Source organism: Sphaerodactylus townsendi, linkage group LG01 (assembly GCF_021028975.2).
Source record: "Sphaerodactylus townsendi isolate TG3544 linkage group LG01, MPM_Stown_v2.3, whole genome shotgun sequence".
NCBI classification, from domain to species: Eukaryota; Metazoa; Chordata; class Lepidosauria; order Squamata; family Sphaerodactylidae; genus Sphaerodactylus; species Sphaerodactylus townsendi.
In genome coordinates, this window is record NC_059425.1 from 133,405,252 (window position 1) to 133,477,340 (window position 72,089).

At 40.6% G+C, this 72,089-nt stretch overlaps 1 protein-coding gene across 4 annotated transcripts; it reads left to right on the plus strand.

Annotated features, from left to right (window-relative positions):
• The first annotated feature begins 4,178 nt into the window (after window positions 1-4,178).
• Window positions 4,179-41,310, plus strand: MAP3K7 (mitogen-activated protein kinase kinase kinase 7). Of its 4 annotated transcripts, none has more exons than XM_048494269.1 (17): window positions 4,179-4,891; window positions 7,590-7,700; window positions 9,305-9,370; window positions 9,720-9,765; window positions 10,559-10,697; window positions 11,337-11,461; window positions 12,192-12,320; window positions 13,320-13,450; window positions 13,930-14,011; window positions 15,181-15,332; window positions 16,121-16,280; window positions 18,898-18,978; window positions 23,104-23,171; window positions 28,630-28,744; window positions 30,124-30,185; window positions 32,345-32,460; window positions 37,534-41,310. In XM_048494269.1, exons 1-17 carry the CDS (start codon window positions 4,802-4,804, stop codon window positions 37,712-37,714), a joined length of 1,854 nt encoding a protein of 617 aa, XP_048350226.1. In that variant the 5' UTR covers window positions 4,179-4,801; the 3' UTR covers window positions 37,715-41,310. The 4 variants fall into 4 exon arrangements, with proteins under 4 accessions (XP_048350226.1, XP_048350236.1, XP_048350253.1 ...); XM_048494279.1 differs by having other exon boundaries at window positions 23,107-23,171; XM_048494296.1 differs by lacking the exon at window positions 18,898-18,978 and having other exon boundaries at window positions 4,180-4,891; window positions 23,107-23,171.
• Window positions 41,311-72,089: the final 30,779 nt, after the last annotated feature.

Genomic DNA, 72,089 nt, shown 5'->3' on the forward strand with positions numbered 1-72,089 from the left:
GTAAATACAACTTTACAAATTTCTGATCCCCTACCCCAGCTCTCTCTTTCTGCCCCACTACCCCAGCTTTATTTTAACTTTCATCCCTGCTAGCCCAGCTCTCTTTTTCTCAGTCTTTCTGCCCCCCTCAGAGGCATATCTTGGGGAGCAGGGGGTCTTGTGACCCAGGCACCACTTTTAAAGTTCTCATGGGGGTGCATTTCAGCCATTCTCCCCCCAATCTCCCACACAGAACCAGCCAGGAGCAAGAAGCAGGGCCCACCAGCAGTGCAGCAGCCCAACCAGTCCTCTTGGCCAAGTCAACAAGCAGGGCCCTGCAAGGAGCAGGAGTAGCGCTGGCAGGCAGTGGGTCATGCTGTTGCAGCAGTAAAGGTGCCTGCCCATTGGCCCAGCAGGTGCACATGTGACCAACAAGCCCAGCCAGAGTCCTCCCAAGTCAGGCCCAGGAAGCAATCATATTTGATTTCAAAAGAGGGACCTTAACAAAAATGTTGAATTAGTCTGGGGGAAGCTGAAAGGGAAAAATAAGAGTCAAATCCCTCAGCAATGACTGGCAGCTATTTTAAACAACGCTAACTCAGATAGAATACATATCTCAAGTTAGTAAAGGTACCATCATGTCTAAAAGGATGCCAGTATGGCTGACAACCCATGTCAAAGACACTAAAAAGACTTCCCTTAAAACAGTGGTTCTCAACCTTCCTAATTCCACGACCCTTTAATACAGTTCCTCATGTTGGGGTGACCCCCAACCCTAACATTTATCCATTTTACAGATGGAGAACACTGATGCAGAGAGTCTTAGGCGACCCCTGTGAAAGGGTCGTTCGACCCCCAAAGGGGTCCCGAATCCCAGGTTGAGAACCACTGCAGGCTTAAAATGTGGAAAGGATGCACCAAGACAAACATTCTTCAATTAGATTAGGAGATGAAGCCAAGAAAGTGATTGGTGACAAAATAATGTAAAAGACTTTAGGGTAGTTTATAGTGCAGCATGCAAGTAACCATAATTTCACACACATACCTCTACAAAATTGCACCAGAAGCAGAAATGTTTGTAGCTCCTTGCTAGCTTTCTGCACAGCCATCAGAAAACACAGCTCTGTCTGGGAATAAAACTTTGCTGAAGGGAAGTATAGGGGTTTTCATTGACAAGTTACAAAATAGCAGGGAAATTGTCTACAGTGGAATCAGGATGCATGGTGAGGGTGGAGGTGTTGTGGGGCTGGTGAGTCTATTCAGGACTTAGAATTGAATCTGAAAGTGTTGCAGACTAAGCTTTAGGTCCAAAAATGGCTAAATCCACAAAACAAAAATGGCTAAATCCACAAAACAAATCCACAAAACAAACCACTTTCCTTAAGCCCCACGCTACTCTCCTCAGTAGCGCGGGGTCCCCCGACACTCCCCATGACAGGGGCGTCGACAGCGCAGCCGCCCCGATGCTGCCGCTGTCGCGCCCCCTCAGCGCGCGGCATCCCTGGCAATCTTGTAAACGGCGCCTTTTGATGACCCAGCGCCGGGTCGTGGGGATGCCCGGGCCAGGGATGCTGCGTGCTGAGAGCAGCACACAGCATGGGGGCAATCCTCGAGAGTGGGGAAACGCCCAGTATCTCCAGCTCTTACAGCATGGAAGCAGAAAAACAACTCCACCTTCTTGCACATACATACTGCTGCCTTTCTGCTGTTCCCAAAAGGGGAATGCAAGGGAGAAAAGGACTGCTACCTTTGACTGACTGAAATTCAAATAGATGCTTCTCCCAGTTAGTACTGGAAGAAAGCATCTCCTGAAGCTTTTAAAGGCACATAATCTTCCACTGTACGCAGTGGGGGTGCAGGGGGAAATGCCACACGTATTTTTTCTTCCCTCTCTGCCCCGTGCATGCTACTGCTAATGAACAGGGGATGTAAACAGAGGTTCACCATCTTCCTGACCCTTACCTAGCTGAGAAAAACAGCCTCAGCCAGTGAAACTTTATTTTTAAAAAAATTAATTGATTTTCCACAATATATTTGACAAAATAGAATTAGAAAGGATACTACTATGAACAGGGGATTTCAAACTTCCGACTCTGCCTCGCGAGCCGCGAAATGGCTCTTTCTCTTGTAACGGTGCGGCTCCCCACCTTACCCTTCCTGGGGAGAGTGGGGAAATTCCCACTTTGCAAAGAGGGGAGAAAAGGCGACGCGGGTGCACTGCGTGCGGGTGGAAGGGTGGCCGCAGGCTTCGGTCTGCATCTGACTGCTCTGGAGGCGTTTGGCCTGCTGCGGCGAGCTTCTGCAGCCGATCTTCCCTCCAACCATGGTGGGAAGAGGCTGCAAGCTACGCGCAGAGGTCCTAGAAGCGCTTCTGTCCGGTCGCTTGGGAGAATTAGCGTGGGAAGGGTGGGTGGCCTGGGCGCCGGTCTTCCCTCTGCCCTGTCCCCTCGGCTGCTCTGGGGGGGCTGCTATTCTCAGCCGCGCGGGCGGCGTTTCTGAGCCCTGCCTTCCTCCATGCCATGGTGGGAAGCTGCAGAAGCTGCCGCCACTGGCCGAGCAGGCCAAACGCCTCCAGAGCAGCCGGGGCAGGGCAGGCGCAAGGCAGCTCATGGCTGCTGACACCGCTGGGGCCACCTGGGAGGGAGGGAGGGAGGAGGGGTGGCCTGGGCGCCAGCCTCAGCCCAGCTGCCGTTTGGCTCAGCTGTCGCCCGGGGGCAGCGGCGGCTTCTGCAGCCTCTTTCCCGCCATGGCAGAGCTGGGGAACTCTCAGCTCTGCCATGGAGGGAAGGCGGGCTGCAGAAGCTGCCGCCGCCGTCGAGTAGGCCAAACGCCCTCCAGAGCAGCCGGGGGCAGGGCAGGTACAAAGCAGCCTTCATGGCTGCAATCATGCGTGGGGGGGGCGACCTGGGAGGGAGGGAGGGGGTGGCCTGGGCGCCGGTCTCCCTGCCCTGTCCTGGGCTGGTCTGGAGGGGGTTTGGCCCGCCCAAGGGGCAGCGGCGGCTTCTGCAGCCTCTTTCCCGCCATGGCAGTGCTGGGGAACTCTCAGCTCTGCCATGGAGGGAAGGCGGGCTGCAGAAGCTGCCGCTGCCGTCAAGTAGGCCAAACACCCCCCAGAGCAGCCGGGGGCAGGGCAGGTGCAAGGCAGCCTTCATGGCTGCGATCGTGCGTGGGGGGGGGTGTTCACCCGCCGTTTGGGAGGGAGGGAGGGGGTGGCCTGAGTGCTGGTTTCCCTGCCCTGTCCCGGGCTGCTCTGGCGGGCGTTTGGCCCGCCCGATGGGCAGCGGCGGCTTCTGCAGCATTTTTCCCGCCATGGCAGAGCTGGGGAACTCTCAGCTCTGCCATGGAGGGGAGGAGGGCTGCAGAAGCCGCCGCTGCCAGTCGAGCAGGCCAAACACCCCCAGAGCACCCAGGGACAGGGCTGGCGCAAGGCAGCCTTTTTGGCTGGGATCCGTGTGTGGGGGGGTGTCCGTCCGCTGTTTGGGAGGGGAGGGGGTCGCGTGGTTTTTTTGTTAATTTTTAGTTATTTTCTTTTAAAAGTTCAAAATGTTAAAAATGTGTTCTTTACATAAATAAAAAATATTTTTCTCTGTAGCACTTCGTGGATTTCATAAGCAACACACTATAATTGTTTTATATACAAAGAGTAAAGGTAAATAACCAAAATACACAGTGTTATCTTCATTTTAAATGTCAAAAAGTATTTGTGGCTCTATGTGTTTTCTTTTCCGTGGAAAATGGGTCCAAATGGCTCTTTGAGCGTAAAAGGTTCCCTACCCCTGCTATAGAACATATAGGAACTGAACAGAGAAGTCGCCTACCCCAAACTGTATTAATTAATCATTATATAATGGATCCCGATAATGACATTCTAATATTGCCAGAGAAACCATCACGGAATCTTTAAATCACTGTTTTCCATCCGCCACCAACAAAACATCTTTACTGGTTAGTCTGTAATATTATTAATCATTATCAAATTATTAATCCTCCAGTTGTTGTTTTTATTTTACACGAGCCATTCAGCTTCACGTAAAAAGTAAAGTTCCCATTGCTCATCCAATTCACATTTTGCCCGTCTGTGGACAAGATTGGTGAGTTAGCCTGTGAAACTTTCCGTGGAGGGCTCTGCCACCCGCTCCCCGCGGCGGCCTCTGGGAGGCGGCAAAGAAGGAGAGCGGCACCCGGCTGGGGAGCCCCGGAAAGAGGGAGGCAGCCAAGGGCGGAAGGGAAGAGGAGGAGCGGCGGCTGCTACTACGGCTACTGCTTGTGCCAGCCAGGCCATGGCCGTGCTTGGGCTGCCTCAGTAGCTGCTGCCGTCCAAAAAGCAGGGCGAGAAGGAGCCCCCCGGGGAGAGTCTCCCGACTTTTCTTGGCGGTGGCTCCCAATGCCAGCCGCGGCCAGGGCCACTGCTTTGCCCGAGGCTGGGCTCTGAGCGGCTCTTCCCCGTCCCGCTCATTCAGCCCCTCTCTCTCTCTCTTGCTGCCTACACAACTCCCAGGCTCGGATCGAGGAGAGGCCGCGGCCTGCAAGCGCCGGGAAGGCAGCGATGTCGAGTCAGCCCCCCGCGCACCGGGCTTCCAGGCGGACCCGCTGAAGCCCAGGCGGAAGAGCCTCGTATGAGGCCTTTCCGCGGCTCAGGGGGTGACCCCGCCAGGCCCTCCTTCTCCTGTGGCTGTTAAGCACCGGGGGGGGGGGCTCGGAGGAACAGCTTGGCGCGAGGAGCCCCCCGCCTCAGGTTCACTCCCATATTCTCGCTCCGCTCCGGGTCTTCCTTTTTTTTGTCCGCCCCGCGCTACACGCATCCTCCGTTGCAAGTGAAGGGATGACTGCTGCCAGCTCCGCTGACATGATCGAAACCTCTCCAGTGCTCAACTTCGAAGAAATTGACTACAAGGAGATTGAAGTGGAAGAGGTGAGTCCTGAACTCGTGGGGACCCAGGCGATTCCGGGGGGGGGGGAGGGGTCAGGGAAGGGTGACCTGGCAGTACGAGCCTAAACGTATTGATTCAGAAGACTTCCCTCCCTCTTGCTCTTGTGAAATTTAATCCCCATAGGATTGTAAAAGTGGTGGCCTCAGGTAAAACGCCAAGGGTGCCGTGGATGTCCTACCCTAAGGATCATTTTTGAAGAGGTGCTGAGGTTGATAGCTACTTGGAAGCTGTTTTGTCTCTCCCGTTACCTACAATGTGTTTGTACTTATTCATTGGTCTGAGAAGGGCTCTTAGGATATAATTAAAGCTTGACTTTAAAAAATCAAGATACTGTTGCTAAATCCTATTGAGCCTTAAATCACATTAAGGTCTTGTACCTTGCAGGAAATTTCAGTCCACTCACACAACAAACTACCTCCCATTTAATGGAAAAATCAATGTATTGGAAGGTTCAGAACTTTTCAGCGTAAATATATATATATTTTCTTTTTTTAAGTTGCCACAGAGAAGGGGTTGCATCTTGGGACCAAGTGGATATAGGTGAGCTAGGTTATGGTTCCCATAGAAGCTTTAAGACTTCTTCATGCCCTCATGGGCAAGAATGCTCTTTGTCTAAATTATTTCACGCCACCATCCTGCTTTTATATACACACAAGGAAGCTGATTAACTGCAGCTTTCCAGTATCTGTGGTGAAGTGCACTTGACTTCTCACACATGGTAATGTACATGGAGTGAGTTTCACACTCAAAAAAGATAAAAACATAAGCCATGAAGTTGCTCTGGATTAATCTAGTATCTATTATTGTCAATCACTTTATCCATTAGTGAAGAGAGACGGTAGGTACTGTGGCTGTTGATTTACACAACTATGTACAGTGGAACCTCGGCTTTCATTGCCTTCGGTTTTCATCGGTTTTGGTTTTCATCAATTTTTTCAGTGAAAATTTTGTCTCGGTTTTCATCAATTTGCAGTAAGGTGCAGGGGTTTGTGGAGAAAAATCACCCGGACAAAGCTGTTGCAGGCCGTGTCTGCAACTTGTTTAATGACAACGTCTTGCCCCATTTCAGACAAATCTTAAAGAGGCATCAGAAACAGACCTCTTTGGACAGCTTTCTGTTGCGACATTGGTCCACTGGCTCTGAAGCTGGTCCTAGTGTTATTGTTTGTTGCTGCTTTCAGCATTAAACACTATGTTTATTCACCAAAAATGTCTTTTTGGTATGTTTTTTTGGAGTGCCTAGAACGGATTAATTGGATTTACATTGATTCCTGTGGAAAAGTTTGCCTCGATTTTCATCGGTTTTGGTTTTCATTGATTCTTTTTGGACGGATTACCAACAAAAACCGAGGTTCCACTGTATATCTAGAAAGCAGTTTACTTTGCCATCACAGAGGTTTCTGGGGCACTTTTCCATTAAAGTGGTATAAGTTAACTGGTTGAGAAGTTCTGTCAGATTTTTACAAAGCAGAACCAAAAGTTTTGCATTGGGGTAAGTATCTGAGCAACTTGATCAAAGAAAATCCTGGGTGCCATTTTTGGCTTTACAGTTTTGTTCATTCTGACACTTGTCCTGTATGTTTACTTGCAGTTATTTCTATTAGGCAGATATAAATGAGACAGAGGATAGCATCTTCCTTGTGGTACTTGAAACCTCACTTTCCTAAGGCTAGGAGGAAAATAATTCATATCCACTCTGTCACTGTGTTTGGTTTCCATAGCCAATGACAATGTTTGAGGTTTAAAAGACTACAACAAATTCTACTTTATTCAGTACAACTAATGCTGGATTTCTAAGGTCATATCTGTCTCCGTATAGATGGCTTGTACCATTTTATAGAGTTAGGAAAAAATAGTATTTTAATCGTGTGGCATAGCATGTTATAAAAATAAGTATACATAATATTATAAAGTATCTGCATTCAGTCAGGGCATCCAGTCAGGGAAACTCCTGTATTTGTTTCTTGGCCAAAAGTTCTTCTGTGAGAATGGTGTGTGGTTAACACAATAGATTGAGGAAATTTTTGAGCATAAATGTGGTCTTTGTCATCACACAATTACTGGAGTTATGTGTTTTCCGACATTATGCAGAGGCATTTGATGCCTGTTAGACATAGGTTCTAAATTGTTCTAATTGAATATATTCCTTAACTCAGTAATTGACTTACCATACATAATCTACATGTGGTATCACTTCCCTTGTATTGTTTTCTGATGTTACCAAGAAACACAGAATTGGACAGTGCAAGTAGGAACATGGAGAAAGTTTAGTCCAACTCTTGAGGTGTCCCTAATACATCCCTTTAATTTCACCAAAATAAGTGAGTGGTTCCTGTGGACAAAGGTGATATATTTATAAGTAGGATATTTATTATTTAAAATGATGGTTTCCATTTTTCCAGATTCAAAACCTATCCATGTCCTCTACAACTCATTGAGTTGAAATCCTATGGCAAAAAAATTGACTTGTGAGAGGAAAGGGAAGAGCCAGAGATGTGACCTCATTAAGGGTGGTGGTCTATGTTCAGTTTAGTAGATTGCAAGTTGTACAAGCCTGTGTTAGAACCTTAAAAGTGTAATTTTACTGTTTACTTCTTAAAACAATCATAAAATAAGGTTTTGAGTCGATGTAGTTTGTAGTGAAATATTTATTTCAAAGTTATGCTTGTGTTGATCCAGGTTGTTGGAAGAGGAGCGTTTGGAGTGGTATGCAAAGCAAAATGGCGAGGAAAAGATGTGGCCATTAAACAAATAGAAAGTGAATCGGAACGAAAAGCCTTCATTGTAGAGGTATAGTTTTGCTTCAGATTTTTTAAAAATGCTGGCAAATTTCCTGTTTGACAGAATAATAGTATTTATGTTTTATGGCAGTTTTTAGTAGTACCTTACCATTCTTTTGTTGTTGGTGGTGGTGGTTTTCTTAAATTATATATTAGAAACAATTTGATGGAATTGTTGGTGGACTAGGATCTGAGAGTTCTACCTAGAATCTCTGTTGTTGGTTAACCTTGGTCTTGTCACATTCATCCTAACTGATCACATTTGTTGTTAGAACAAAATGGGGAAGGAAGAAGTAGGCATGCTACCCTGAATTCCTTAGATGAAGGGTGGGCTGAAAATGCAATAGCTATATCCTTGATCTGTAAAGAGAGCCCATACCATTGTGTAAAATTCAGTAAACAAAATATAATTCTTCGCTCAGGGCTACTTTGTAGTTTAAAGGGTTGCTTTTTACTGGTACTTACTTGTACTTACAAGTTTTCCTGATTTGATTTTGAAACTCTTCAGACCACTCTGAGTATAGCTCACATGAATCCATGCCATAATAACATCAATATTAGTGGATCTGCCCTTGAAATCAATCCAGAGGCTCCACTTGGTATAGAATACTGCAGCTTATTAGGAGCTAGACAGGGCATGCCCATTACACCCAATCCTCCATCGCTCCATTGGCTGCTCTTCAGCTACTGGGTTCAGTTTAAGGTACTGACTATCCTGTACGGAACCCTGCATGGCCCTGAACTTTCATATGTTCAGGGCTGCCTCTCTTCCTGGGTTCTAGCACAACAGTTCCTCTCGTGTTCCAGACCTTCTGTAGTGCCACTGTGCAAGCAGGCAAGATCAGCAACTGCCTGTATATGTGTTTTCTCAGTTTCAGCCCCCACCTTGTGGAATGGCCTGCCTGACAAAGTCAAGAAGGCTCCCACAGTTATGTCATTCTGCAAGTTATGGAAAACACAGTTGTTCATGAAAGCTTTTCTGTAAAGGCAATATGGCTGTACTATAATTCAGCAAGGCACTTCATAAAGGAGAAGGGACTGCTAAGCCACTGTGTATAAGACATGCCAGTTTGCCGCACATTCTTAATTTAATATTTACTTACATTTCCCTAACCTTATCCTCGTACATTTTTTTCTTAGATGTTTCCTCATATTGTTTGTTTGCAGTTCTGTGCAAAGTCAGATGTAGCAAAAAAAAAATGACTGGTCTTGCTAATTAGACACTATTTTTTTGGTCACCAAAGTCTTCCTCTGGCATGCCTAGAAATTTTAGGGTGAAGGTCAATCTCTTGCTTCATATCATTGTGGATATCAAGGGTCACTGTGGCAGTGTACCACTGAAAGTTGCCCTTGAAGAGGGAAGGCACAATGGCCATAGGTTTAGTCCTTTTTATTAAAGGTCATAATTGCATGAGATGTTATGCATGTGTCTCAGAAGCACCTAAATGCTGGGTTGTGACTATTTTTCCAGACTCATATAAATTACTATATAGTATCATACCAATTTTTTTTACCTTTTTAGAATAGATTATAATCCTCTATGGAAATAAAATAAGAAACAGACTGTTATATCCAAGTATTGGGCCTTTAATATTCTGATTTTCATTATTCCAGCTTCGGCAGTTGTCACGTGTGAACCATCATAATATTGTCAAGTTATATGGAGCTTGTTTGAATCCAGTAAGTTGACCTTTTTCAGATGTTGAGATCACAGTATGATTTTGGCTTTGAGACTTGGTCATGAGCAGTCTGTTGATTTTTACCAGTACTGTTTACATTAGAGATTTGAATTTTTTTTTAAGTAATTTTCTGGGGGAACTCCCACACTCCTCAAATTACAATATGTATGAGTTAAGCTCTATTTGAAAATAACAGCACTTTGCAGTCAGAGGTGCTTAATAGCAAACGTTATACAGCCCTTCTATTTTGGCTATATTTGTGTAGCATGTTACCTGTGAACATTTTTTTTAAAGGGAAGTATGTATTACATGCATGTTTTTAGCACTTAAAAAACTCTCTCTTCACTTAGGTATGTCTTGTTATGGAATATGCTGAGGGAGGCTCTCTCTATAATGGTGAGTATCTTTTCCCAAAGCATGAGGCTGCATTTATTTAGTAAAATGTTAAGTCACCCCAGTGTGTCTGCCCATTGCTGTCTGCAAAATTTACAGATTTGTTCTCTAAAATCTGCCTTGTAAAATCAGTGCTAATGTGTGGCAGATACTAGTGTTCAAGTGTAAGGTTATGCTAAGTATTCTGGTTATAGTTATGAAATTATTTTGGCTGATAAGCCCTTCTAGCTGACCAGTGAACTAAGTTGAGGTGTTCTATGTGTGATTGTTTCCCCACGAGCACACATTTCACAGTTAAGTTATCTTTGATCATGTTTCCATAAAGCTGCAGAAATATTACTGACTAGCTGGATTGCAAATATCGGTTGAATTGTACTAATGGTAAGCAACAGTTTGTCTCTTTACCACAATCACTGACTCGTTCATAGACCCTGAGTGTCATTTTTCAGTTCCTAATACTTTGGAAACATATATATTCTCAGAAGAAAGTAAACTTTCTAATATCCCTTAAGTGGTACACTTTATGAGATCACAGATCTTATTTTTGTGTCTGATGTTTCTAGTTATTGCTCGTTTACACTGAAAACAAATTGAGTGCAATTTTGTTACTTGGATTGCAGTTCAGTTGGCTTCATGTGGACTTAGATGACTTTCCAATTCAGAAGGCCTTTAGACTGGCTAAAACAAAAAAATGGTTCTGTTACATATGTCACATATTGCTGACCAAAGTAATGTTGCCGTTTTATTTATTGCAATGTGCAATAAAGTTCTTTTTAGTTGTACCTTTGTTTTCCAGTCCTACATGGTGCGGAGCCTCTGCCTTACTACACTGCCGCACATGCAATGAGTTGGTGCTTACAGTGTTCACAAGGAGTGGCATATCTTCACAGCATGAAACCGAAGGCTCTTATTCACAGGGACTTAAAACCACCAAAGTACGTTTTCAGCGATTATATAAACCTCTTTCTTAAAAACTGTGTGTCACATTCTACAGTGACAAAGAAATTGAAGCAAGTTGTTACATATTCCACACATTGCTCACAAAAGTCATGTTGCCATGGTTTTATTTATTGTAATGTGCAATAAAGTTTTTTTTTAGTTTGTACCTTTGTTTTCCAGTCCTACATTGTTTGAGCTTCTGCCTTACTAAACTGCTGCACATGCAATGAATGCAAAGCAGACAGACAAAAAAGAAGCAAGTTGGGTTATGTTCATGTTAGGTTAATTTTCCGTATCTCTCATGAAGTTAAATAGGGCAATGTAAAGGGTGGTAATAAGCAAAGCTGGGGTATCAGAGAGCAGCCTGGTCCCTCCAAATCCTGAAGGGTGTAAGGCACTGAAGAGTATGAGGGTGCTTCATGTTTGGCCAATAGAATATCGTTAATTATGCATATTATTTAATTATTTTTATCTGTTCATAGACAGTTAAACATTGAAGTATGTTCATTAGGAGGAATAAATATGCTAGTATATCCCTTTCAAAATGTTTGTATGAGCAAATGTTCTGATATTAAGTCTGAATTAAATTAGATGGCTGTTTTAAATCTGCTAAACTATTTTTTTTTCTTTGACAGTTTGCTCTTGGTGGCAGGGGGGACGGTTTTAAAAATCTGTGACTTTGGTACAGCTTGTGATATTCAGACACATATGACCAATAACAAGGGAAGTGCTGCTTGGATGGCACCAGAAGTATTTGAAGGTAACAAAGTAATTATGAAATTTAGTACAGTATATTACTCTGCATTATACAAGCATTATTTTCATGATTATAGTAAATTCTGTGTGGAATTTTGCTTTGAAGAATAAATATAGTCAGGCAAAGGATGCTTTCTAATGTACTTAGAATTATACCTTTTTATTCTTTTAAAATATAAATCTGAGATGAGATTTGTGATACCCAGGACTAATGCCTTCTCAGTGGTTCATCTGTAGCTGTATAACTTCATGTATTTGAGGCTTACCTGTTGTCTGTGTTCAGGTACCAGATAGTAGAAGAGCCTGGGTTTTTTGCTTTTTTCCCCCTTCCTGATCATCATATTACCTACCAAATTGCTCTATTCCCTCATATTTGTTTCAAAGATTGAAATTGCTGCAATGCATTTGGGGTTTTATATTTTAATTGTTGCTGGGGATTAGTTGCAATACTTCTATTTAACTATTTAAATAACGTGATCATAGTTTATAATGGTTATGTTTAATGCATTTGTAAACTTTTTTGTACGCTAGGAAAAATAAGGTATAAATGATGCAGCCATCAGGCTTACAAATTACCATTGAAAACTCTTTGGTGCAAAGTAAATCTGAGTTATGGAGACACCAGTAAACTTACCATCTCTAAAAAGTGGTGTTTCAAGTTCTGTTACTTTTAATATTCAGTGAATACAACAATAAAAAAAACCCCACACACTGTGTCCATATTCTTTTTTCAGGTAGTAATTACAGTGAAAAATGTGATGTGTTCAGCTGGGGTATTATTCTATGGGAAGTGATAACCCGGAGGAAACCTTTTGATGAGATTGGTGGTCCTGCTTTCCGAATCATGTGGGCAGTTCATAATGGTAAGTTGAAGTTTTATGATACCATATGTAGCTAAGAAGTATTTCTGAATGTTCCCCCCCCCCCCCCCGCCTCCCCATACATATGGAATTCTTTTTTGTCATGAAAATGGGTGAGCAAGTACAAAGTAGAGATTATCCATCAGTGGAAGAAGGCATCATTAAAATGAGAGGATTTTGCTCTCTTCAAATACACAATTCTTTTTGGTGCTTACAAACAACACCCCTTCCCTTCCAATTTTCTACATGATTTGGAGAAAAACTGTATTTAAAAATATGTAGTATTTTTACATCTAGTTTATCTATCATTTTGCAGTATTCAAGAAATGATGATGAATTTATAATTTAGTATTTGGTACATATGCCAAAATATTCATAATTTTATGTGATATCCATCTTTAACTTGAACAATATATTCCCTCAGAAATGGCTTTATGGTGAATAATCGTTTGTAAATTAGCCAGGGTTTTAAAAAAGAAACACAGATTATTAGAAAACTTAAATTTCTGAATCCATTATAGAAAAGTAATCCTCTGCATGATGTTCGGTTTCTACTTCTATAGTATGATGAAGATGTGTCATTCTTGTGTCCTTCATTCATCGTCTGGGAAACTAATGTTTGAATATTTTACAGGAGTGCTTGAGGAGCGATTTGACAATCTAAAATATTTCATTGGGCATTTAGAGGATACATAATATTTTCCTCATGTTAAAGTGCCTGTACTATTCAGAATTTATTTGCCACTCCATAAACTGCCAATAATGCTACAACACAACCTTAAAAATGGGTAAAATAATTCCTATGTTCCCTCCTGTGAAATCTTTCAATATGCAGAAAATAAAATAGATGCAAGATTATAAAACCATTCTTGAGAGTAGCAGCATATGCTCCTCTAATTCAAAGAGTATCTGTTTAGTGAAGTTGAGAGTTTCTAACAGATTTTAGAAATGCATGCAACTCTTAGAACTATTTATATAATGTACTCTTTTTTTGGCTTATAGGTACTCGGCCACCTCTAATTAAAAATTTACCTAAACCTATTGAGAGCTTAATGACTCGTTGCTGGTCAAAAGATCCTTCACAACGGCCTTCCATGGAGGAAATTGTCAAAATAATGACACATTTGATGCAGGTATAACTTTTATTTTAGCTATGTCAGAATGCTATAATATACCCAAAATAGCTCGTAGAGGCCAAAGAGAAGGAATAAGAAATGTAAAGTACTGGGACAGGGTAGAAGACAAATGTGTGAAAGTAAAATTAAGTGAAGACAAAGTGAAAAATAATGGGGAGTTTTATATTTTCAGAAGATATTATAAAGAAGCATTAAAGTGAGAAAAGCCAAAGCGATTAAATAGCCACTTAGATCAGTGATATTGAGACTTTCTATTGAATTATTAGTACCAGTTAAAAAGGAGCTTGGTGGTGATTTTATGGAATTGAATTTCTCAGCTAGAGTTAGGAAAAAGAAAGGGCTCTTTTTAGTTGCATGGTATACCTCAGGTTTCTGGGACAACCTGTGTGGAAGACAGGGGCCATAATGTGCCATTTCTTACTTTGTCGTGCTCACTGGAATAAAATGTTTATTTTTCTACCTTTGCCTTTTTGCAGTACTTTCCCGGAGCTGATGAACCTCTACAATATCCTTGTCAATACTCTGATGAAGGACAAAGCAACTCTGCCACTAGCACAGGTATATATAGGGTTGGGAAATACCTGAAGATGTTGAGGGTGGGGCCTGGGGAGAGACTTTAGCAGTGTATACTGGCATAGAGTACACCCTCCAAAGAGTCAGTTTTCTCCAGGAGATCTGATCTTGGTCATCTGGAGATCAATTGTAATAGTGGGAGAGCTCCAGGTGCCGCCTGAAGGGTGGCAACCCTAGGTCTATATGTAGTTTGTTATGATGGTGCATAATTTAAAACACATGCTTTAGGGCCAGTCCTATTAGTCATTGTGCCAGAGAATAAGAAGCAAAGTGTGCTGTAAAAACATAACAATCTAACAATTGTTAAACGTAGTAGAGAGCAGCTTCGTCTTTGAAATAGCATGAAGGCAAGTTATTTCTTGTCAGACCACGTGTGTTTTCACTCTCAATAGAACAACCATTATGTTTCGTATTTGGAAATAAATTGGTAGCGTGAGGTTGTTACTAACTAGTAGCACTGAAAGAGCTTATGCCTTACACAAGAGGAAGGTTTAAATTACGGAACTAGAAAAGTTGTTTCAGCATTCAACAGGAGTGTTAATTTTCCCTTGTGTAGTTTCATTGTGATAATTTCATCAGCCTGCGGAATCCATTTTGCTTAGGGCTATTATTGTATTAATGTATTTATTGTTCTTAATGTATTTATTATTGCTGTTATTGTTTATTCTATTATAATGCTTATTGTTTTATTATGTTGATAGCTGCCCTGATCCCCTTGGGGATAGGGTGGGGTATAAATTAAAAATGAAATGAAATGAAATTATGAAATGCTGTTTTACAGTATATAAATCTTAAATGCATCTGCCTACCTGGTATTTATCATTAAAACTTTATCTTTTTAAATTTATTTATTTATTGTTTCAATTTTTATATCACCCAATCCCCGAAGGGCTCCGGGCGGTGAACAACATATTATAAACATAAAACAGGATGCAATGCATTTTCCAAATGCATTGTCTTTACGGGTGGTTTATTTTCATAGATTTTCAAACACTCAGATAATTCTACATTAACAAATATTTTAAAGCCACAATGCAGTCTAATGGGTATTTTTTAAACATTTTTAAAACCAAGAGGCAATAGGATGTAACAAATGACAAATAAAATTCATAGCTGCCTTTTCAAGAAAAGTAAGCTACTCTTGATATTTATAGGCTCATTCATGGATATGACTTCAACAAACACCAGTAACAAGAGTGATGCTAACATAGAACCAAATGATTTTCAAGGAACTACTACCAATGACACTATTAAACGTCTAGAATCAAAACTGGCCCAACAGATGAAAAATTCAGCAAAGCATTCGGTAAGAATGATAATATAATGTTGGTAAAGAAATTCACTTTATTTGTGCATTAGAAATCAAATCATAAGATATTCTGAGTCCTTAAATTATTGTAATGGTACAATCTTATGCAGAGTTACTTCAGTCTAAGGCCCCTTCCGCACACGCAAAATAATGCGTTTTCAAACCACTTTCACAACTGTTTGCAAGTGGATTTTGCTATTCCGCACAGCTTCAAAGAGCACTGAAAGCAGTTTGAAAGTGCATTATTCTGCATGTGCGGAATGAGCCTACGCTAATTAATTTAAGTAGATTTAGACTGGAGTAACAATATGTAGGATTGCAATGTAAAAACAGTTCAATTTCAATGTCTGAAACATCTACGAATACTAAGGGGTATCTCATGAAAGCTTGTGATGAAAGTATTGTGCATGTATTTGTAAAATCACGCACTCATGGTATTTTTAAGAATTGTGTTAGTAAACATTAAATTAAATCTGTATTCTGAGTAATTTATTACATGTGTGTGTGCACACGTACGGGCTAATAAGTGTCACCAAAGTGGCTAACTAAACATACATGATAACATCACGCTTTCGATCAACCAAGAAAACCACATCATGGAAACAATTAAAACCAGAGCTTAAAATGCATGCAAAAATATAAAAACAATTAAAGCATTGGGCAGATGTGAGAGATCACTGAGGGAATGCCAAATGAAACAAAATAAAGTTAAAAACCCAAAATTATCATTAAAAAATTCACCTGTTGCAGGAACGAAGTTTTTAATGGAAACTGTTTTTTAACAGGGAGAGCCTGGCCGCTTGAGTTTACCTCCATCTCGTGGTAGCAGCATGGAAAGTCTGTCAGATGGTCGCGGACGACAACAGTCTACCCTTGTTTCAGGAGAAGGCAAACGAATTAGTGCAGATATGTCTGAAATAGAAGCAAGAATTACTGCCACCACAGGTAAAAAACCTATTAAGTTTACAGTGAAAATAAGATGGAAGAAAGAAACATACTTCCACACAAATAAGTTTTTAGGTTTCATTTTTAAGAAAATCATAAGGAAATTGTAAGATCAGGTTACATCCAGAGGACTGAAAACAGAATGGGCTTTTCATGCCTGCCGCTGCGTACTACATAAATTCCATATGTCTGTGCTTCCAAAATGTACAAAAGTGTGTTACAACAGCAATGATTTGAAACCATCAGGGACTGCAGTCTGTGGACATTTTGCAGTAGCCAGAGTTTTCAGACCCTATGAGGAGAGACTTCGGGAGCTGGGTATGTTTAGTCTGGAGGAGAGAAGGTTGATATGATAGCCATGTTTGAAGGGATGTCATGTTAAAGATGGAACAAGCTTGTTTTCTGCTTCAGAGACTACAGCATGAAGTAGTGAATTCAAACTACAAGAAAAGATATCCCACCTAAACATTAGGAACAACTTCCTGACAGTAAGGGTTGTTTGACAGTGGAATATGCTGCCTCAGAGTGTGGTGGAATCTTCTTCTTTGGAGGGTTTTAAACAGAGGCTGGATGACCATCTGTTCAGAGTGCTTTGATTATGTATTCCTGCATGGCATGGGGTTGGACTGGACGGCCCTTGTGGTCTCTTCCAACTCTTTGAGATTCTTTAAGACCCTGAGCTGTTAATATGGTTAAGGCAGGATGCTTGGAGCATCTGACAGTGCTAATCCCTAATAGTGCAGCAGCTGGAGGAGATGTCTGAATGAAGTCAGAGTACCTGTTTCCCATCAGAAAAAATGTTTCTGTGGTGAATTCCTTCTTGCTGTAGTCAGGAAGTGGAAAGTGTACATTGATATTACTATTTCAGAAAAGAAGTTGTATTTTTGTGCCTTGCAGATAATTTTTCACATTTTACTAGTTGTGGGAAATACATGTGCTCTCTAAGAAATTGTTTGAATTGCTTAGTAAGCTTTTAGACCATTTACATATGTGTGATGAATGTGCAGAGCAAGGTTATAATCAGTTAGTTGTTCCTGGTCTAACTGAAGTTTTACTGTTCAGTCTATATATTACAGTCGATCCCTTTTATATTATGAAAAAGACTGTTATTTGCCACTGCTCAACAGGCCTTTTATTTATGAAACAACTTTGCTGTTGCTTATTTCTGATATATTAGCCAGATGCCTATTATGTTCTAATTCAAACATAACAGTTCCCTCAGAATTTTGTCACTGTTTGTATGTAGCAGTTAAATGACTAAAATTATTTTGTCACTCCTACCCCTTAATTAATAGAATTATTTATTATTAAAAGATATATCTGTCATAGGAAGAAATGCACCATGCATCTGTACTGGGACTGATTAAGGTTCTCTTTCATTTTATACCAGATTAGCTTCCTGATATCAGTAGAGTATATATAAAGTTTAGGGGCAATGTGTTATTCTTAGTGTTTGGTGAGGATATCTGTTTCATCTTCTGATTAAAGAACACTAATGAAAATGTCAAGTACAGAAATTAGTAAAAAATAATTCTGTTCAGGATAGGACTTCAGTAATTATGATGATGTACCTATGGTAGGAAATTTGCAAACACTGGTTTCTTTTATAGTGCCATTCATTTTGCTGCTGAGTAAATGAAAAGCTGTTGGGCCTTGAATAAATGGCATATTTAAGGACTGATTTGTTCCTTCTATTACTAGATAGCTGGAACATCAAATGTAACTTGTATACTCTTATGCAAGTAGTTGAGAATAGGCTTTTAAAGTAAGTTTGCTAAGGCGGCATTTTAAATCTGTTTTGGGTAGTTTCCTGGGTTCAGTTCACTTTGTCCATCTAACATCATAAACCAGAAATAGTTATTTTAGGAGGTTACACTGGTATTGGTTAAAATGAATTCCTGCAAAGCACCATATTGAAACAATTGTCCTGGAACAGCAATATATGCCGTATAAAGTATTCATAAAACAGTTCCTGCTAAGGAATTCAAGTGTGTTGATTCTGTACACTACCATCCTCCTCCTCATATTAGTAATGACCCTTGTAAAATTGTGCATTAAATATAACTACATTAAAATATATTTCTGTCAAATAGCTGAGTACTACCTTTAATCTCTTATTTTGTGTGACTGTGCTTGAGGTTGGTCAATCTGGTTTCTTCTCAAAATGGTGACAATTAAAGTTTCAGGAAAAGAGCAGGGAAAAAACCTTGGAATAGGGTAGTGTGTCACAATCAAAAGTTCATAAAGAAGTTCATCAGTTTTTGTAAAAGGGCTTTTTAGGGAACAGGCAGATCACAGCCCAGGGTATACACATTTTGTATGTCTCGTCTGCGAGATTTTGTTTTTCCTTTTTACCATTGTACTTGGTTTATATTTTCATTTCTAACTGTAACTAATTATGTTGTGCTGTTAACACCGGTAACACCAGTTCTGTGTTGCTTTTAATGAATGTTTTACTATTCTAAGCATGAATGGAAAGCTGCACAGTACATTCTGCATGACTTATTTTGCATGTACTGTGGTTTAACCAAATGAAGTAAAAAAGTGCAGTTCTGAATAATTTCTGTGTTGCCGTTGTAGTTGTTTGCATGTATTGTACGTGTGTATGTTTTTTCAGCCTTTTCCAAACCCAAACGAGGCCATCGTAAAACTGCTTCATTTGGCACCATTCTGGATGTCCCAGAGATCGCCATACCAGGTATCGCAGACCAGCTAAGTGGGTCCATGCTGGAATAACAATCAGATGTTTAAATACTTCTTGCTCCTGTTAGTGCCAAATAGCCAAATAATTTCATTATCTTGTTAGAAAAATGAGGAAATATTTTGTTCCAGATCTCCAGAATTCTAACAAACAAATATCCAACGCCAGAAGACAAACTCTTTTCTTAGGTCATATGTTGCACTTTTTATTAAACTGGAATTGTGTGGTGTGATTAAAAGCGATGTATGGAATAGATAAGATTATCCCCATGTGTCTGTAGATTTGTCATCCAAACAATACTAATGAAAACCTTTTGGCTACTTGAAATTTTTAGTCTAAAATCTGATATATTTTGTATTCAATCGCATCACAGAACTTTCACTGTATCTTGACTAAGGCCCCTTCCGCACACGCAAAATAATGCGTTTTCAAACCACTTTCACAACTGTTTGCAAGTGGATTTTGCCATTCCGCACAGCTTCAAAGAGCACTGAAAGCAGTTTGAAAGTACATTATTCTGCATGTGCGGAATGAGCCTAAAGGATGAAAATAGTGTTTTGTAGTGTGTTAAGTCATTGCAAAGGAGGCTTTGAAAAAAATTCTAAGGGGGCAAGATAAAAATGCCTGGTCTGTAACTTGCTCAGGATACAAGAGTAATCCTGCTTGCTGTTGCTCATGCAGTAAAGAATCACGAATGATAATGAGATTCAGAATTGTTTACATCCCTAGCAAAAGATAGCATCTCCGGTAACGTAAATGTTTCTAAAACAACGAAGAGTAATGCGGCCTTTGAAAGTGTGACAGCTGCATTGTCATTATTGAACTTTCGTAGGCTGGGTCATACCTCATGATAATAAAATATGAAGTTCTTAGACTTGAGCAGTATTGAGTCATCAGAGCTGAACAAATACATTTGAACAGCTGAAGTTCTGCTAAAAAAAGGTCAGTGACCATTTGTGGATTTGATTGGCATTGTAACTCTTAAGCCACAATCCGAATGTGACTTTAGATATTCAGTGCTATTATTAGGCTTGAAGAACATCAAGAGTAAGTTCCTCTGTAAGTGATTTCTGATGTTTTTTACCCTTGGACATACCGTAGTTTAGAAAATGTGAGGTGCATCTGATCTTACCTGATCTCAATAAGATGTTTAGATAGGCTTCATTGATTTTATTGGGGCTTAGATGCACCAAATATTTTCTGGCTTCCTTATGAGACATATTTATTTTAAATATTTAAAGACTCAATTATTTGGTTCCCAAATGTGGTGACAGCCAAATCTAAAACATTAAGAGCAGCACATCTAAAACCATGTCCAGAACACAAAATCAACAAATATAAAAATTTCTTCTATTAGACCAATGCCTACCTAAGAACTTCTGAATACCCTTCTAAAAAGCCTCTGCATAATCTGTCAACGCATCTTAGGAGTGCACTGCCTGGTATATGTTGTTAGTAGGCTGCTGAACTTCTCCAGTTCCCTTTAAGTTCTTGTTTTTCTTATATTTTTCTTTTTCTATGATAAACATCTTTGTTATATGTCACAAACTTTCAAGGAACCAAAATAATTTTGATTCTTTGCAATTGCCTTTTCCTCATTTTTATTTAGTATTAGACCATCACTGGGACTTGATGAAAGTCTGTGCACACTATCAGTAGCGTAGCCGGTTATTCTGTAGTATTTTAATGCTGTATTTTCCACCTTAAGGTAAAAACAAAGATATTTAAAAGTAGTTGTAAAAATATAGTATGGAAAATTTACAATTACAGTATGTACTTCTGTGGCTGGATTCAAAGTCATGTAGTCATTCTAATACTGGAGCAACAAGTATTTATTCTGCTTTTTGGCCACGTTTGAGCTGCTTGCTAAATGCCTGCAAGAATGAACAGCACTGAAAATGTGTTTGCCTAATAGCTTGCTTTTTGCCTTTGCTGCTGGTTAAAGGTTTCTGAATTTTTAAAGTTTGATCTCTGCAGTGCTGCTGAGTATAATCTTCCTGAATAAAAAAATTGATGTTTACTTCTGCCCTACACTAATTATTTTAACTTTTTGATGGCCATGAGACAGTGTTGTGGCCATGCATGTGCTAAGTTCTTTAGATTAACAAATGTTGCTAAACTGAAATCAGAATGAGTATTCCACATATTTTTTGCAAGTTTATTTCAGCTAAGCTTATTTTAGAGGGTACTGTTGGATAAAATGTGCACATAATAGTTACATCAGCCATGGCTGGATCATTGAGGGCCATGCTGAATTACTAGTCAGGAAGCAAGTTCCCCAACAGAATAAACATTGCTGTAACTGAACAATTGAGTTGAACCACTAAATTGTTGCCTTCCGTGAAAAAAACATTGGTGATTCTCAGATAATGTTCTTCCTTTATGGTGAGCTTTACATGTATAATGGAGCAAGTGAAGGACTGGTTGAGAACCTCTCTCTTTGTATCTTGAATAGCCAGAAATTCTGAATTCTGTTGCATGTCAGAATATCAGCAACAAAGTTGAGACTTAGATGCAAAATAACACAAAGAAGAAAATCTTGGGGAGAGGAGCGTGTCTTGGGCTCTTCTCTTCTACTGCTTCAGCCCTCTGCATCCCTGAAAATGTTCCTCCAGGAACTGTGGATAATCTGGTTAGAGCAGGGTTTGCATCCACCCTAAAGAGTACAGTCTCCTCTCAAATTTTGCTTACTTTCTAAAACTTTTAAATTACTTATTTTTCTGAGGTACTTTTGAAAAACTTACTAAATAAAATGCTTCTGTGAGAAACTGGTGAAGATGTCAGTGAACACACTACTTCTAATAGGTTCACTCCAGGAAAGACACTGGGTTGGATCCAGCCTGATGTTTCTATGGGTGCAAAGACCCTGGCCCCATCTTTTGGCAGGAATTCAAAATGCCTCCTGAAATCCTATTTGCTGGGGTCCCCCCTCTCCTGGAAGAGTAGGATTTCATATATCACTTTAGGCTGCTTTGGGAGGGAGAGTTGTGAAAGTTGCACTTTGCGTTTATGGAAATGTACTAGATCCAACCCACAATATTTACCAAAACAGCAGTCAATTGGTTCAAGAAGATCAGTCACTTTTACTAAGCCTTGAAAAAAAGGAAAACTGAAATTGAGACATTCATAAAAAAGCAAGGTGCATGGTACAAAGAGAATGATAAATCGAGGAACTTGGGCAGTTTATGCATGTGCTTGTCATTGTTGGAGTGTTTGCTATAAGTGCTTCTTCTGGTCTTGGGTTTTTTTTTTTTAAAGTTATGTAATGCAACCTTCAGAGCCTGAGAATTCTAAATATTTTGACAGCTGTTAATGGTAACACGTTAATGGTAACACGTGTTTCCCTTTGGATAGTTGAGCAGACTTCCCAGATTCAGTATCTTTTTTTAAAAAAACAATCATTGTAGTAAAAGAATACTCGAAGAAATTCTTCGCACCAAACTTCTTCTGTAAGAAGTTTCTTGCTTGACAGACTTGGAACTTTTATAGATGTGTGTTGTGTTCTTTCATATCGCATCAATAGTCAGTCATTTTTAAACTTAGAAGAAAACATTCTTACAAGGTCAGGACAAATGGGAATCAATGCTTAACAGAAAATTAGGACAATTACTACTTGAATACTATGCAGAGGTTGTGTTTGCTGTGCCAGGCAGGGAGGAACGGCTTTTTAAAAACAGTACTGCTGATTACCAATTTCACGGATCAGTGTAAAGAACAGAGATTGCTGACAGTATCCTGTCTTAGCAGCATTCTCTAGAGATCCCCATAACGTAACCTCCTTGAAATAGATGTCGTCATCAGTGCCAGCCCCCAAGCATTAAGCACATGTGACAGAGGATGGTGAAGGAAAGTGCAGAAGCTATTCATGGGGTAGGAGTGGTTATTGTATTAGGATATGCTTTCTGTTGACATGCCAGCGTGGGGGTTTTTTTTACTTAAAACTGTGCAGCTGTCCCTCTGCTTTCCCCCTCCTACCCATATACAAACACACACACACACTCTCTCTCTCTCTCTCCCCCTCCCTCCCGGATCCATACAAATTCCAAGCTGTTTCTACCACAGTCACACCCGTCTTACTTTGTTTGAAGGCATTTCAGCATTTTTTTCCCCTTCCCTTGTCAGCAGGCAACGGACAACAGAGGCGCAGATCCATTCAGGACCTCAGCATTGCTGGAACAGAATCCAACCAGGTAAGAATCTCTCCCCTTTTGTAACTCCTAAAGTGTTTTGAGCAACATTTTCATCATTCATTGATGCTCCTCGTTTTATAAATAGCTTGGATGATGTATTAACTACTCAAATGGGGGTTTCCCAAAATTAAAGTTTTAATGCATATGCATGAAATATTTGTGGAAGTGGATAGGAAATTTAATGTTTTTGTCGCACTATATTGCATTAGCGAGAAGAATCTCATTCTGCAGTCTTGAGTGCCTGCCGTTTTTCCTGCCTTTGGCCTTTTTGCAATTTCAGTAAACTTTGACACTGGGCACGCATCTGGGAGCAGTTCCAGATTTGTTTTAGGTATTTGCAATGCTAGTCTTATCCCTTGCTTATTAGAGCCATCATCCTATTGATTGCATTGATCTACATTGTGTAACACACCTTGAGTCCCCGTGAGAAAGGTGGATTATAAATAATATAAATAAACAACATTGGGTTAGGTGGAAATTAATTCGAAGTAAGCCCATTCATAGGCTACAGATTTTATTAACGCTACCCTTTCGAAATATTTATTAAATGTCAATTACACCTAGAGGAGTATATCTGCCAGAGTGATAAATTAAACTTCTCAGGCCAGCTATATGATGATTGGGCTTGGCTTGATTGGGGGTGGGGGGAGGCACAGTTTACTTCCTTGGTGGCTAATTAACAACTTCATACCTTAGTATTAATTTTTTCTGCACTGAAACATTTTCCCAAAAGTTGTTTAGTAAATTTAGCTGCCAAAACATAGCACACATTTGCAATTGTCGAGATTTTCACGTCACTATCTAAAGTGGTATTTTTGAGAATTACGGGTGTATAAAAATCATAATATTAGCACCCAGATTATGATTCTCAAGAGAAGTGTTGGAAAGAGAAAAAACAGTGGTCTCAAATTTTGTATCTCTCTGAAACAACAATTTGGATTTCTCTGACTCTTGCCTCAGAATTCTACTTGTTTGTATAAAATGACCTCTCAATTGGCAAATCTTTTTTTAAATGTTTATATATGGCTAATATATAAATCTAAATCACAGTAGCCTATATTTGCTTGGAGGTCCTGTGAGACCTCTTTCACAACACGTAGTGGTTCTGCAGAGAATATTTCAGCACTGCTCTTGATTCAGATCAACAGATACCAGGAAATTAAATCAGATACTTCCCTTTGTCCTTCAGGCAATTCTCATGTTGCAGTTTTAACTCCTTTCAGATGCTAAGAGGCTGATTCCATAGCTATTCCAGCAGCAGACTCTAAAGCACAGTAATTGCTATGCAAGCATGAATCAGAAAGTGGAGCTAAAACTTCACAGAGTAACTCTATGGCCACCCACTAGTCCCACATGCTGCTTGTTACCCAAGAATAGAAGGCACCAATCCACATGCAACAGGAGTTCAGTTATAACAAAATCACTCCTCCACGTACAAGTGAAAACTGGCTTCCAGGAAAAGCCCACAGTTTTCCCCATGAGATGTTCTGACAAAGAGGATTAAGAAAGAATTCTCCTGGGTCAGAGGAGTCAATGTCATGAAGTAGACGCTGGCTTCGTGGGAAGCATCACTCTAATGAAAAAAGAAGTTTGGGTTTGGATTCAACCTGTAGATAATGGATATGTCTCCAAGGCAAAGCCTGCAGTTTGGATGTTCTGGTAACTGTACATTTAGATAGAAAGGCAGCGTTAGAAGAAGTTAAGCTGCCTGTTCCACAGAGCAATACCCTACATATTGAAAAAGGCAGAATGGTCAGTTCATTTGGAACATCCCATAATTCCGGCCAATAACAGAAGTCCTTCACTCCTATTCTCATGTTATATAAATCTATATCAGAGGTGAAAAAGCCACAAGGGTAGCATACAAAAGTTCCTAGGTTGCATTCTTTGTTCAGGCCCTGTGGAAAAGAAGTCAAGAAGAACAAGATGTGTGCAGTTCAGTTCATAGTTAACCATGGCCTTATTCATGTAGCTGATGTATTCCTGCTTAATATGCCTTGTATGTTGCTTAGTGTCCAATGCTCAATCAAGTTCTAGCTGTCCCTCACTCTGACTCCCTCCCAACTATGGTAAGCTGGCTTCAGTCAGGCTCCTATTCCAGCTCTTGGAGTTAGAGTCAGAACTTTGCTGATGTGAGGTTCTGAGTGACCTTTTTATTTGAGTTTGAATTGCCTGTGCAGTTGTAACAGAACAACTTGAAGAGCTGAACTGGCAATTTGGCTTAGCTAATACCAAGCAAGTCTGCCCATCTATTTGGTTTTGTACCTTCAGGTCTCTTTTCCTGTTTTTTTCTTCAGTACTTTTAGTCCTGGTTTATGGTTGCTTTTTATTGTAGGTAGTTCTCCTTAGCCAGTTTTATCATGCTAACTTATCAGAGCTAACTGGTAGAAGGGGAATCCTACATGAGCAGAGGGTATGTCCCTTTGGAGCTCAGATGGTTGAACTGATTATATATTGTTTGTTTACCTGCAAGATGTATGCAGAGCAAAGAGCAATTATGTTAGCTCCTCTTACGGCTATCTACCCAATCCATTCTCTGAATTATCATTTGTTAAACTTCCTTTCAGAGTCTGACAAGAACACTGTAAAAACCGTGACAAAATTCTGCACAGTCTCAATTGCCTTATGATTCCTTTATTACAGTCTGATTTTGGGTTGATGATGAAGTCAAGGAATAAAAAATCTTAAACAACTTTGATTTTTTAAAAATCATCAACTCTATAAAAGTTCTGTAATACCTCAGTAGCCATGTCTACAGTTGAACTTCCACATGCTGGGGGATCTAATGTTATCATTGAAGAGTACTTGCCCATTCAGTGCAGGAAGGGCAGTGGAATTCTATCTGAAGTTCCTTTCCTACTGCCATGTGCTTGATGTTGACCCACAAAGATGATAGTACTCCCCATAAAACTTAATGGATGGCATTAGAAAGGTCATTATAAAAGCACTGACACATTTTTCTTTTACTGGTTTATGTGAGAGGTATTGTCCTTGCAACTGTAGCTGTGGAGGAGGATTGAAGGGGTAGTTTTCTAGAATTTTTCTCTGTCTCTTGTCCCAGTGTTTGGTAGCTAGTGTGAAATTCTGAAAAACCGTTTCTCCCTTGCCATGCCCCAGCCTATGTCCATCTTTGCGCCCATTTTGCTGACAGTGTACAGTAGTACACTGCAGTAGTACCACTGTACCAACATATTTGCTAACAGAAGTGTATTTAATAGTGATTGACATATCCTCATCCATAATATGTAACTCAAACACTATAAGCTGTATCTTAGAAAATCCATCCTTCAAAGAGTATAATTCAGTGTACCAATTGCCTAACTAGATGCCAAGTGATTTCTGGGAATGATGTCACTGATCTTGGTTTTCTTTAATCTGTCTCTGTGTCTCTAAAGTCTGATTTAACGATTAGGTCACAGCATTATTTGGGAAATGGTAATATCACAGGAAAATGTAGTCAAAATTGTAGCTAATCCAGCAATTTAAAATATATTTTTCATTAAGTTGCAGTCCAGTTTTTTTCTGGGTAAAATTTGATAAAAAGAAGCTTTTTCATAAAATCATAATGAGATTGTAAAATACTTTATGTTCACACATGGCTCATAAGGCCCACTGGTCATTTCAGGCTCTTGATCACACTTGGCTTTTAGTAGAGAAGCACCCATAGACCTATAGCTCTCTTCTACTGAGGTAGCATTGGTCTACCTGAAGGATTCTTGTTCATTTATTTTATTTATATCTTGTCTTTCTACCCTCACAAGGGCCACAATAAAATCACATTTTAAAACTACCAAAAAGTATTACAGTTCATTAAAACAAAACCAGAGCTAAACTATAGTCAAAGACATCAAAACAACAATTAAAACGTAGGGCAAGAAGGAGGAATTACTAAGGCAACACCAAGCAAAACAAAGAAGGTGGAAGAGGGCAACAGAAAGGTATAGACAGAGCTCCCTAGGGGAAGAGTTTCAGAGATTTCCTCTCCCAGTTTCAAGTGAATAATAAAAATCAGTAGGGATAAAATGAAATCTTGTGGAAGCACAGGCAAAAGGACTGAGCAGCAGCCCCCAGCACAAACTTTTGGAATCTACTTTTCAGGTACGATTGAACCTACTGCAGAACAGCACCTCCCAATCTTAGCCTGGAAATTTACTCCAGAAGAATGCCTTGATTGATTGTATGGAAAGCCACTAAGAGGGCAAGGAGAATCAACAGACTCACACTCCTGTCATTTTCCCAGAGCAAAGTCATCCAGTAGGGTGATCAAGATTGTTTCAGTCTCATAACCAGGCCTAAAAACAGATTGCCTGATCCAAACAAATTGAAATTGTGCCGCTACATTGCTTACGAATGGAATATTTGAGAGTGGTCGATAGTTGCTGAGATTACTTGGATCTAGAGTAGGCTTTTTTAGTAGTAGATGCACTACAGTATGTTTTATGCAAAGGCAACTATTCCTCCTACCCCTAAGAAGGCAACAACCATCTTTTGGACTCAGTAAGCCTGTCCACCTCCTTGGAAGTAGCCAGGAAGGACAGGGGTCATAGAAACAGGTGGTGGACCTCAAGTATAAATATTTATAAATAAACATCCAAGGATCCTTTCCATATCCTCAATCTGAACAGATGGAAGAGTATTCCAAACAACTGAATGTTTCAGTACCCTGACACCATTTGACTCTGTCAGTGCTGATGTAGAGTTCAAGTTGGAATGGATGCAAGACATTTTATCAGCAAATTTTGGAGCAAAATGGTAACAGTAGACCACCAAGTTGTCTGCTTCCTCCTGCAGGCAAGATCCTCACAGGCCTCTGACCACCCAGAATAAATCTGGTTCCCTACACTGTGCAGGAACAATGCTCTATTGTTGGAGTAAGTCTTCCGCCCATCTGTACATATCACTTAAGTATATTTTGTCCTAGCCTTCCTCCAAGGAGCTCTGGATGTGCTTCATCACCATCACAAAATATATAGGGAACAGTATGGCCATTTCCCTCAGTGGTCAGCTTGTCCTTTGCATTGATTATATTCCACTTTCATTTTTCCCATAGATCTGCATGCAGACATAAATCAGTGTATAGATGTTCCCTTTTGGGTCTCTGGAAAGGAAATTGTAGGGTGTAGAGAGCAGGTCTGCAAGTCTTTCTGTGTAGTCACTGCTCCACATTTCTTAGCATGAGGCAGAAGTCTGAATTCCGTCATTAGTAATTATGCTGTGGGAAGCAGGAGCTAGAAGCACAGAGGAAGCATCCCAATGTGTAGTGGCACACTAGCAGCTATAAATGGATCCAGATGGAATATTTAATTTCAAGCATTTGAGATTAACAACTTTTTGTAGACTGGTTAATATTTAATCATTGTAGTAGGACATTTTGAAAAGTTCTCTGAAAGTATGTTCCTGTTGGTGGAGAGGTGGAGGCAGCATCATCCATGAATGGTTTAAAAATGTGTTCCTGCAGGAAAGTAGAAACAGCAGTAGATCATCTAGTCCTAGTGTGAGAATGATCACTACCTCGGGACCAACCTCTGAAAAGCCAGCTCGTAGTCTTCCATGGACACCTGATGACTCTACGGGTAAGTTGTTACAGATGCTTGGGTTTTTCATTAATAATCTGGTTATTTGTGTTAAGGAAGTTCGTAAAACTCTAAAATTAAAACTTTAACCTAAATTTTAGACATGGATGGTGCTTCTGTTTGCTTGCCTACCCACCCTCCAGAACATGATCCAGCAGCAGCTGCCGCCAGAGGAGTAAGTCCTCACTCTTGGACCCTCTCTCACTGTAGTGGGAGGCAAGCAGACATCAGCAGCCCTATTTTGTCTCCCTCCTGTACTTGAAGCCATAGCATAAAATGGGCACATGGGGAGGCACCTTTACCTTAAAGGTACCTATTGCACCTGTATTGCCAGTGCTTCTTACAAAGCTCATGCTGTTAGACGTTAAACGTGTCAGTTTCATTACAAAGCAAGTGATTGGAGCAAGTAAGATGCTATGTAAAAATATTTTAATATAAAACAGTAAGCAGTATGTATTTGACACATGGGATACCTTTGTATGACTTTCAGATTTAAAGGGCCAATACTTTTCACTGAAATAGTTGCTTATATTGGCCTACATCAGAGAGTAGACTTTGCAGCATGAAAAAGTTACTCGGGCTTTATAGGCTGAATCGGCTGGTAGAAACTGACCAGATTGAAGCAGAGCTCAACTATACCCTCTTCCTTCTTACATTTTTTCATCCAACAGTAATCCACCGCAAGCGTATACACATGGGTGTGTGTGTGTACAGTATACTTGTATGTATTACGTATATTTTGTGTGTGTGTATAACTTCATAAACAAAGAAACAGACTGGTCTTGGGGAACAACTTACACTAGTAGTACACAGGTTGTTGCATACATATTCCAATGAATCCTGTTATTTTGTTTAATTCGTTAGGGGATGGCCTCCTTCTGCATAATTCCACAGAACCCTCAAGGCATTTTTCAATATAGAATGAAACAACAATAAAAAATGGTATACAACAATACCCAGCATTAATTGTTAAAATTATTATCTGTCTTAAAAGCTGTTTAAAAAAAACAAAGCAACATATTGGCTAGTTCAGGTATTAAATTCAGTAGCCTCAGACAACTACTAAAATAAAATGCAGAGACCATTCACATACTGAATCTGACATTGTTACATTTACACTACCTAGCAGTTCTGTGTGGCTGATTGCATTATTGTTTTATTTATTGCATTACCAGTTGGCTTAGACAATTCGTTTTCCTCATGTGTATATAGTAAGAAATAAGCGTATGCCACACAATACTTAAAACATCTCAAACTATCCTTTACAACTATCCTTTCCTTATGACATGATTGTTGAAGTGGGCCCTTGCAAAGATTCAGCATATTTAAGATCACATTGAACCACTGAAGCTCAGAATATCTGTGTATTTTCATAACAGATACGAATGGGTCTGATAACTCCATCCCAATGGCATATCTTACATTAGACCACCAGTTGCAGGTAAATAAATACATGTTTTATTTATAATCTCAATATGCTATATACCATGCTATGATATTTTTGGTCATTTCCTTGAAGGGATGTATTGGTTTGTCTATTGCCATTATAATGGAAAACATATTGTTCATATTCAGTCTGCAATCCAGTCAGAGCAAAAAAGTTTTAATGCTGTTCTAAATGTTTTTAGACCAAGAGGAAGCAGCTTTTTCCCAGCTGCTATTATTTTCAGCCAACTCCCTTATCCAACTTACATATGGAGTGCAGTTGGGGCCATATAATAACTTCATGGCACTCGAGAGAGAACAATCATGTTTTTGTGGGGTTCAATTTAACATTCCTAAATGTATGCCCAGTGTTGTATTAAGACAAGAAGCAGGTCTCTATATGGTAGAAACTAAGGCCTGGATAATTATTATTCACTACTGGTTGAAAATCCATTTAAAACCAACTGGACTATTACCTCCGCTTCTTTCTGCAAGCCCTTCTCCATTATGGGCTACTAGAATAATCAAGAAATTGTCTTTAATTGTCTTTAATTCAGTCCAACTGAAGGAAATGGACCAAAACCAGGGCCAAATCTGTAGTTTAACAGGGTTTTTATGATATTGAGATGCAGACGGAGCTAGTGCTTTCCACTAAGTTGTATAGGAACACCATGGACTAGCAGGATGATTGCCCCTTAATTATATAGCATCACTTTGCCCATACTTATATGGGCCTTTTCCAGAATCCGGTTTGATGCCGTACAATCTGCAGTTCTTTTTGGTAGGTTCCAGCATAGACCTAAAGAGCTGCACAGATGTTAGGCATCCATGTTAGGCTAATGTGGTAGAGACGCTGTCACACATTTTATTATACTGTAAAATGTGTGCAGAGGATAGGAGGCAAATAATTTTTCCTTTGTCACATCAGTTTAGATGCTTAATGCAATCTGCTACTATTGAGAGCTCTGTGATTAAATTTTTATTAGAAGATAAAAAGCCTGCCATTTCATGTGCCGTAGCAAAATTCTGTGTCATCATCTGCAACAGACAGGATGCTCTGATGAATAAGCACCTGGCCTCTTAAATACACACTAGGGAATGAGTAAACAAATATTTGTTTAAAAAATGTACACTGTGTATCATAAGTTGTATTTTGGATGTTGAAATACTTTACATTTGCATTTATAGTTTAGTTTTTACATTTTTATTTTTAACACTTCGTTGTTCTTTTATGCTGGTCAATGACCGTAATAATAAACTGAACTGGTTTGTCTGTTTAAATGACAGTGTGCGTGAGAGGAAAAAAGATGCTTGACTCATCCTGTTTGATTTGAAAACCAGATGTAGAAACTGTGGTCCCCAACCTTTACATCTGAATCTGTTAACCTGATGCTGCCGTTAACTGTTCTGATACATCAGCTCAGAAAATCAAGTAGTTGTTTTCTAGCACTTTTTCAGAAGTACAACTTGTTTATGACCTTCCTGTCCCTTGTTTAGCATGGAAGACCTAACAGCAAGCAGAGCAGTTCTGTGGGGAATGGGTACTTTAGTTTTCCTAGGTAACAAAGTAGAAGCACCCAAGATAATGGTACCATCTCTGGCCGTTGACCTTGAGCACATCCTGCGTTCCTTTCCTTCATGCCTTCTGTAGAGAGTAGTACTATGGGCTAGGGAGGTGGGAGGGAGGTGTGTAAGTGTTTCGGTAGATTCAGCTTCTTTCCTCTAGTGCTTTATTTATGCTGGCAAATAAAGGCCTTCCAAATTACAAGTTTGGAGTCTGTATTGAGTTCCAGATCCGGGAATTGTACATTAAGCTGAATCTACCAAAACACTACCAGTGCATTGGCATTAATGACTCTTTGGATCGTCATATGGGGGTGTTAAGATGCCCATCTTGAAAATTTTTGCTCAGGAATGAAGAGTCTCTATTGCTTTGTTTGCCAGCATTTATTTGTTCTTTAGATTACCAAGAATAATATGAAAATCATTCTTTGTGACAACGGTTTTCTTTTAGTAAGACAGGCAAATGTCGGGCTTGAATCAGTACACTATTATGGTTTTCCAGGGCATAGAATAACATGTTTCTGGTATAAAAACACTGCAAACAAATTTTGACAATCTGCATACTTGAGATACCGCATTATTTGCTTTTAACATCCATGTAATTATTTTCAGCCTCTAGCACCATGCCCAAACTCAAAAGAATCTATGGCTGTGTTTGAACAACACTGTAAAATGGCACAAGAATACATGAAAGTTCAGACAGAAATTGCGCTGCTGTTGCAAAGAAAGTAAGCATTTTTTTCTTTTAAATGGGTAATTTTAGGCTGTATAATCTGTATTCAATAAAATATGGCATGCAGCTGTGATTTTATAAAGAAGTGATTGTTTTTCTGGAATCCATGAAGATTTGATGATAACAGTATATCTAATCTCAACATGGTATCCCCTGTGGATACCTGCATTGGGGCTATGGACAGAAAAAGTGGAGTTTTGTGCAAATCTGAGAAAAACCTCAGATTTGCAGGAGAATCTGAAATCGTACAATAATATCGGGGGGTTAAAAGCCCATATAATGATAGGAGTGCCAGTTCCTTTCAGAAACAAAGGCCTTCAGTAGCCATTACTAAACAACCACCATAGTACTGCCAACTTTCAAACCTTGGTTTTTGACAGGAAAAGGCAAGGAGCAGAGCCAGTCATTGGGCCAGTCATTCACTCTAATCCCATCCTGTTATATAGGAAGAATTAAATATGAGAGTTAAATGGAGGAGGGGAGAATGGTGTCAGCTGCTTTGAGTTCCCATTGTGGGGAAAAGCCGGATATCAATGAAGTAAGCAAGTGTAGCTGACAATGGGAAAAAGATAAAAAGTGGGTGGGTGGGTTGGTTAGGTAGGAAAGAGAGAAGGGAGGCGGATAAAGAATTTATGATAAGAATGTTGAAACAAAAATGGGAAAAATGATTTCTTAGAGGAAGAAAAAATAGAAAGAATAATGGATAGTATGAAGAAGATAAAGATTGAAAAATATGTGGAATTAGAAAGAAAGGTTATACTTAAATGGTACAGAACCCCAATACAGCTAGCCTATATGATTAAAGGACTGAGCCCAAAGTGTTGGCACTGTGGAGAAAATGGAGCATATTATACACATATGTGGATAGAATGCAAAATGGTGAAAAAGTTTTGGGAGAATATTTTAAAATATGTAGAACTACTGGTCAAAGTAAAGATTGAAGTAAATAAAGAATTATTAATTGTGGGGATAATAGATGACATTAGAGTGAATAGAAGTCTGGAACCAATGTATAAAATAATGATCAGAGCAGCACACGCAGTGTTGGCGTTGGGCTGGAAAGATAATAAAAAATGGACAGTTTCAAGATGGTTGGAATATATATGGGAACAAATACAGCTAGAGATATTTGAAAGACTGACAAAAAATATTTTATGGAAAGAAAAAATAGAAGATATTAAGAAGATATGGACAGTGTATAAAGAATGGATTGAAGATGCCGGATTTAACGAAGAGCCATGGAACAAGAGAATAAGAAGAATGAACCTCCTGCTGCTTGCATGAAAAAATCAACAAAGAGAAGGGGGGAGGGGGGTGAAAATGGAAAAAATGTATAGATGAAAGAAAAATACTAAATGTAATAAATGTATAAATACTCTATACAATAAAAAATTTATTAAAAAAAAGGAAAGAGAGAAGGAAGCAAGGAAAAGTGGGGATATGGGGGCAACTGGAAGGAAGGAAAGAGAAAATATTGTGGGTGAGGTTATACAGGGGAAAATGGAGTATGCCCTGCAAGTCTTTGTAGCCTCCCCATTGCATATCTGGACTCAGCTCAGCCAGCACTGTGCAACTCAGTCAGAGTTGTTGCAGGGAGAGGTTGCTGGAATGGGGGAAGGAAAGAACAGTGGGTAAAGGCAGGCTGGGTGCTAAGGAAGCAGGAAAAGGGGAGAGGCTATAAGTGCTTTCAGAGAAGGAAAAGAGGAAGTAGGGAGGGGACAGTGAGATGCTGTAGTAAGTCCTTGCAGGTCCCCTGTAGTCATCTTTATAGCTCATTCTCAACATAGCCCTATCTGTGGATACTGAAATCTGGAGATTGTATGAACGGACAAGACATACTTTTCAACAAACCTGAAAAATTCCCCAAAATCTAAAATAAACAAATAAAAAAACTCTGGGCAGGGTTAGAAATCAAGCAATTGCATCCATATTTCCAGCATTCAAGCCTTGGTTTCTGTTAGCAAAACTTAGCAGGAAAGGGACAGGGTGTTTTGGATTTTGGGAGAGAACTCATTGGGACTTCACCTGGCAGCAATCACCAGCAATTTGCTATCTCAGTTGCTCACTACTGTTCAACAGCAACTACTGTGCAAAAACTAGTAAGATGTAGTGGTTAGAGTTTGAGACTAGGATTGGGGCCACCCTGTTTTGAATCCCCACTCTGCTGGATACCTTTGGACCGGTCACACATATTCAGCCTACCTAAGTCACAGGGTGATTTTGAGGGTAAAATAGGGTAAACTACTTTGAGGGTAAACTACTTTGTGTCCCCAAATGGTGGGGGAAAGGAGGATATATGAGAAAATGAAGTGGCCCTTACAAGTCCTTGTTTGTTCCTTGACTAGAGTTTGCCCAAGGAGAGGCTTCCAGGGAAAGAAGAGAAAGCTGAAGATGGGGGAGGGGGGGTAGTAAAGGTGGGCTAGCTAGTAGGTAGGAAGCAGAAAAAGGGAAAAGGCTATGGGGGCTTTCAGGGAAGGAAAAGAATAAAAGGGGGGGTGATTTGATGTCCTCCTCAGATCCTTGTGGGCCATCCGTATTACAGCCATAAGTCCATGGGAGAGGTAAAACTGCATTAAAAACCTTTGAACTATCTTTGGAGTTCAAAGATAGTTTGCTTGGAGAAATACCATGCTGGTAGTTGGTAGCGTGAATCTGTTCCAGACACTGGAGAAACTGCTTCTGCAACAGGAGTGCTTTTACTTTGGATCAGACAAGATTCTATATGTCATGTTCTAGGATCATAGAACCCAGTTAAACTTCAGCTACGTACCTCAGGTGTGAATGGGGTGCTATGAAAGAACATCCTAGAGAAATCATTCCAACCTATGGGACCACGATTAGTTTCTTTATTCAAGCTCTGTTGTGTTATTCCAGTTGTCAGTGATCTAGTGTTCTTTTCACTTCAAAGGATGCTGCTACATTTCTACAGTCAACCTCTCAGTCTGATGCAACCTCATCTTTTCCCAGCGACTTTTAATTATGCCTTGGCCTTCCAAAATAGTTCATACAGCTGGAACCTTCCAGGTGTGAGGCAGCCATTCTCCTAATTACAGCAGCGTCTTCTGCAGTTTCTTGCTTTATTCAAAGGTAGAAGTAGGAATGGAAGCAACTAGGAAGACTGAAATTGAGCGGTCCCATTGTTTCTTCACTGGCAGATATCAAATTAGTATTTAGGTCAACTGGATTGTAGGGGCTCTGCCCTGCAATTAACTGTGGTCTTTTGGGCCCATATGAAAAATAATTCATTGCAAGACTGCTTGGGATATTCAGTCGTCTAAAATTAGATGCAAAAAGTGTTTTGAATGCTTACTTCATCAATTAAATCAAATGACGGTTGAGGAGAAAATAGTCTGTGTGACTCTTGTCTCTGCTATTTTAACAAGAGTTCATCTCAACATAGAAGACAAGCTATTTTGAGAATGGTGTAAAAATTGTGAAACTTAAACGATCTTCAGCTTGGTGAGCCAGAACAATCTTCCAAGTTTGACTGGTCTTTAAAAGAAAAAGTTGTAGAAGAGCAATAATGGCATGGGTAAAAGCAGCATAGATTCTTTGACTTTTCTTTCCTAAAGAAAATTACATTTCTGCAGCAGATTGTTTGCCTTAGTATGAATTAGATACAACTGGTTGTTTCAGGGCCAGGCTATGGATTGTGACAGACCTAACCTTATGACATAAAATCTGATCATTACATGCATTTCTCTTTGCCCATGTACCTTGAAGTTTCTTATACATCATCTCAGACCATGTAGTGTGGTGCAGGGATTACAAGCAGGTGGATCTGTTTCCCTGCTCCTCTACATGAAGCCTGCTGGATGACCTTAAGCCAGTCACAGTTCTCTCCCAGAACTCTGTCAGCCCTACCTGCCTCACAGGGTGTCTATTATGGGGAGAGGAAGGGAAGAAATTTGAAAGCCACTTTGAGACAATGTTAGTTTGGCCCTAATGAGGTAACAACGTTAATTCTTCCTTTTTGGCATATAAGCATGTGCATAAGTTGCAACACCACAGTAATTCAAAATTCTGGGCTTCTTAAGCATATTATGATGGACTAGCAGTAAAGCTTGCCGTGATAAGCAATACAACAGGTTCTAGACAGCTGTTGTTGGCAGGCACAGCAGAATCAGGCTCACCCCCCCCCCACACACACACACACACCTCTCACTTCCTAAGGCCCTCAGATCTTGGGAAGCAAGGTGTGGGGGGGTTATCCTGTGTGCTGGAGTACAGATCATGTTCTCTCCCTCCCCCTCTTTGTTTCCCAAGCCCGGCAAGAGTTGGGAAGCCAGGAAGGGGAAGCAATCTTGGGCTCAAATCCAAGCTAGCTCAGCCCCACGAACAGGATCACATTCTCTCCTTCCCCCTTCTTGCCTCCCAATCCTGGCAGGAGTTGAGAAGCAAGGAAGGGAATGTGATCCTGGACATGCAGAATCACATTCTCTCCTTTTCTCTTCCTTGCTTCCCAACTTCTGCCAGCTTAAAAGCGGGGGGGGGGGGGTTGCACCCACTCTCCTCCTCCTCTCCTGTTCCAGATATTGTTCAGTAAGAATAGGACATGATTGGCTAGGAATGTGTAGTCACCATGCATTTTATTCTTACTGAATTATTTCTTAAGATGGGGTCAGCTAATGAGTGAATTCCCAGCGATGGTTCCGTTTTAGGGAACACTCAGGGAGGCACAAAAGCAGCCCTGATTTCTGTGTTGAAATATGGATCTGCCTGCCAAATCACTGATTATTATTGTGATTCCCCTATCCCAGGGGTAGGGAACCTGCGGCTCTCCAGATGTTCAGGAACTACAATTCCCATCAGCCTCTGTCAGCATGGCCAATTGGCCATGCTGGTAGGGGCTGATGGGAATTGTAGTTCCTGAACATCTGGAGAGCCGCAGGTTCCCTACCCCTGCCCTATCCAGTCAGGGTCTCCTGATGTTAACTTCATGCCTGCCTAAAGTGAGATTCATCCCATTAATGGGTAATTGTTAAAAGGTTGCATCTTGCTGTTTGTCAAATATGTGCACCGTGGAGTTTTCTTTCTGGAGTTCTAATTTCAACCATTTTTGTTTCAGGCAAGAACTAATTGCAGAACTGGACCAGGATGAAAAAGACCAGCAAAACACATCACGTCTGGTACAAGAACATAAAAAGCTTTTAGATGAAAACAAAAGCCTTTCCACTTATTATCAGCAATGCAAAAAACAATTAGAAGTCATCCGAAATCAGCAACAAAAACGTCAAGGGACATCATGATTCAGTGGGACTTCAAATTGACAATGATGCACAGAAAACTTTTTTCTTTTCTTTTTTAAATTATCCTATAATATGACAAGTCCTGAGTGTTTCCTTATTGGTGTGTGCTGAACATGTAGACTTACCTGCTGCTTTTCTAGCATCAGTTCAATATTCTTTTTATTTGGGTGAACATTGAGTTGTTTGAGAAAAATAAGAGCAGCAACCTGAATTATCAGCAGCACTAAACGTAAAGCAAGATGCAATAAACTCTGGCTGTTTGCATGCCCTTGTGTGATGGCTAGCCTTTAAATGTGACTGAGTGGCTGAGACATTGTAAGATCTTCTGGTGTTGATGCAATAAGAGCAATGCAGAAATCTTCCATTTTTTCAGAAAGTTTTTTGTTCTTCCATGTCAGGCTATGGGCACGATTCAGTTGGGTTTTTCTTTTTTGTGGGAGTGTGAGTGGGAAGTGAATTCCACCAGCTCAAGAGGTGATGGTATCTGAACAACACCGTGTCTCCTTTTGAATAGTTCCATCTTCCATATTAAAAGAAATGGAAACCTAAGCTGATGTCATCATGTTTGATAACTCTGTGCCTTAATTAGAATTCTTGTAAATTTGCATTCATTTTTCTACTTTATTTTGAGACCCAAGGAAATAGGGATTTGTGACAAGCAATTTATTCAGGTCATGTGAGCAAACTGCCCCTAGACATTGATAAAGGAAAAATGGGGCTCTTAAATATAGGGGATTATGAAAAAAAATCTGTCTATTCTCTGTCTTAGGGTATCCTCCTTATAACACTTATATTTTTAAAAATTTCATGACCTTGCTGGAGAGAGAATAATAGCTCCGGATACTCCCACCCCCAGTCCTGATGTACATCTAACCCAATTTCAATTGCTATGGAATCTGGTATTTTACATGTCTAGCACTTTATATATGAGAGGCATCAGATAATAGAAGACAGTGGAGGAGCGGTGCCTGTCTTCTCTCCCGCTATATTGGAAGATGTAAAGAAATTTCACAGGGTTGTAGTATAACTTTACCGAGTTTGGAAGAAATAGTGAGAATATTGTTATAGCTTTTTTCAAAATTAAAATTTCATAGCAAAGTACAAAAATGCATAATGAATGCCAGTTAGTTCTTTTGCTGTCATCTTGTTTCTCTATTATGAGAACGTGGCCTACAATCCAAAGAGTATCCTCAGGCATCACTTGGTGCTTGCATCTGCCCCATGGGTTTTTTCACTTAGAATAATAGGCCTCTTTATTACATCTGAAAGTGCTTTTAAACTACTTCAAATTTCAGATTTGGTTTTTACATAGGTTTAGGAACTGCTCTTTTGAAATAACAAAATGAAATGATAAAATGGTTGCTGTGGTTGAAAAGTGCATAACATGCTTGCTTGATACTGGTGAACAGAACAACAGCCCAATTCAGAATCCCTGGCAGCATGGAAAGGCACAAAACACCAAACCTCCCTTCACTGCTGCAAAAAAACCCCCTTCATAGGGCTTAATAGATTTATGCCACCTGAAAGGGTGGCATAAGTCCAGGACCCTGGCAGCGGCACAACTACCTGCACACCTGGGAATGACCCAAACTCTCCCTCCTCTCCCATGCCATCATTTAATTGGGATACCAGCATAGCTCCACATCAGTCCAGATTTCTGGCTTTTGCCACTATGGAGCTGAGGGGCAGCCGGTCGTGCACTCCTTTGCCACCTCTGCAGGAGGGAGTACCCCTTCTGCCAGCAAAGGGGGCATAGCCCTGCACCACTGCCTCAAGTGGATTCACCTTCCCCCCATGTGGATTGGGCCGTAAAGCACAGAATGTATGTATTGTGTAGGTGCTTGGAACCACTGAGAAATTTTTTTGGCATAGTACAAAAGAGAAAGGTAAAAACATAGATATCTTTGTCTGCACCACAATATCCATGGTTAGAAATTAGTCTAAAAGCAATAGATGCAAACTCACACATCACCTATTTCTGTAATTCTGTGGGAAGATTTTTTTTAAAAAAAACACTAACAAACTCTGAATTGTGATACTAAGTGTGCATTTGGATATGCCGCCATGGAGAAAAACACCATTTGACTAGAGCCAAAAAAGCCAAAACATTTCAGCTTTTTTGGCTGCAGTCAAAAGCTCCTGCCAGCCCTCCCACCCAATTTGCAGGTTTGACAGATCTAAAAATTAAGATCATGGCTCTGTTGAAGCCTATGGGGAATGTTTGCCAGGGTCCAGGGGACAACTATTTTTCTTCCATTTGGGGGCCAATAAAATTGGACACACACACCCCGACCCAATCTTTACCAAATTCAGAGGCTGTTATAAGTAAAGTCACAAGCAGCTGTGTCACTAATTTGGTGCCTCTACCTTAAAAAATAACACACACACCCCCAAAAAAACTCACAAAGATCCCCCTTAAACCTCAATGAGCCTATATGAGACCAGATAATCCTGCAAGAAATAACTTCCCATCAAAGTCAGTAATGGGGAAGGTGTGGAGAAAAAGTTGGCTTTGTTAACAATCTGTGGGGAAACTTTGTGGTGTTGAAGTTGAAGGCACCAAATTTGCACTGTAGCTGCTGGTGACTTTCCTTACACAAACTCCCGATTTGGTAGATATAGGATTAGAGGGGCTAAAATAGCCCCCATTTTTTCTCTATTTGGAGGCCAATGAAATTGGTCCCCTGAACCAGTCTTTACCAAACTCAAGGCAAACAATGCCTCTACCTTAATAAACTCTCACCCCAAGAACCTGTAAAGATTTCCATAGAGTATAATGGAATCAAAAATTATTAGTAAATCTGAAAAAGCTGGGAAAAATCTGTATCAGTATGAGGATCTGGTGCTTTTTAAAACTGTTCTTAGATTTACAAAAAAATACAGGGTTTTTGTGTGTATACACCCCTACTGAGTGTAATTGATAACATGCAGTATGCTTTCAGTGCCACCTGAGATAAGTCTGTGCTAGTAAATTAAGACCAACTATGTTTAGTTTGGTTTAGTCCCATGGAAGAATGTGCAGAATTGCTGTCTTAGTAGAATCGTATGTTTTTAAGCACTTGCAAAAGTGTGAAATTGAAAAACAACCTTTTCTAAAAGAAAACTGCCTGTCATTAAAATATACACATTGAAACTCTTGAGCAGATAGACTTGGCCATTTTTTTTTCAGGATTGGATTGCAAAAAAACAACTACTATGCAGAGACTTCTTGAAACTGCTGCAGCTCTTCTGTATAACTAACCAGGTGGAGTGGTTGGATCTTCCCTTTCGCCCCACCACAAGAAATGCATTTTGTCTGCATATACTACTGCAAAGCAGGAAAAAACATGGTGGCTTCCAGTTGGTATAGTGAGCCACTGTGCATGGATGCTCTATCATCTGAAATACAGCTTCAATAAGCTAGCTTGTTCCGGAGCCATTCCAAAGTGCTGAGAACTCCTTTGCATTAATGTCCAAATTTTACCCTTGTATTGCCTGTTTTTTGTTTTGTGTTTTAACCTCTTAGATTTTGTTGACATGGACATAGGTTATCAAAGCTAAAGGTCTGTGTTCTGAAAACAGTCTTTTCAACTTTAAAATAAATCTGTTCTTGGCAAGTTCTGAGAGTTACAAGCTACCTCATTTTGTTTAAATAAAGGGAGCGTTATAATTCCTGAAACCTTAGCAGATAATTTGATTAGTTAGCTGAAACTGATATTGGGATCAACTTAAGGGCACACATATTTATAGCAAAATGTAATTGGCAGAGAAAATAACTATAGTATTAGGAATAGCACAAATTATCTAAAGCACTGCTATTTGCATACATCTGTCAGATTAGCCAGATGGGATGTGGTACACCCACATTTCTACCATAAGAAAGTGTAGCAGGGTGAAGAGTATTACCATGTAACTTTTTACATGCATAGGCTGCAGTCACCACTGAGAACCTATGATAATGCTGTTCTAATGTGACTACTATAAATAAATGGTTTCTGGTTGTAGTCACAATTAATTGCTACATTTTATAGATAATTGCAAGCATATAACTTTCCTGGTAACTACATTAAAATTTTACTCAGAAGCTTGCTTTTTTATTTTTTACACACTGCAGCAGTACGGAAGTTGGTGATAGGAGTGGCTTTTCTTTGGAAATTGTCCTGTGTCGCAAGTCATGTGGGGGGCAGGGTCGGTCAAGGGTATGACTGCTTACTTGTTGATTAGCAAAGAGACTCTAGATTACCAACGCAAGGCAGCACTGAGGTTTAAGAAGATTTGCAATCTGATTAAGTGGGGATTCTGAAAGACTTACGATGGCAATTGGATTCAAGGTACAGGAAAAGAGACTCCACCAACAACATTAGGAAGACTTCCTGACAGTAAAGGGTGTTTGACAGTGCAATATACTGCCTCAGAATGTGGTGGAGTCTCCTTTGGAGGTTTTTAAACAGGCTGGATGGCCATCTGTCAGGAGTGCTTTAACTGTGTATTCCTGCATGGCAGCAGGTTGAACTTGATGTCCCTTGTAGCCTCTCCCAGTACTACGTGCTTGTTACTCTTAAGCTCAATAGAGGTGCAGGTAAAGGACACACATGTAGATCAAAGTGTGAAAGGCAAGACAAGAGTGTGAGATTCTGAACCTGCCCATCTTTCTTGTCCCCACTGGCCATTTTAGGCTGCCACAGGGTCCACTAACACAAACAAGTTTCGCTGGAAGAAAAATTATTTGGAAGGCAATGCAGAGAGAAAGGCAGTCAGAGAAGGGTCTGCACACCTCTTTGGGGCTTTTAAATTATATTTGCTATCTCATGTGCACCGGACAGTGTCACAACACAACTCTGCTTACATCATGTTACTGTTCTTTAAGCTGAAGCATTGCGTCCCCCTGGTTTTGTAGTTTAGGCAGCATTGCTGAAATTTTCCTTAGGTCAGTGGTACAAACAGGATCTGGGGGTATAGGATAATTGGGGGGGGGACTTAATTTCTCATTCTAGGGTATTTTTCTGGGTTGGGGGTATAAAAAAGCCAAATGGAAGCTGGGTTGACTATAATCTGCCTGGCCAAATAATAATGTAACAAACATATTCATCAGAAATGTAGAAAAGTAACACAAGGTAAAAATGAGGCTTGTCAGCCAAAAGGTACCCAGCAAAACTGTTCGGCCGTCTATGTTGCTATTTCAGCTTCTGACATCAGTTCTAACCATGTGCTGTGTAGTTCATTTAAGGGTGACACAATACACTAAAGCGATAAATCTCACTGGGAGCTGTATTGGCTGCTCCCCAAGAATGGTACTAAGAATTTATTTTTGTCCATAAATTAAGCAGATAAGAGGAGTGTAAACATGAGCAAGATGCCATTTTTATACAAGTTTCTGTCAAGACCTGTGCTATAAATGAGAGCATAATACAACAGCTGATGGATCAATCTTTGAACATCAGTGAGCGTCTGATTGATTATATATTTTGCATATGATTATATATTTTAGGCTGTGATTTTGTAATATTTTTTGTATGCCAATAAAGGCTTTGCATTGCATTACTGAAAAAAAATTACTGGAAAAAAAACAAGGAGCAGCAATGGTGTAGTGGCCAAGAGCAGGTGCACTCTGATCTGGAGAAACCGGGTTTGATTCCCAGCTCTGTCGCTTGAGATGTGGAGGCTAATCTGGGGAATTCAGATTAGCCTGGGCACCCACACATGCCAGCTGGGTGACCTTGGGCTAGTCACAGCTTTTTGGAGCTCTCTCAGCCCCACCCACCTCACAGGGTGTTTGTTGTGAGGGGGGAAGGGCAAGGAGATTGTAAGCCCCTTTGAGTCTCCTATAGGAGAGAAAGGGGGGATATGAATCCAAACTCTTCTTCTTCTGATGGTTAAGAAGTTGACTTTATGTAGGATCTCACATCTTCCAGAATTTTAAAGTAGTCTGGATCATAATCTCACTTTGTGGCTTAAATCCTATACGTATATTCTACGGCGGATAATATCCCATAACCCAGTGACTTATCACTTGATGACTTTGCTAAGGGCCTGTATGCACAGTGATGTGAAAGATCAGGCTGTGTCAAATTATCACTTGTTAATTGCAGCTGATTGGCAGACAGGAATAAGTGAATTTGCCCCCAAGAAACATGGGCAACACATGGGTTGTTTAAGATAGTAGACTCTTAATATGAACAGTGGTGAAAAGGAGCAGCCCTGCATTGTTTCCACCAGTTGCTACCTTAGTTATCTGTCCTCTATCATACTTCAAATAAATAGTATGAAGAAAAGGAAGAGAATGAGAAACACACAAATAGTTATTTTTGTTGCCCAGTGACAATCTAGTGGCAGTTGTGGCTGTCCTTGTGCTTAAACACACTGACACTGGAGATAGAAAATGGACTGGTTTATTTTCATATGAAAACAACAGCTGGCTGGGAAAGGACGAGGTAGCAAATTTAATTTAAAAAATTAAAATCAAAGCTGTTAGTCAAAGTAACATCTTGCCATCCTCTTGTGTTCAGACCAGCCTTGTGTATTCCTAGAATGTAGCACCAACGTGCCTTTGCAACATTTAAGAAAGAATGAAACTAAATATATCGTAATTTCACCGGGGTGTCCTACTCTGCTACAGAAAAATTAAACAGGAATGCCATGACAGCTTAAATAACACTATTTATTCCAACGTAAGATTTTTCTGAATCAACGCCACGTGACTGTGGACTCCTGTTTAGCATTGTCACATATTTACCCATGGAGTGAATCCTGTATTTCTGGCCTGCTGGTGCTGATACATTATTATTTATTAAAAGGACTTATGATATACTAGACACATGTTCCAAAAGCACAAATCCTCTTTTTAGGGTTACAGTTTGATTCATACCATTGTTGTAATTATCATGTAATGCAGTAACCCACTAAAAAGCGTTCTTCAAATGCATTGCTATTTTGTAATTTAATCTAGAATAGCTTAAAAATGGACTCTTAAGCTTGGGTGTTACTGCCTTTCTCTCTGCAAATATGCAATGGTGTCCTGATCTAACTACTCCAAAACACCACCAGAGCAAGGGGAAAGATGCATACTGATGGAAAGTGGAATCTCAGAATACGTTGAACACTTAGGTGAAAAACTCAGAGACTGGGCTGTGAAGTTAATAGTTTGGTTTCATCATTAATAAAGCCAGAGAGAAGCTAGAATGGTCTAGCAGCTACTGTTGCCAGTGACACTTCTCCAGGCTGAGTGGTTGAGAAGAACTGTATTCACATAATACTAATAAAGATATCTTTCCACTAACTAACATATATTAATGCCAAGGGGGGTGGGGAGGATGAAGTCAGAACCTGAGAGTCCGGGAGGTGGGCCAACGTAACATTTGCTGAGAAAGTGTCTATGTGAGTGGCCAAATGGTTTTCCTATAACAGAGATAACAGTGACAGCGACTGGTCTTATTGCCTTTGGCTGGGAGGGAGAGAAGCAGCTGCTACTACTACCACATACGTGTCAAAAGTTTAACATAACACACTTGCCGTGAAACACTGCAGTTGTTGTTTTCACATGAAAATAGACGGTCCATTATTTGCATGCAAAGAAGACTCCTAATTTTACATAAAACTGCTGTATTAGGTTTCATTAAGTGGTTTCACACTCTTCCTCCAGGTTGAACTGGAACTTTGGATTTTTTTTTCTTAATGTGCAAACTATCTTAGCAAAACTAACTCACTCAGCATTAACTAAGTTAGCATTACTAGGAAATGGTTGCTGTAGTTATGATTAGATCTGAATTTTATGAAATTATATTTCACTATGTATTTCACAGATGGACGAGGAATTAAATTGTTATCCCAGTTTCAGATATGATCTACACATACAAAAGGTAGTGGTGGGAACCTGAGGAAAGACAGGGGATGTTACACCCGTTTGCACGTGAAAAATGCCATTTTCAAATGCTACTTCATCTCTGCCCATGAAAAATCTAATCTCTGCCCATAAAAACCTACCATATCAGGAAAAGGGGTCTGCTCCCTGCAGTTCTGATTTTATACTTCCAAGGAGATCTTCTCTTACAGCAGTCCTCCAAAATTTGATTCCTTGCTTGCAATATGAAATGACACTTGTTATTTCGATGAGTCACATTTTAAGCAATTGCTTATGGATTTTTAATTAATTTCACAATGAGATGTTACACTCACAACTAGAGCTGCGGGAACGTGCTCTGGAAATATGACAGGGCAGTCAACCCTGCAGTGGAGGTAGGGCCTTGTTGCCTACCCCACCACTCTAAGCTGTAGCAGGAGAATTTTTTTAAAGGCAGAAGTCTTTACTGTAAGTGACAAAGAGTAGCTCTAGGAATTATGAGAAATAAAAACATAGTAATTCCTACAGATACTTCCTGTCGCCTGCAGAGAAGTTCTAAGAATCACTAAAAAGTTAGCATTTCTGGTCATACCCAGAGCTTCCCTTTGTCATCCTATGCCTGCCATGACCCCATCCGCAATTCTCCTGCCATTTGCCAGGCAGTTGCAACTCTATAATGGAGGGATCAAAAATCTGCAGCCTGTCAATGTTTCCTTAATTCTTCAGCAGTATCAGTTTTCAGAAAGCAATGTTGTATTAAGAATAAATTGTTTTGTCAGCTGAAGGTTTGAAATAGAAAGCACCCCTGAAATGTTTGAATAGGTTCAAATGGCTCAGAAGACAAACGTGAGTTTTGTGATCAATGAATGCCTGCCTCATCTATTTTTGTGAAGAGCAAGTTTTAATTCCACCGTGCCAGAGAATCACATTCCAAAAGCTGAAATATATTGTACACTGGAAGTTCTAGAGGAGTCACTTATTGTGGGCCCAGGGGCAAAGAAGGAAATCACATGTCCCACATAACCAATTGCCACACACAACCAAATTAGGCCACAGTGTTAATGGACACAACCACAGGAGCATTGGTGCAGTATGGGGACAGATCTGGCATTGGGCAACTTACCTGCTGTAGCTGGCAGGCCCCTTCACCTTCCTATTTGTGGCAGGCGTAGGCAGTCTCCTAACTATTCTGGGCAGTTTTCCCTGTCTTTTCTGTGACTGAACTGTTTTGATGGTAGAGTATGAGGTGTTTAAATCTGCTTAGTCTTAGAAATTTCAGAAAGGTGAAGGTACCCTATTATTCCCATGTAGCAAACTCCCCTTTTCAAGGCACCAGAGAACTGAGACAAGCTCAACAAATAGAAGTAAAATTTAAAATGTATTAAACCAACTAGATGGTATCAGCAGATATTTCAAATGGATGGAAATCAGGCAAGAGATAAATATATGAAAATATCAGTTTTGCCACAGGCACAGTTCTTCATTCAAGATTTATACTTTTTCAGTTTCTTCTCTCAGTCTTTCTTTTGTGAATCTTAAAGCATTCTGCATATCTTTCTATACTCTGCCTCACCAAAAGATCTCAGGAGATTTTTGAATCTATTTGCCTCCACTTCCTGGACTTCCTTCCTTGTGGAATGCTCCCATTGGGTCCTAGTGCCTAGTGGCCCAAACAACAAGCCAGGCTGATTGAAAGCAGCAGCAAGCCACTGTTCTCCCACCCGGCCTGGCAGCAGCCACCCCATTCCCCTCTCCCCTGGCTCAACCACCAGATCAGGCCCACCTGCCTCCCCCCACTCACTACTCACTCTACTGATGTATCTTGGTAACCCACCCATCCCTCCCCATTTTGCTGTCCCACTGCTTCACTCCCCCACCTACCGCCTTGCTTTCTAAGCACCTCACTCTCTCACCGCCTCGCTTTCCCCCCTGCCACCTTGTGCTGTTTTTGTCTCCTGCCGCCTTACTCTCCTGCCCTCTCATAGTCTTTTGGGACTATTTTTCTACTGTGGAAGCACATGCTTCTGCTGCACCCCTAAGGACTGCACTTTTATTTTTCTGTGAGACAGAGTATTTTTTTTCCTTGTTTGCCTACTATTTATTGCCTTCCATTTCCCTTCTACCCAGAAACAGTGGCAAGCCAAGTTATCTTTAGTGGATCATTGACACTCCCTCCTTCAGCACTGCTACTATTAATACACTCCATTTTAGGAAGTTTACTGGCACAAAGCACTGTCTTACACAATCTTGAACAGGTCGTCATATGATACTCAGTTAATCAATATCAGGAGAAACTGTCTAGACACTACAACTCACAGGAAATGTTACCTTAAAAGAATTACTCCTTTCCAGTCAGTGTGTTGACTGCCTACTAAGTGTCCACTAAATATTGTGTTGTCTCTTTGACTGCATGTCAGTGAGAGGCTTAATTGTATGAAAAATGCAGTTTTGGACTGCATATGCTGTTAAAAAATATTCAGTTAAATATTCAGTTTTAAGAAGAAACTTTTGATAATAGGAATTAAAAAGAAACAAGTGGGGGCCCACAAGGAACTTGCAATAAAACCTCATACACCCATCTTTGTTTCCTCCCCTTCCCCTTACTTCTCTCAATCTCTCATTCTTTCTCCCTTCCATTCATTTCTTACTCTCTCTGTGTCTTCTTTATGTCTGTCACTTTCTCTCTCTTTCTGCCCTGCCCTCTACCCATTGCTGTGGGGGCACATGATCCAGAGGGGGCACATGACCCAGGTGCATTGGGGTGCATTGGGTTGGTCCTCCCATCCAGCCCCCAGAAGCAAGCAGGACCAGATGGGGAAAACCATGCTGCTTCTGGGCCCCTCTTTTCATGAGCTCTCACCCACCCTTTCCTGTCCTGTCTGTCACCCTGACACAGAACAAATGCAATGCCACTTCTTCTGCCCTCTGGCCCGCCACTTGTTCTGCCTACCCAGCCCAGAGCCACCTATCTGTGCTATCCCATGCCCAGCTAGGCTGGTGGCTGCAGCACCAAGCTGGGTCCCAGAGCCTCTTGCTGGTCTGCCTTTTGTGGAGGTGGTGAGGAGGTAGACACATGTGGAGGTGGTGAGGAAAGGTTGGTGTGCTGCCAGTCCATCTATTGTAATTTAACTTGGTATTTCTAATGAAAATAGCCACTTGCATGCTCTGAAGAGATAGAGCTGTAGTATGTTGAGAATTGCTGTAGACAGCATTTTTTGGAACATATGCATCTTTGGTAGTATCATGCTGTTGATGATACAGTTTAGAAAAATTACTACACAAAGTAGAAATATACCTTGATAACAGTTCAAATGTCTTGGCAATTAGCACCGCTGGTTGAGATAGAGGATCGTGGTACAAGGGTAAGTTTGTAGGAGGACTGTCCCAAGGAATAGCTTGATCTGGCTGTTGAGTCAGTACTTTGCTAGCTGATGGCTCAAAGAGGAATCTGCACAGCTGTTAGAATCAAGCAGTGTTAATGGCCTTTTTCGAAATCGGATTTAAAGGGGCCAAAGATTCAGAATCCAGATCAAGAATTGAAAATTTATTACCATGTGCAAAACAGTCCCAATCATTTTCAACACATAACTGATCCATTTTTGTTTGTTTGCACATTTTCTGTGAGTTACAAGTCTGGGAGTTTGCTGAACAGCGGTGTTTCCTTGAACCCCATCTCTATTAGGAGTGCCATTTAAATAATGCAATCCGGATGGTAAGTTCTACAATATAATCAGTGTTCGGCAAGGTTGAACTTCTTATCAGAAGAAAAATATCCAGGCCGTGTAATTTGTCAATGCAATGTAATTAAACAAGCATATAGTAATGCAAGTGGCATTTTAAATATAGTATAAAATCAGAGCTCAAAAAGCTAAAGATCACCATTTAACATTAAATAACTGTTAATTTGGCAGTTATAATGGAAACAAATAATATACTACTGGCTAAAAATGTGCTAGTACCACTAAGAAGCAGACACTTAATAAAGTTAACAGGCTAAAAGATTGGAGCAATCTTATCAAGCTGCTACCCAGACACCATCTTTTCCCTTCTTATCGTGTTCCAGTGCATGGGGGTAGTCAACATACTGGTGCTTTACAAAGTAACACAAACCAAAGACCACATATCATAATCTACATTTCAACAGAAGGGAAACAAGAGGTGATAGGAATCAGGAGAACATGCAAATGTATTTGCTTGGGATAAAGCTTGGATTTTTATGTTACTCCAGTGTCACGAGCACCCCAGTGATACAGCTCTTTCCGATGCCTTCCAAGTACTTCGAATACTCTGAAGTGCACTATAAATGCTTAAGTATTATCATTATTGTTGCAGGGACTCTGCAATACAGCAGGTGGAAAACCTTAAGGGTGCAATCAGTGTTAAAAATTGTTTAAACAACAAGAACGCCTAGGAGTACTTTAATTCTAGACAACTGGAAATCATTTTCCAGAGTGGGCTGTTCAATGAGAGTCATTCAGTTCTTTGAAATGTAAGCTATTTTCAAGTCATTTAGTGCAACAAATGGGACCAGTCCCAATCTGTTTCCTCAAATTTTCCGTAATTTAGAAGGGACATAAGTGTGTTTTTATTCTAATGATCATTGCAAACTCATGTAGAAAATGTAAATGCACAATTCAGAGTGATCTTGCCATGCAAGGCATAGCCTCCATTAATGCATCCAATTTGTAATTCTTTACACAGTGTAAGATTAGAAAGCTGTGATTAAAATTAATTAGGTTAAGTAAAGTTTATCCCCCCCTGAGCACTGCTGTTTGAAGAAAGAAATGGTAAAATACTAGCTACATCTGGCCCTGCAGGAAGCAAAGGCGTCACGCGTGCAAGCAGTGCTGCTTAGCTAGATGTTCCATGCTGCTTATTTGGCACACCTTAAGCACCATGTGCTCCCTTTTCAGAAGTTAATTGAGCCTGTACTACATGCTGACATCTTGCAAAAAATATAACCCCATCTGCAACTAGGGACATTTCAGGGACAGATCAGTGAAAAGCAATATATAAACAACTGTTTTGTCCTTAATGCTAGGCAGCAGAATAAGGAGACAGCGTAGTTTCAAATAGGAGTACAGTTTAATAAGTTTACTTCTTTCTTTGTTTGAAAGCGGCAGTGTCAACATATTTCTCCCCACACAACGTCCTAGAGGAGACTCCAGCAATCTAATATGTGGGCCTGGATTAAAGGAACAGGGTGGTCAAAAATAAAACAACCATTTCAGGCAACATATATTTGTTAATTTTTCAAAAAAAACCTTGCCATGGTGAATTGTTTTTTCTCTCTGCCCTTGTTATTAAGGGTACCCCAACCTATTCAAAAAAGCATATCAGTACAACAGGAAAAAGGCAATTTTTATATAAATGCAAAAAAAAACTATTTAAAAAATTGATCTGAGTTTTCACTATGCGTTACCATTTTGAAAAAATATGAAATAGTACCCCCACATAGCATCACACTAGCTCACTGGACTTGAGAAGTACAGATGCATTTTATTGGAAAATATCACCATAAAATCATGAAGCACTAATAATAGAGCAAACTATCTCTGTTTCCTTCTCAGTATGGTGGAAGATTGAGAACGTGTATATACACACAAAAAGGCAATTAATTATATTTCAAAATCGTATCACAAATGTTTTATACATGCATTTTCCTGCTGCTAACCTCATTCTCCTCTTCCATCTTTTGTCCCCAACCTGTTTGATAGAAAAAAGAATCCACTTTCTCAGTTCATTCAAGCCTGCTAAGGTAAAAGGAAGAAGGAAGGAAGCCTAGTATTCCAGACTAGCCCATTTTGTCTTCCTGATTCCCAAAGCTAACATGTTATGTTTATCAGCTGTACCAAATTAGATCATAGATTCTTTCAAAAGTTCTTGAACTATGCCTGGGAAGTGAAATTCACTTCAATAATTTCAACATAGTAACTAGTACTAATTGATCAAGACCATTAACAGCACAAAACCAGCACAGAGTTGAAATGTAGCTGATTAAAAACGATTAATGATTCTTCCTTGATTATATTCCCATACATAATCCCGCAAACACAGTAAATAAAGAATATGTTCCAGCCAGTGATGTAGGTATAGATTTTTATGGGGGGTTCAGGGGCGGGGCCATGCCCCTACCCACCCCTGGGGGCGTAGCCATGCCTCCCCAAGCCCCACCCCAGCCTCAGTGCTTATAAAAGCAGATCTTTGAGGCCGGGGACAGCAGACTCCCCTGCCCCACCCACCCTGCCTCCCCCCACCGGCTGGGCTCCCAGCTGGCAGCTGGCAGTTCCTTCTGCCTTGCCCTCCAGGCAGAGTCGTAGCTAGGGGAAATGGAGCCTGGTGCAAAATCTGGGTTTTCCACAAACACACACACACACACACCGTGGGCTGCCGCTGTGATACTGGAATCCATCCCAAACAGCATCACTTTCAATGGTGTTTAAACTAGGGAGTCCAGATTCTCCATCTTAAAGGCAGAATCTGGGGTCCCCAGTTAAAACAACATTGAAAGTGATGCTGTTATGGGGAGGATTATCCCCCACCCTGAAACAGCATCACCTTCAATGTTTAAACTGGAGACCTCATATTCTCCCTTTAAATCCATGCCGAAGGGGGTGGATTTAAAAGGAGATCTGGGGAAATTTGGAGGGTGCCTACTATCAGGAATGCAATTGTGAAGCTAGCAGCATCAAACATTCAGGGTATCTTTAGGAAACTTTCCAGGTGATACCACCCAGGTTTGATGAAGTTTGGTTCAGGGGGTCCAAAGTTATGGACCCTCAAATGTGTAGCCCCCATTTTCTATTAGCTCCCATTGGAAACAATGGGGGATGGGGGCACCCCCTTTGGGAGTCCATAACTTTGGAATCCCAGAACCAAACCTCACCAAACCTGGGTGGTGTCATAAGGAGAGTCCCCCCAAAAATTCTGAATTTTTGGCGCTGCTAGACTAACAACTGCATCCCTTGCAGGCCAAAACCTGAAAAAAAATACACTAAAAAATACACAAAACACAAACGGGGGGCGGCGCTTCGGACATGTAATGGGGAGATTGAACCCGGGGAAAGCCCCCCCCCCCTTACCTATGTCTTTGGTTCCAGCAGTGGCTATATACCTGCTAGGCTGGATGGAAAACATTTATTGATGCAAAGCTGCTTGAAATACTACTTATTTTAAATGGCAATGAATTTATCAATGCAATCGCATGAGATGTTCAAACTGAGAGAAAACAGGCAAATTTTAAACACATTATTTGCACCTGTGTGTACAGTTTTAGGGGCTGTAATAGGTAAACATGGTCAGTCTAGTAAATATTGTGATATGACATCACCCCATGGGTCAGTAATGACTTGGTGCTTGCATAGGGGGCTATTTTTATCTTTACCTTTAATAGGTTGTCAGTTTTTCCAGTTCTTTAACTAGTGTTCCATTTTTAAAATTCAATTCAGTAGTCTTTGTGATTGAAAAGAACCATACTTTTTTGTTTGCACACTACTTTTTCAGTCTTTAACACACACGTACACATTCTTAACCCAGACAGATAAAAAGCAGAAAAATGATAAAGAGTATATAAGAATATTGCTTGGATGCTCCATTCTCAATCATTATTCTCATCCATTCTTATTTTACCATACTTGAAGGATCTTTTAAAAATATTTAGTTAATTTTTATCCATATAAAAATGCACACAAAAGTAGAAAATGATAGAAAGGACATCAAACCACACAACAAAGTACCAATAAAATTGATCTTAATGTTCAATTAAATATAAACATGATACAAATTTAAGAGAGAACTTCCCATCTTCCTTATTTCACCTAATATTCTGCTATTCAAAGAACACCCACTGTTTACATCAAATAACAATTATTTATAGTCTTAACTACTAGCATATTAGTAACATATTAACATATTCATTTAGTTCTTCAGAATCTGATTTCAAACTAAATCTAATATCAAACTCATGTTTTGACTGTCTGTTTACAAGATGCATTAGTTTAGCCATGGTAGCATACTCTTCTCTTTTTCCTACCATGTTTCTGTGTTTGAACATCCTTTGTCTTTTCAGCTGGTTGCCACTGTTACTCTGGATGCCATTAACAAATATGAACATAGTTTTTTATGTTTCTTTGGAAAATTCTCAGGAAGGATACCTGATAACATTGACTTTGCAGTGAGTGGAAAACTGATTTTCAATATTTTCTGCATTTTTACATGTGCATCTAACCAATATTTTTTTACTTTTTTACAAGTCTACCACATACGAAAAACAATCTGACTTTTTCTTGACACTTCCAACACAGACAGTTGAAGTTTTTGCCCGTCCTCAAGATATCTTTCAGTGCCACATCTATAAAACATTTTGTACCAATTCTCTTTCAATGTATGGCAGGTAGTAAATTTGATTTTTTTTTTGGACCATAATAACTCCCTTTGTTGAAAAAATATATCTTCTTGAAAGTTTTGCATCCATGTCACCATATAGTCTTTCATTTGTTCTATTTCATTATCATATTTAAGCAGGATCTTCTCAGCAGATGTTTTTGTGATATAAGCTCTTTTTCAAACTCTGTCATGCTTCTTAGTATTCTTCCTTCTGATTTTAATTCCCTTCCATGTCTTGACATTAATTGGAAGTATGTCAATTCTTGTATTTTCTTTCCTTCATCTGACTTAATACTTGAAGAATCTTGGGCAATTTTTGGTCCATGGCCTGACCACCAACTAGGTCAATCACTGAAAAAAAGAAAATCAGTTGTGAAGTCAGTTCTGGGGACACAGATTCAGCGCATATCCAAAAATGTGACAAAATGGGTACATGAACACATTGCCATGCACAACTCAGAAAGACATGAAGTTGCCTTATTCCCAGTCAGACCCTTGGTCCATCAAGGTCCGAATTGTCTACTCAGGCAGGGCAGTAGCTCTCCAGAGTCTCAGGCAAACATTTTTCACATCACTTACTATGTACACTTTATATTTGTAGATCACAGGAAAAGTTCATGCTCATCAGCCTCTCATTCTACTTAATGCACTGCAAACATTGATGTGCAAGCACAGTGGAGAAAGGTGGCAGTAAGAAGGACTGAACTCTATGCATTCCTTTCCCATGGGCACAGGTGAGATACAGTTTGGTATAACAATTAGTATAGCAGACTAGGACCGTGTCAGGCCAGCATCAAATCCCCACTTGTCTATGAAGCTCACCACCTTAGGCCAGCCATTGTCTCTCTCTCCCTCAGCCTCACATACCTCATAGGTGTTGGAAAAATAAAATCATGAAGGGAGAATAATATATGCTGCCATGATCTTCCTTGAGGAAGTGTGGGATAAAAGAGATGATTAGAGAGGGAGGGGGGTCCTAAAAGTTTATGAGTGCAGCTAGATTTGCTCAATATAAAGGAACAAAAGGGAGGGCTAGTTTCTGATAAGGGTGGAAAGGGAAACAAGGAAAGCTTACACTAACCTTTTCATTTCTGTGTTTCCATTTATTCCATGTTACTTTCTTTGAACAAACTAGCTAGCTATAACTAAAAAGGGGGAAATAGTTTGGCAAAAAAAGCAAAAATTACTGGAAGAACAAACGAAAAGCTGCCAGCTGTCAGCAGAGCAGGCAATATAGAGGAATCCTGTTGAGACATAAAAGCCACCAGCTGTAGGTCGCTGTTATTCCTTAAGTACCCTGTCTTTAAATAAACACTAGATGGCAATATAAGCATTACTATATACAAACAAGATACTGCTGTACAGCAGAAAATATACATCGTGAACATGTAAGAATCTCATTTCTTTGGCATGTGGAGATAATTAGGTATAACTTATCTCTATTTTAATTCTATAAATTTAATGTATTTAATTTCTTGAATAGATTGGCACTCCCTAGACCTAGAGTAGGCCACCGTAATAATTTCTCACTCTGTCTTAACCATGCTGATTCAGGGACAATGCTTATTAATTTAACAGGGGTTTACTTTCTAGTAAATATGTGTAGGAATTCAGCCTTGGGACTCAGTTTATGCAATATGTGCCTTTAAGTAAGATGCTTCATCCAGAACTGCTTATGGAAAAGGACTATAACTCTGTGGGTAAAGTACCGGTATGCATTTTATATGCATTATGTCACAGGTTCAAGACCCAGTCTCTCTATTTAAGATGATCTTAAGTAGAAAGGCTGGGGGAAAATCTTACCTGACATTTTACTCAGCTGCTGCCAGTCAGTTCAGACAACTGTCCAGACAGACCAACCATCTCCATCTCCCTGGCTTCCAAAGTTGAATAGAACCAGAATTTCCAACTGGTGCAGTGTATTATATTTTAACATTGACTTCTAGGCCTATGCCCTTTACAGCTGCCTGAGAGGCAGAAATTAAGAAGAGAAGCAAAGCAAAAGTTTCAGCTACATAATTTATACAAGTCAAGTAGTTGTTAAAAACATGAAGTCAAGAAAACAACATGATTAGCACTCCTTTTCCTTGTTTCTGTGTTTCCTTTTTTCTATACAAGCTTTATCAATTTCTAGCCTGGAAGGCAAATATGAAAGAGTTCTGTGACATAGAGAATGGCAAATCCACATGCTTTGGTCTGAGCCTTCCTGTATTACTTGCCATGTTAGGCAATAACTATCCATCTATCAGTAACTGTCCATTTGTTCAGCAACTCAAGACGGAGTATAATATTGAGAACTTGCATGGTATAGTGGGTAGAGTGTTGGACTACGACCTGGGACAACCAAGTTGAAATCTGTATTCAGTCATGAAAGGTTGCTGGGTAATCTTGGTCTGTCACAGCAGGTAGGGCTGTCAATTGCCTAGGGGAAAATGTCCTGTTTGTTTAACAGAGGCTTTAAGGGCCATTATTTACCCAGTGATGTTCTTTACCTCCATGCCATTAAAAGTTTCAGCAGCCCATGTCCACACATTATGCTTGTATTAGGATAGGATGTTCTTCTTCCAGGTCTGTTTGCAGCCCTACAAGCCGGTGCTTGTGGCCCCTGAGACAGCCCTGGGGCTCCTACATCTTCAATAGTTCTTTAAACATAAACAGACTGGACCTGCCAGAATCCCCTCTTTTGCACAGCAATTAAAGGCACAACAGCTCTGTTCTCCTTTACATACATTCAGCATTACTCCCCTTCACATGTTGGATAACCAAATGTTAATTAATATGAATACAGAATTAACCCCCAAGGTGCCCATGTGAACAGAAGAGATTTTCACTCACGCAAGGATGGAATCTGTAATGTCCCAAGCTGTTACTATATCCCATACTAAAGAGCTGTTTTTAAGTGGCATGTGAAAGGGCAAACAGTTGAAAACAGGGAGGCAGTAAAAATCCATCTCATGGTCCTTATGTTCCAACCTATAGTGTATATTTTATTCAGCTGAATGGTAATACTGACATTCATAAGCACATCACCTCATTGCTAGCTACATTGATCTAATATTGACTGGAAAGTCTCTCACTGTGGTATAATATAAAAGGTTTTATTCTTATATGACTGTGTTTTGCTCAGAAAATATAGACAGTTATCATTGATTTGCAGTTTGACTAGTAATTATTAAGTGCTTCCAAGTCTCTCAACTTCTCTACAGCCATTCTTTTATCTCTTACGATTTTTTAACATGTGGTAACTTGAGGCCAAAGTACAGGACAACATTACATTCCACTGCTGCTGTTTCTAGCTGATAAGTCACTTCAGGACACATATCTTTGTGCTCTTTTTATGCTCAAGAAGAATAAGGCTTAGGGAAACCGCAAGTATTTCACATTTTCAGAAACATCTTGGATGGTTGACACAACAGCTGTCTTTTCATATAGAAATACTATTTTTGTCTGTTTCTGGTTAAACTGTCTTGACCTTTCCCCTCCCCACAAAAACATGATTGCCAAGAACTTTGCATCTCAGATATCAACACAAGTAAAAATTTCACAGGTAAAAATGTTCTCAGCTGTTGTCTTTAGTTAATAATACTAATGTCCATCATACACCACCTTGCCCTGGTAAACCAGGCTCAGGGCAGCTTATGTCGTACACACACACACACACACACTACAATTTAAAACTACATTTACACAGTTAAAAACATCACAATGTAATTTTCCAGTCAATGCCTAAGTCCTGTAATAATGTCTCTGGAGAATGCTCTAATAAGTCAGCTGTGCAATAGTGTTGCCTGAAGGGGAAAAAACATCAGGAGGAAAGGAGAGGGAGGCCAGGTTGGAGAGATTGCCATCCCCAACTCTATGCCAGGTGGAACATCACTGTCTTACAGGCCCTGCCGAGTGGAACTCAATACTGCAGGGTCCAGGTATCACTAGGCAAAGGATTCCATCAGGTCTGGACTAAGGCTGAGTAAACCCAGGCTCTGCTTGAGGATAGCCGCATATTTTTAAGTTTTGTATTTATGAACTTCCATATGATCTAAGGGAGTTTAAATAAGACAGCTTCAAAAAAGGTATGCAACATTTAGGGCAGATAGTAGCAAAAATGAGTTGTGTGCTCATGTTCCCAACAGGATCCTGGGAGGGGCTGGGAAGCTCTTCTGGGAGCCAGGCAAGCGAGCCCGTGTGGGAAAGCACAAGAGCTCACCTCACTTCTGCTCGCTTTTGCCGAGCCCTGCTGGCTAGCCAAGCCACAGCCTGGCGAGCCCAGTCTGGCAGTTCCAGGCTCACATTCCCAGCGGGGTCCTGTGGCGGAAGGACAGGGAAGCACCTTCCTGGCAGGATGCTCTAAACCTGTGAAAGACCCAATAACCAGTCAAATGTTATTTGGTATATCTTGGGGCGGGGGAGTGTCTCTTGCTGTGGTTTCTTGCACAGCTTTAAATGTGAATGGGACATAGTGCTCTACCCAGTATTGGTCAAAAGTTTTTACTTTAACAAGCACTGTACTGGTTCCTTTTCAAAGCTAGAGAAAAGCGGGGGTTGTCCTGTTTGGTTTTCCTGTGGTTGCTGTGGATCCACCAATCAGAAGCATTGCCTTTGGGGGGAAGAGTCAATCAGAATGCAGCACACCAGGGATGTTCGAGCAAAAACGGGCTCATGCAAAAGCAATCAGAGTATTTCCTCCCAGTCTTAACTTGATTCCTTCACGGAAATGGGCACCCATGCAAAGGGAGAAACCAGGATAAAATAGACGCAGATTTTTAAATAATGAATATAACCTGGTATTATTATGTTGTGCAGAATCGACCTGCGTTCACTTGGAAATTAATCCCAATGTATTTAATAAAGCATGCTGTCTGTCATATATGTCTGAAGATAACTGTAGTTTTAATTAATAGATATATCATTTAATTAATTGATATATCATTAAAAGATATATCATTTTCAGCTTATGGACAGATTTTTGATTAAAAGTCCTATTCTGTTTTACAGCCTTTGCCAGACCCATTATATATTTTGCTACCAAAGCTAGGATATTTCTTATTTTATCCTTGTAAGAAATGTACAAAAGATATTATTGATAAGAATTTCACACACAGAAATTACATTACATTTTAAAACTCTTATATTAGTCATATTGTTTTCTAAATACACACACACAAGGATGCCACATACATTACACTTCCAGAGGAGGAAGGCAGTCAAGTGGATGCAGTTAACAGCCCTGCTACTGACAATGAACTTCCGTCCCCTCAACCCACTTGTTGTTGGTGACCAAGGAGAAAGAACTAATCTTAGGGCGGGGAAACTGCTGCTTCTGCCCACTACCAGCCTTCTGGGGGCATGGTCAACATATCAGCACTGAAAGTGTCTGTCATGTCCCTCAGCCCCAGAACAACTTGCCTCCCTTTTAGTGAGCCCAGCTACAGTATGCACAGCTACACCACCAAACCAAATGAAACTGTAATATGCTGGCCACTGGTTCTAGAATCACTGAGGTCCACATGCATGCCCCCTGTCATGACCTCTTCTGCCCAGCCCATGACTCCAACTCTAAGACTTCAGAAGAGTTTGAGGAGGACCAGAGAAACCAAGGAGGGCCCAACACTGCAGAGGTACCTGCTGTCAGTGTTCCAGAAGAGCAAGAAGCCCCCTTGTGAAAGCCTGAAAGGAAGACCTCACCACCAGCCACTGAAATAGCCGCCAGGTCTCTGTTTGGTGGGATGTGATCCTGGGCCCATTACACCCACACAAGGGGCAGCTGAAAAAGTCCCAGTCCAAGGTAGCCCAAAGAAGGTGAAGTATCGAACTGGCTGCACACCATCCCATCCCAGATATAGTTGTAGAAAACACTTTGATGAGCGACTATATGAAGTGTAGTGGCTGTGGAACCAGAGGCATACCGGGCCTAAATTGCACCTGGCGACATGAAAGGCTCTCTACACCCCTCCCCCATGCCCCACTTATGGGAGCCAGCAGGAAGGCTGGGGGAGGGAGGGGCTCAGAGGGCAGGGCTCAGGGGTGGCTCAGATGGGCACTTTGGTGGTGGGCCAGCTCCTGAGCCTTCATGCTGCAGTAGCACCCGCGTGGGCTGTCCACTGCCGAGCCCCACCCTGCTGGCCTGCAGGGAGACTGGGGAACAGGGATTGGCAGTGGGAGACTCTGGTGGGTGCTGTGGTAGTAGGCCAGCTCCCGCCCTCCCCGCCCTTCCAGAAAGGTTGGAGCCGCCCTGTGGCCACAGTGAATAGCTTGGCCAGTGAGCAGCACCCTGGCATAGGAGGAGTCACCAGGCACTGGCTGGGTCGCCACGCCATGGGAGAGGCCGGGTGTGGGGCCACAGCTGGCATCCGGTGCCCCCCACATGACAAAATGGCATGCGCCCTGGGACATGGGATACCCCATGTTCCCATTAGTAGTACGCCACTGCGTGGAACTACTTGCTACATGATATATTCACTTGAATTTTTCTCTTTTTTCATCTTATTATGTGTTCATTATGCCTATAAAGAATGTATAGAAATAACTACTTAATTTCCATTGTATGTAGACCTTCACCAATGAGGAATAACCCTGGATTAATCCCTTTATTTTTTCATTCTAGTGGGGAGGAGGTCATTGTGATTGCCATCATCTTCCTAATAATATCCCGCATTTGCATAGTTTCCCTGAATGATGTTATTTCCCCCAGTGAGGGATAAGCTTTCTAGATACCTTCCTCTCAAGCCATTTCTTTAGCCAGTGATGACTGAGTTTCTTTGTTTTGCCAGAGGTATGAATACCCACTCCCAGCTTCTTCCCAATTCCTCCCCTAATTCCTTGCCACTACCTATTCTTCCCAGAAGTGGAAACTGGAAATTACACATGGTGGTGGCTCAGTAAGCACATACAGCACATTTAGAACTCCATCAGACAGGAGACCTCTTGTATTTTCCATGGAGCAAAGGGGACCCCTGCTCCAGGATGAATGTAAGAGCTCTATTCAAATGGACTTTCCACAATCTGTTACCAACTGTGTGAATGTTCTCCCATTTCTCTCCTCTACCCTTATGTCTGGACCTTGTAAACATTTGTTTGCATCTCCTGTCTCCCCCACATAAAGGCTATTTTTCCGAAGGCGCAGTTTGTTTTTAATCACTCTGTGAGTCTGCTGCCAGTAACTGAAGAGCTTTCTAACTTACTTCTTAGGCAGTCTGCCCAGGACTGCTCCCAAAAGGTCTAGTCAGTTCTGTTCTCCTCAATCTGCCAATTGTTTGGGCAATTATTTGCAAGGCCATTTCAATTTCCCATTTCATCCCTGAATATCTCCCCCACCCTGTTATTTAATACTTGCCCCCTGTGTTTTCATTTGAGACTGAAGCTTGAGCTACATGTATTCTTTCCCCACCTCACAATAGGAAGTGGAGAAGGCCCCTTCAGCTCCCTTGTCATATGCTGTGAAACCAGCTACACGTCTCTACCTGCACTGCCCAGTGTGGAGATGATTGCTGAAGTTCAACAATGCAGTTGGAAGGATATGAAAGGAGATGCCCTCACATTCCTCTTCACTCATGTTGTGCTAAGTGGCCACTTTCCCACTCCCAACCCCCACCAGTCAAAGCAACAAGAGATCCTGCCTCCAAAACGTTATCCCTTGACAGCAGCTGGCTTTTGTTTACTTGTCTGTATGACTGAATTCCTCCCTCATGTACACACCTCAGTTTCCACACATACACATGCCTCAGGCATCATCTTCTCACTGGGGTTGTGAGGGATGTTGTCTGCCAGGAGCAGCAAATGGAAAGGATGCTGACAAACATCTCCAAAGGTTCAGCCAGCTTCTTGTTCCCTTCTTTTGAATACACACTGTGGACCAGGGTGGGTGGGTTAATCATTGGGAATACTTTTCACCCTCTACAATGTGTAGCTAGCCAACATATAGCTGTCCAGAAAGGGCTGGGCCACAGAAAGAACATGAGAGCCCCTTGTGTGGGCCAATGCTGGGTACAATTACCCAGTCTTCTGCTCCCTTCCCCTTCTTCCCACCTGGCCACAATAATTGCTCCTGTTTAAGGCTGTGCCTCCTTGCTCCTTGCCTCCCTAGCATTCTACTTAAATGTGTCTGAACAAAAGCTTCATCTATATGACCCTTATCCAGAGAATAGTGTAGTTGGAATCCAATCTGTAATCCTGAAAGCTATCCAATACATATTTCAGGCTTTGCCTGCTTTACATGAATATAATCCAGATCCATTTACACTCCTCTACCTGCTCAAGTAGCTATTTTTTGAATGAGAGGAATGTGCAACAGATCAATGTGTGACACAGCAGAAAGAAGTAATATAGGTGTGAAATGAAGGTCACACTTTTGATTTATCAATAGCCAACACATATATATGGTATTATTGATTGATTACAGCTGACTTGTTCATCTTACCTTCTGACTAAAAGAGAAGCTGCAACAGAGATTGTTGTGCCCCTATCTCATAGGTGTCAAACTCGTGGCCCTCCAGATGTTATGGACTACAGTTCCCATCATCCCCTGCCAGCATGATGCAGGAGTCTGTTCAGATAGGTTTCAAGTGGTCCAGACAGAGTTTTCCATTATTAAACTACCTGTTCACAGTTAGTTAAAGAGTTTACTTAGCTATGTTTTACCAATGGGATCTTGCAATGGGCTCACATATTTCCTTTCCCCCTGCTATTTACACAAACCAGCTTCCTTCTCCCCTTTTTGTACAAAAATCACTGACCTGGGCAAATTTGGTTTACTGTTAACTATAATTTTTTTCACCAAACAGCCAGAACAAGTTGCTCAAAGCCAAGCCATGATTTGTCTGTGACTGTCCAGGTTCAAGCAGACACCTGAGGCAAGAGGTAGAAAACATAGTTTACATACAGCCTGTAGTTTAAAAAATATATATTCAGAAGTCCAAGCAAATCCAAAGGGCACAAGCCAGGTCCCAGCCAATGGTCAGTAGTAAATCCAATAGGCAAAGTCCAGGTCCAGTCCAAAGCCAAACACCCTTCTAAGGCACCTACCAGCAGCAGCAGATACACAACAGTTATCAACACATTGTTTCCACACTGGTTCATCATCTTCTGGCTGCTTTTATTAGAAAAACCCTCATCAGAAACAGGTGCAACTCCTCTGCCAGCTGACTCAGCCGAGGACAGGTACAATTGATTGATGACTGGGAAACCTAGGTGGCTGCCAGGATCAAGCCCTGATCCTGTGGTGATTCACACTCACAGGCAGAGATTGACCAGTGCTGGGCTGGCAACTGCAAGCTATAGCACTGTTCCTGTGCCTTCTCTGGTGTTCCAAGGGCTCTGACAACCCCAGGGTGAGTCTAATAGCAACAGAACTTCTACGTTAACTTCAGTTTCTGGGCTGTGAAACTGAAGGCACAGCATGCTGGCTTTGACCTGGGACTCCTCTTTGCACCTGATGGAGTCTCTGCCTTCTTTGTTGGGACTTTCTTTGGCATCCAAGGGCTGGGAATGGCTTCCTCTGAAGAAGAGTCGGCAGGGAAACCCACTACAATAACATCTGAATTATGTTTTGCTGCCTCTTGAGGTCTGATAACATGCATGATTCCCCCAAAGTAACTTCCACTGAACTAAAAGGAATTTAAAACCAAGAATAGGTTTGCAATCTTACAGTGCAATCCTAAAAGGAATTATATCCTTCTAAGTCAATTGAAGACATGGACATCAACTGCCCTACCCACCTGCAAATTCTTACCCAACACATACGACTACTGAACCATGGTACCTTCATCCAAACCTACCCAAGCTTCTGTGCCACAACACACACTCATGCTCCATAATATTTCAGCTTCGTTACATTTTAGTTCCAATAACTCACATCTAGCAAGAAATAACTGGGCCCAAAGCATTACAGGAAGTACATGTCATTTTATCTTCTTTTCAACAAAACCAGTAGAGTCATGACCTGCTAGTGTACTCCACCACCCAACAGAAGTTTGCCAAATATAAGTTAAAAAGGAAGTAAGTATAGCTGTATATTCATCACCTTCAGGATGAGTACACAAACAACGGCCCTTTGTGCACTTACAGTTTGTGGTGCAGCTGTGTACTTTGCAGTGAGTCTCCCTGCATTTCCTTATTTACATGCAAGGAGGTGTCCCATTGCTTCCCCAAGCCTAGCTGCCATTTTGCCTGCCCCCTGCTTCTACATCGGGAAGTGGTTCACTGCCTGTTTTGGGGGCTTTTTAAATGTGTTTTAAGGATATATCGCAGCAGCAATAGATCAAAAGTATCAAAAAAATTTAAAAGAAGCCCATCAATCCCCCAGAAATGCTGACAGAGGAGTGGGTGGAACTACTCCCATGTGGGTGAGGGAGCAGAAAACCCAACAAAGCAAAATACACACTACATAAGTCAAATGTTGTACTCTGTCCACTTTTGGAAGCTGCAGGGCTTCTCTGAACTGCAACACAATAAGTTCTGAAGAGGGAAAACACATGCAAAACTTGAAGGAAATGGACGGTCCATGCGTAACTCAGAATTTAAGCTGAAGAAAATGGATGGTTCATGCAAAATGGACAAGTGTGTAAATGGCCAAATGTATTTGGAGCTATGAGCTGTTATTGTAAGACAGCAATCCAAAAAAGAAACCCCAGGGTATTTAGGGCATACTCTTTTACAAATGACTCTCAGGTGATTGCAACTAGCTTCTTTCTACATAAGTCAGGATAGAGTAAAGTCAAGTGAATTCCTCTTTTTTTCTTCCATGCTTGCTTAGCAAATCCAGAAATGAACCCGCAGAGAATTCCTTTAGAGATGTGATTATAGCTGGATAACCACATCTTAGCAGCAGAAGTAAAATTGATATGAGCTTCCTACCACTGCCTCCTTTTTTTGTACATCTAAACTGGAGATCAGAATTTCTTAACAATGGTATTAAATCAGATATATTGGGGCCCATGATCTTGCCAGGAGTTGCTAACTCAGTGTCAACCTCTTGTACTTACAAATAAATAGAAATAAGATTAAGGATTTCTAGCCCAGGAAAAACTAATCAAGAACACAGTTAAAGGGGTTCACTTCAGATGTCATGTTATTATTGGTTATATTGTTTAATATAGCAGAGCTTTACCCAGTCATGGAAGCATGTTGCTGAATGCAGTAAAATCAGTCTTCCCAAGAAGTAAATTGCAAAAAGTGAAACTGACATTTATTCAAGTAGATTCTGTTCACAATCTTGTTGCAGTTGAAAGAAAGATAGAAACCCCGATCTAAAGAGTATACTTCCATTTACAAGTGACCACCTATTGCGACATCATGTGAGTGTGGAAGACCTGTAGAAGTGTCTGACTCCATGCAGGTTCATGTGGAAAAAACAAAGAGCTGCTAAGTCAGAAAGAGGAGGGTCAGGGGGCCCAGGTACAGGCAAAGAGGGGAACATCCCAAGAGATATACTGATACCATAAGAGTCGGACTTAGCACCCCTCAATATGCAGGCATGCTGAGCTGCTGTTTCCAACAAAGTTTTTTACATCCTTCTTCCAGGATGTGTGTTCACTTACTTTCAGACATGAGCACTGAAGCATACCAGATATGGTGTGCCAAACATTCACAGTAACTTTCATTCTTATGTCTTGCATTAAAGTACATTTTATATCTTTCCTGGCCTCCTTGAAAATGGGTTCTAGATCTACCTGTGAGTCTAACTTGAAACACAGAAGGAAGTTACATGCAGTGAATTTTATTATTCTCTCGGTGTTGTTTCTATTGTGACAGGAACAAACAAATGGAATGTTGAACAGGCTAGTTAGTGAAGAACCCACATCACTCCACTAATTATCATGTTAACAGGTCCTTGGGGAACAAAATCAGTCAGATAACTCACCTTTGGTTAACAGCAATTATGGCACTCTGAGCACTTGTAAAAATCTGACACTGCAGATTCATAAGTCAGAGTTCATAGCTGACAGGTGTTGCTCAGCTGCTGTTTCACAGCAGCTTGTCCAGGCACATATTGGAGTGAGACAGGATTGGTTAAAGTGAAATTTTGAAATAAATTACACTGGAATTTTTGTTAGTGCACTGTTTGCGTTAATGAGAGTTAAACAAAAGAAATGTTTTTGGCATCAGATTGGTCTGTTTTCCTCCTCATTAGTGATTTACAATTATGCCAAATGATAATTGAATACTTTAAAATGCTACCAATTTTGCACAAGGAAGTTGATCATTTAACATGACAGGTACAGCCAGATCCATAAAATCTGGAGTAACTTCTCATGCTCTGTCCCATCCGGAAATTGCCTGTACACACGTATACAAATACACACACATCAAAATGAAGCAGTGCAAACTCTCCTAGCTGCACAGTTTTGCTTCAGTTTGGTGCTCTAATAAGGATGCAGTCAGTCTCCTTAAGTTTGGTTATTTCTTTATTAGTTGAAGATCTCTGCTTGCTTTTTGTTTGACTGATTATAACTATATTTGTTTAGAAAATTGTACAGCAAGCTCCCTAAGTGTAATCGGTGAGTAATAAAATTTTGAAAATTGAAAATCATGCTTATCATACCAGTTCTAAATTATCTTTCAGAGGGCATCTCCTTTTCTCAGAAAGTTTCTTCTTTACCAAGCAAAATAGTGTTACAAGGAAACAGGATTGTAGTCTGGTCCAATGTTTCTTGTTTATTATACATATCACCTTGCTTTTACTGCATTGTCTTATACCTTTTTAAACCACTTTCTGCATTTTTGCAGAAACTGTAAGGCAAAAACCTTAGACAGTTTTTTCTTTCTTTGTTTTCATTCTTTTCTATCTCAGAAATTCTAGTCCTACTGCATTTTTTTACTGAATGTCTTACACTCTCTGATAGAATTATTTGTGATTTTGGAATTTTGCTATTCTTTTTGAGTTTAGGGAGAAATGAAGTCAATCAATCCAGTTTTCCTAACATTATGCTCAACATGTGAGTTCTTAGTCCTGCCTCCTGATGTCTAATTTATCCAGGTCTGGTGTCACAATTTCCTTTAATTTCTCCATTTCCCTGGCAGTGATGGTAAAGTAAGCAACTGTCCTTTTCTATTCTATAAAAAGTGCCGTAGTTCTATTATTTGGCCAGAAAACTGGATATGCTATATTAACACAAGCCATATAAAGATAGCAGAACTTGACCTGGAACATGATAATGCACATAACTGAAGCCAGAAGTCTACAGCCTCCTAATTTGATTGGTCTGGGTAAATATTAACCCTGAAACCTCTGGACTGTGCTGCAGCCTCCTTAATCCTCCTCTGCTTAGGCATTTGGCTTCTGATATTTCCAGTGACGTCTGTAATCAGGTTTTGCATTATTGTAGTGATAAGACTGTGTGGCATTAGAGCTCAGCTTCAAATCTGTACTACATGTGATTATATTAGTCCACCTTCAGCAGCTGCAAAATAATAATAATAGTAATAACAGTGATAACAATATCATCATGCCCCATTGACATCAGAGGAAGTTGGGTTTGTTGTGGTTTCAGCAAGAAGCATTCCGCAACTACGTGGCTTTGATCCTTGGCCTTATGTGGCTTTTTAAAGCTTAGCAGGGAAGAAAGGAGGGTGACGAGGCTTGTAAATGTTCCTGCTGCATCAGATTATTGTCTTTCCCATGTACGATCTACTTGTGTGACTCATACTTTCATGTATTAAACAGGCAGGGGGAGAGGAATCACTCTTCGGAACAGCCACTGCCTTTTTCTCAATAATATTCAAACATTCCTTCTCATTAAAAGCATGCATATTTTGGAAACCAATGAAGAAACATAATTGTAAAGCCCTTGTATGCCAAGAAGTGTTTTAGAAATTATTGATACTAATAATAAATTACAGACTACGGGAATCTGGAGAGGTGTGAAGCTGTTTTCACAAGATTTAAATCTGTTCAAGTGTTTGTCTTCTCCCATTTAAAAGCAAGAGCAACTACACAACTATGTAATTTCTTGATTGTTTTTCTCCTTCAGCAAAAGAAGGGCAAGTTGAATGTTACTCATCACTTAGCTGCCTAGTGTGACCTTTTTGAATGTGGTGATACTCAAGAAAAGAAATGCAGCCCATGAACAACAGTCAGTGATTCACCTGGAAACTTTATACAGCATTTTGGTTCAAAAAACTCCAAAAAGCGGGGGGTGGGGGTGGGGGTGGGGGTGGGTGGGTGGCTGTACAGTTCCTTAGGAGAAGGCACCACAAACTACACTGGATGATTTAGCTGATACTAATGGGAGACAGTTTTGAGGCTTGGGTGCCCTTGGATACAGAATGTGGCAATGAACAGACAGAGAAATATATATATCACTCAATAATATATACCCCTCAGACCACACCTGCTATTTAGTTGACACTAATGAGAGATAGTTTTGGGATTGGGATGGGCTCGGGATGCAGAATGTGGGAATAAGTATACAGACAGAAATACTATATAGTTTTTAGCTTGGTTTCAGAGAATCCATTGAGTAGCAGTCTCTGTGTGAATGTATATAGATGTGTTGGATGTGGCCAGGGCCTTAATATTCTAAATGTGGAAGTGAAGGGCATTTGATGTGCACTGTCGAAAAGGCACTAAAGTTTATCAGCTTTGGGCAGATAGTATATATAGTCCTTTACCCTGTTTTACCCTCTTAACAATGCTGTGAGGTAAATTAAACTGACAGAGATTAAACAACCCATCACACATACCATTTATTGAACTGCCTACATATGCTGGAGACTTGAAGAAATACCATAAACATTAAATGTATTAATAACTATGTAAAATCTGAATGACACAGATAATATTTCCAGAGATTTTGCAAAACTTTTTGATATCTCCCATTTGTCAGAGTGCTTTTATATGTTTAGCTCCATAAGAATGCCTTCCGGGGAGTAAGCCCCATTGAGTCAAATTGGGCCTAACTTCTGAGTACATCTGCACAGGATTACTCAGAGTTAAAGTCAACTCATATTATGAGGTTGTCAATTCTAGGTTGGGAAATACCTGGAGATTTAGGGGCTGGAGCCTGGGGACAGCATGGTTTGGGAACGGGAGGGACTTCAGCAAGATATAGTGCCATAGAGTCCACACTCCAAAGGTGCCATTTTCTCCAGAGGAACCAATCTCTGTCATCTGGAGACTGGTTGTAATTCCAGGAGATCTCCAGGCCTGACCTGGATGCTGGCAATCCTAACTTATATTCCATAATATGCACAAACCAGAGTACATTACATCATTAATGTTTGTGGTCAGTGGAGTGCTGGGCCAGAATCAAGAGCCAAATACCCCTTTGTCATAATGTAGTCAGTCCTGTTCCAGATCTATTACAAGTCAGCATTTTCCACCAAAGTGAATGGAAGTGTAGCTTGGTTAGCAGAGCATCATGTTGGCTCAAGTTACAAGCATAGCAATTTGCCCATCTGTTAAACTACAAAATGCATTAAAAATACTGACTATAGAAAATTCAAAGGGGATGAAGGTAAAGGATAAATCAAAGACCATTTAGGATTCACTTAAGGTCTCCCCATTTTGGGAGTTGATCTCACATTCCAACAATTTATCAACATGGAAACTTATTCATTTCTTAAGATCCAGGTGTAGGTCATTATTTAGATTATGACATTGCAATTATACACAATATGTCTTGTGTTGTAATATAATACCTGCAATTTTAAAACAGCCATATTGGATCAGCCCAGTACTCGTTCTTTTATATTGGTTAGATCTGAATGCTTGAAGTCTACGATGGCATGGGATGCTTCAAGAGTTACTTTGTGATCATCTTGTCCTTGGTAGCTGAATTACCCCTACTGAATCTGTACTTGTGATATCCATGTGGGCAAAGAACACACTCAGAAGAAAGAAGCTAATGGAAGAGAAAGGCTCCATCCTGTTTCTTCTGCAGATAAACCAGATGATCTTCACTAGCAGATTTCTGGTATGGCTGCAGCCTCTGTGAAAATATTGGCTGGAGCAAATTAACTCCTTTGGTGCTGTCTGAAGGAGTGTCACCCCCATCCCCAACTGCACTGACTTCAATAGGCATAGAAGGGGTAGCTGTGCTTAGAACAGTCTTCCCCATCTCCTGAAGAAACTTCTTCTGAGATATTCACTCTTCCTTAGAAAAGGCTGGGAATGGGACAGGAGGAACAGAAAACACCCACTGTCTCCAGCACATATCCTAGTAGAAGCAGCTGCTGTAGTGGATGATGCGTGCAAATCAAAATAAGTCTGGTACATAAGAGGGATGCATTTAGATATTTGTAGCACCTCTCAACAAGCACAGAACAGCTTTTCCTTCTGATGTGTGCAATTCTGAGGGCTTGAAGGGGGAACCATGCAATCAAGTATTGCCTTGTTTGTTAAATAGAGTCCACCTGTGATCACTATTCTAAAAGTGTTTCTAAATAAAAAACAAATTTTGAAGGACCTTATTTGAAGCTTCTGCAGCAAGTATAATCAAAAGCAGACTGGGAAACAGAAATAACTTTTCAGGCAGGGATGTTGTTCCAATCTGTAACTAATGCCATCTGGTAGTCTAACAATCTAGGTTGTTAACATAGTTCCCATCGTCACAGTGTGTGATTCTGCACACATGGGAATGATTGCTCTACAAACTTGGTGTGAGTCCCAGCTCTATGTACTGAAGTATCTTGTAAATGTGCTTTGGCTAAGCCAAAATATCATCTGCATTTAGCTTTATTTGGGAGGGGGGTGTATTTAAAGAGCTAAAGAGATATGGTGTTTTAAGGATTTGAGTCAGTGTATATATAGTATGTAAATAAAGCAAGCAAATAAATTTAGGTATCCTCTGTGTGTGTGTGTGTGTGTGTGTGTGTGTGTGTGTGTGTGTGTGTGTGTGTGTAATACGTAAATAAAGCAAGCAAATAAATTTAGCTAATTTACTCCTTTAGCTAATTTACTCCCTTAAGAAATTACATGACAACTGTAATATTGAGTCAAACTTCAAATAAGATCTAAGCTGGTTGTGATGTAGCGATTACTGTTGGATTGCTCTGAGGACACCCAGGATAAAATCCCCACTCTGCCAAGAATCAAATTGGATGATCTTGGACTATCACTCTCTTGCAGCTTAACCTATCTCACAGGGTTGTTATAAGGATAAAATTGAGAGGAGGGGCCACGTACATCATGTGCATTTGGAGAATGAGCAGAATAAAAAGCCAGTGAATAAGAGAGATGTATCACAGGCAACCAAGTGAATTCATGCCTTAATATTCCCTATTACTATGTATGCATGTGAAAGCTGACAGGAAGAAAGTAGATTCCTTTGAAATGTGGTATTGGAGAAGAGTGTTACTGATATTGTGGACTGCAAAAAAAAATCAAACAAAAAATCAAAACAGTTGGTTTTTGATCCCTGAAATGTCCCAAGAAGCTAACATGGGGCTGTCATACTTTGGTCACATAATGGCCAATTCCCCACGGTCAATTAATCATGCGATACTCATGTGAAATATCAAGGATTCAGGAAGAACTCCCCACTGCCTGATGGACGAACAAGGATTCATCCTGGTTCTGGCACTCATTCTCCCCCTTATCCCACGTCTTTGCCAAACCTTCTTGAAAGAACTACTTTTTCCAAAAAAAAACCCCACATCTTCGATCCAGTTTGGATCGGGAAGGATTGGGGGTCTAATCTTGGTTCAAATTTCCCCGTGTGGATCTTGACACAAATGCCTTACAATCAATCAGTGCTCGCAGTGCTGTTCTCACGAGAGAATGAGAGAACCAGAACCAACCAGAAACTTGGGTGGGGGAGACGTGAAAACTGTCCTCCAACTCCACATTTCAAAGGAATCTACTTTCCCCCTGCCAGCTTTCTTTGTTGTCCAACTTTCATGCCTACACATAGTAATGGGGAATACCATGGTATGAATTACCATGTTCTTGGTCACCAGCAACACATCCTTACACGTAAGCTTTTCGAGTTCCTTCAAAGCTTCAGACATCCTAGAAAGCTCACGTACACGCAGTGGCAGGAATAAGATCTCCCGCCAGAAGCACAGGTTATAACTCTGTCCATCCCATCCCCCCTCCCGGATTCCCATGGGAACGGAGGTCTCATCTCCCTCGCAGAGATAAGGTCTCCGCCGGAGAAGCTGGCCCATCGCCCGGGCTGTGGAATGTAGTCAAGGCCAGGCGGCTGACCCGCTCATCAACACCATTGAATCCTTTACACT

Excerpts from the sequence above, each read along its gene's own strand:
- MAP3K7 (XM_048494269.1), top strand. The coding sequence starts at position 4,802 with ATGACTGCTGCCAGCTCCGCTGACATGATCGAAACCTCTCCAGTGCTC. Across the intron at positions 16,281-18,897 it reads AAGAATTACTGCCACCACAG|CCTTTTCCAAACCCAAACGA; the intron begins GTAAAAAACCTA and ends ATGTTTTTTCAG. Across the intron at positions 18,979-23,103 it reads CCCAGAGATCGCCATACCAG|CAGGCAACGGACAACAGAGG; the intron begins GTATCGCAGACC and ends TTCCCTTGTCAG.